We start from the raw sequence: 63,260 nt of genomic DNA, 5'->3' as shown, positions 1-63,260 counted from the left end.
CCGATAGTAGAACCTCGGATTCAGGAGGAACAGTGTGGTTTTCGTCTGGGCCGTGGAACACTGGACCAGCTCTATACCCTCTACGGGGTGTTGGAGGGTTCATGGTAGTTTGCCCAACCAATCCACATGTGTTTTGTGGATTTGGAGAAGGCATTCGACTGTGTCCCTCGCGGCATCTTGTGGAGGGTGCTTCGGGAATATGGGGTCCTGGGTCCTTTGCTAAGGGCTGTCAGGTCCCTGTACAAACGAAGCAGGAGCTTGGTCCGCATTGCCGGCAGTAAGTCAGACTTGTTCCCTGTGCATGTTGGACTCCGGCAGGGCTGCACTTTGTCACCGGTTCTTTTCGTAATTTTTATTTTATGGACAGAATTTCTAGGCGCAGCCAGGGGCCGGAGGGTGTCAGGTTTGGGGACCACACAATTTCATCTCTGCTCTTTGCAGATGATGTTGTCATGTTGGCCCCTTCTAACCAGGACCTTCAGCATGCACTGGGACGGTTTGCAGCCGAGTGTGAAGCGGTGGGGATGAAAATCAGTACCTCCAAATCCGAGGCCATGGTCCTCAGTCGGTTGGTGGAGAGTGCCTGCCTCAAGTGGAGGAGTTTAAGTATCTAGGGGTCTTGTTCACGAGTGAGGGAAGGATGGAACGGGAGATTGACAGACGGATCGGTGCAGCTTCTGCAGTTATGCAGTCGATGTATCGGTCTGTCGTGGTGAAGAACGAGCTGAGCCGCAAGGCGAAGCTCTCGATTTACCAGTCAATCTACGTTCCTACTCTCACCTATGGTCATGAGCTTTGGGTCATGACCGAAAGGACAAGATCCCAGATACAGGCGGCTGAAATGAGCTTTCTCCGCAGGGTGGCCGGGCGATCCCTTAGAGATAGGGTGAGAAGCTCGGTCACCCGGGAGGAGCTCAGAGTAGAGCCGCTGCTCCTACACATCGAGAGGGGTCAGCTGAGGTGGCTTGGGCATCTGTTTCGGATGCCTCAGGAACGCCTTCCTGGGAAGGTGTTCCGGTCCCGTCCCACCGGGAGGAGACCCCGGGGAAGACCTAGGACACGCTGGAGGGACTATGTCTCCCGGCTGGCCTGGGAACGCCTCTGTGTCCCCCCGGAAGAGCTAGAGGAAGTGTCTGGGGAGAGGGAAGTCTGGGCATCCCTGCTTAGACTGCTGCCCCCGCGACCCGGCCCCGGATAAGCGGAAGAAGATGGATGGATGGATGGATGGATGGATGAATTTGGGGTTTCCATTAGTTGTCAGTTATAATCATCGAAATTAAAAGAAATAAACACTTGAAATATATCAGTCTGTGTGGAATGAATGTATACAAGTTTCACTTTTTGAATGGAATTACTGAAATAAATCTACTTTTTGATGATATTCTAATTATATGACCAGCACCTGTATATTACCAATTCTCCAAGGGGACACAAACTTTTGAGCACAACTGTATCTTACGAACTCTATTACAACGTATACGTTACAAATGCTATTAAAACGTATAATATGACACAAACACCAAACATATATTTTACGAACAGTACGAAAACATCATTCATTACAAATTTGCACAAAACATACAAGCTGTTTCAAACCGGCATCATTCTGGCCTGAAGGTGGGTGCCTTATTCACAGCTCCAACCAGGGTTTATGGAGATCAGGGGATGAGATATGACCTTACCAAGGTTGCTACAATATGTAATGAATGCATTCTAACATTACAGTTAGGTTAACATTAGGTATCACAGCACTGGGGTTAAGGTTAGGGTTAGATATCACAGCACTGGGGTTAAGGTTAGGGTTAGATATCACAGCACTGGGGTTAAGGTTTGGAGTAAGGTTAGAAAACGAAAAAGGTTAGGTTAAGGTTTGGTAGGGGTTAGATATCACAGCACTGGGGTTCAGGTTAGGGTTTGGGTTAAAGTTAGGCATTACAGCACTGGGGTTAAAGTTTGGGTTAGAAAGAAAATCACTTATAACATATTGATGTTGTAACACCACTCTTCACTTCATCTAACAGGAAGGTCCTGTTTAGAGCAGTGGTTAGCGCACTGTTCTGTAGAGCAGAAGGACAAGGGTTCAAAACACAACCTACCATGACCTACCTAGGTGCACTCCCAGAAACCCTGGCTAGGTTTTGTAATGAGTAAACCTTCTAAATAAAAGCACCAACATCAATACACTGCATAGGGTTATAATTCATTCTAAATATGGCGAAGTTTAAAAATAGGACATTATTAAAAGTTTTCTAATGAATGCAAAGAGCAAATAATACAATTATTATATAGGTTAAAAATGAAATAATTTAAATCTCAATAATAAAGCCTAAAATGTGCAAGACTATACCTGAATTTGACCTATGCAAATTGACTTACAAAAAAAAAATAAGTTGTGCTGTGGAACATGGCATTTGAGAATTACTCACTAGGGCAGTGGTTCCCAAATCCGGTCCTCGAGTACCCCCAACAGCACATTTTTGTTGTAGCCCTGGACAAGCACACTCAATTCAACTCAATGACAGCCTGATAATTGGTTGACAAGTTGAATCAGCTGTGATTGGCAGGAGCTACAATGAAAATGTATACTGATGGGGGTACTTGAGGACCGTAGTTAACTTGGGAACCACTGCACTAGGGTATAAAGAATTCATTTACAGTGTCATTTACAGTCTCAAATGCCATGTTCCACAGCACAATGTCTAGTTTTTTTATAAAGCTATATATGTTACAATCCGGTCTGTACATTGTCTGTTCCAATATTTTTCTTAATTCTTTTAATGTATACATATATTTGTTTTTTATCATTATGGTTTTGCTTTAAGAAAATCATATAACTTGCTTTCGAATACAAGTCACAATTTGTTTACCGAATTAAACACATTGCAGTGCATTTCAATGATAGCTTCTATTTTGAAAAAAAATATCTGAGTTTGTGCTGCCAGCATAATATCCTGCTGCTAGGAGAACGGTAATATCTTCTATAAACCTCCGCTTTTGAAAACTCCATCTCTCTATCTGTTTCATGACTAACCACCAGCGAACGACATTCTCCCCTCTTTTTAAGTGAGCGCAAATAACGATGTCATCTCGATTGGCACACGTAGCCTCAACCAGCAACAGCTCCCCTATCCCTCTTCTTTGCAACCGTATTGGTTTTCTTTTTATAGCTTCGGAGTTTCTGACAGAGCAGTCTTAATCTGTTACAGTCGCAGCCACTTAGCAATGATGTCCGGCTGCATAGAGATGGCTAGAAACTCCCCCAACGATGTATTTAGTATTTAATTACAATAATTTCAAATAAACGAACATATTCAAATTACGACATAATTACAAATTTGCATGAAAAGTTCAATGGAAAACCGTTTCTTCAGAAAATTTCATTTCAAAAATATGTTGTCAACAACAAGTAGCTCATTAATGCGCATGTGTACAGATGCCATATTCATTATTGCAAATATTCAGTTAAAAGTTTGTTAATGCCATTAGAGTTATACATTTGTATTGTACACTTTCAGAGCTCATCACCTATATGTCTGAGACTGGTTACACATTTTTTCATGTTCATAAATCATTACTCACACACCTGCAAATTGGGTTTAGTACTACATACAATTTGTTCTACACAGACAAATCATAATGCCAGTTATACATAGATATATTGGTTAAAGGCATGGTTAAAATTATATTAAGTTTACGTACACAGTGACTGAGTGGAGGGAAACATCATTATGGATGTTATAGCAAAGTAATGTAATGATTAAATTATATTTTGGTGTGTTTTGTTTATTGAGTAGATTTTAAATTAGATTAGATTACCAAAACATCACTGGAGATTAGAAGGTAAAGGGGAAGTTCAAATAATAATAATAATCTCCATTGTTATTTATAACTGTGTTAATACTCTAAGTGCCACACTTTATGTAGGCAAAGGCAAATAAGAAATCTATCATTTGGCATGTTGCTCTGCTATGTGCTCCATGGCACTACTCTGCGCAATGATGTTTGTGACATTGTGATGTCAACACCATTCACTCTGCACAGAGCAATGGCCCAATAGTTATCCTCTTGAATCCATGCATAGATGCAACTTTTTGCAATTCGAAAAAGGTAACATGCAAAGTAATCGAAACAAATCTATTTCCAGCAAATGTTCACTCAACACTGTGAGCAAACCATTATGAACCTCAAAATGTTTTTGTTCTTTTGGTTAAATTGTAAAACAGCTACACATAGAGTATGGAGGCTCTATACAATAGCATTGCATTTTATGTGTTTTGTTTGCACAGTTCATTCATTGAGGATGTCAAATGAAAATTCCAAACTTGAGAAGATGGATTCTAAGAATATACTTGAAACAACACACTCTCATGGATGTTTTTAGTGGAGATGTGTTTGACCAACTGACCCTACAACTTTCCTGAAGTGCTATATTTTGCTTTATTTATGTACAGAAACTTTTTTTTATTTTACAATGTAATAACAATTTCAATGAATTACATTAACACCATTGAAATGTTGTTCAAAATCAGATTATCAAACAATCAGAGATCAACACACTATGTCCAGGCATTATTCAGGAAACACTGTTGTCCATATATGTTAAGTATTTTTAGAGGTATAAGTACAAAGTAACATAACCTAGCTACGTTCCAGAAGTTACACTTTTACTTTGTAACTCTTAAAACTCCTAAAAATAGTATTTTAATCTGTAAAATAAATCATATGTTTTTGTCTGCTGGGGCCACCTCTAAGAAGAGCTGCAGAAACACAGTGAGTTTCTCCAACAGACCAGGGCAGATTTTGTAGTGGATGAATGGCACATAAACCAGCACACTGCTTAAGATGAATAAGGTCACATAGAGGTACTCTATTGCTGGGTTGTCAATGACAGGTGCCAGCACAAGGAAAATGGCTGCCAAGAGGACCAAGATGGGGATTACAATTGGAACCTGGATGAATAAACAGAAACAGTGGAACAGATATTTTTATCTAGTGCAACTTACAGTTAATGCATACATTTTCATACTGGCCCCCATGGGAATCAAACACAGCATCTTGATTTTGCAAGTGTCAAGCTCTACCAATTAAGCTACATTGGACTGTGTCCTATGAGACTCACCTTATATGGTCTAGGAAGTTCAGGTTTCTTGATCTTGAGGTAAAGGAGCCCAGACAGTGTGATTGCATAGAAGAACCAAGCAGTGAAACTGGCGATATCAATGAATGATAAAATGTAAGATAAATAAAACAACAATTTCATAAACGTTTTGAGCAATGTTTAAGTCATAGCATAAACTACCTAAAGAAGTTGACAATGCTCTGGAAGTCCCCAGGGATGAGAACCAGGAGTGAGATAGCCGTGGTGAAGATAAGGGCTGGAGAGGGGGTCAGTCGATTCACATGGGCCATAGCGAGAATATCAGGCTATGCAAAGATTTACAAATAATCACATAACAACTACAAAACTATAACTCAGAACCTACATCACAAATGTTGGAGTTTCCTTTATAAATACATGTATTGTCTCACCATGTGTCCCTCTCTTGCTGCCACAAAACACACCCGACCACCACTAAAGAATGTCCCATTCAGGGAGCCAAAAGCGGAAAGAGCGGCTGCAATGGACATCACCCATCCCCAGCTCCCGAGCACCTTATTCCTGTAGATGTCAACAATTTGGTCATTTGTCAGCACAGCACACAATGAACAAAATGGCATAGATGCGTGTGAATGGAATCAAGCTTTCTCACCCCCAGGTGACCGCCACTGCACTTGATGACATCAGTTCTCTAGGTGTCATGGCAGCCAGGTAACTTACATTGACCAGTAGATACAGCAGGGTTACCATGGGGATGGCAATCATAACTGCCCTGGGCAGATTTACCTGAAATGGTGCAAGATGGAGGATGACTTTATGTCCTTAAAGATCATGAAGGGAAATACATTAACTATTGCAGCACATTCTTACCTCAGGCCTTTTCAACTCTTCTGTCACATAGTTCAAATTATACCAGCCAGCGAAGGACCAGAGACCTTGATAAAAAGCCATCCCTATTGAACTCACACCCACATTTGTACCATGGAAACCATTTTGTTGTACAGCAACATTCCCCTGTGCAATTATAACAATTCCTCCAATTACTATAACCATCAGGGCGAATAGCTTTGCCACAAAGAAGACCACCTGGATTCTCATAGTTAAACGTATATTCAAGATGTTGGCAATGGCTACGGTCAGGATGGCTGAAACAGCAGTACACTTCACTATTAGCTGAGGAGAAGAACAGTCTTGGTAGAAAGGTGCCACTGCATATTCTGCAAAGCTAAGTGATATTGCTGCAATGCTAGCTGGCTTTACCACTAACAGGAAGGTGAAGGCCACAAAGAAAGCAGGGAGTTGTCCATAGATCCGAAGGATGTAGATAAAGTCCCCTCCTGATTCTTTAATAATGGTTCCTAGCTCAGCGTACGAAAGTGCTCCCAGCATGGCTACTAACCCAGACATAGCCCATATAATCAGGCTTGCCCCTGGACTTCCAATGGAAGACAAAACAAACTGAGGGGACATGAATATACCCGATCCAATCATGGTTCCAGCTACCAGCGACACAGCACTGACTAAACCCAATTCACGCTTTAGTTGAAGCCCTTTTTTTACCATTTTCACCATGGTAGTCTGCTTACTAACTCAAACAACAGGATAAACTGGCATCGATAGCGCCTTTCTTTTATGGGAGAAACAAAGACTGGGTGAATATTTGATTGTGGGTGCAAAGTACTTGGTTAATATTAACTTTTTATGTTACATAAAGTATAGGATTTTATCTATGTTCATCCAGTAGCTATGAAGTCGTTCCTATATATTCTTAAAGTACACCTCACAATGTTATTATATGTGTTGGAACCACATTTTTTGAAGGAGCAAGACACAATCTCAGAGTAAAAGAAAAAGTAAAAAACTTTTAATTCAAATCATAATCATAATAATTAGAACCTAAAAACGCCCAATGTAGAACTATAACAACCACCATGGCACAGGCCATGCCAGGCTGTTACAGTTGGTTATAAAGTAATTTACTGTTGGTTATAAAGACATGTGAAAATATAAATTACCCATGGGGTCTGTAGACCTTCCCACTAAACATCTCAGTCAAACATGTACTTCCTATTTTGTTGTTGTCTTACCTAGCGGTCTTACAATGAATCTTAGGACCAATTATATATTTTAAACACATTTTTTATTTGTATGTTGGGACTTTTCTATTGGAAAGAGATTTCACATGGATGATTATGTGACTGGACTGCACCGTAAAATAAATCCTGATACAAGTTGAGTTTCTCTAGGTTAATCAAAGTGTGAAAGTTCTCTAATGAATGACAGGTCTGTAATGTGAATAAAAAAAAAATCTTACCCCAGGACGTTTTAGCTCCTCTGTCACATAATTCAAGTTGTTCCATCCATCATAGGACCACAGACCTTGGTAGAAAGCAATACCTATTGGATTGATTCCCACATTGGTCCCTTTAAATGAATCCTCAAAACTTGCATTTTCTCCTCTAATAAGCAACACAACTCCACTAATAATGATTACAGACAAAGCCAACACTTTGGCCACCATGAAGAATACTTGAACTGACATGGCAAATCGTACATTCAGACAGTTAATAGTGGCTGTCAGCACAATCCCTGCAGCAGCCACACACTTCACTACCAGCTCTGGGGCAGGACAATCCTGATAGAAAGGTGCCACAGCATATTCAGCAAAGCTCAGTGAGATCCCTGCCACACCTGCAGGTCTCACAAATGTAACTGAGGTAAAAATTAACATAAAGGCCAATACTGGGCCTGATGTCCGTAGGATATAGATGTACTCTCCCCCTGACTCTTGAATTACGGTCCCCAGTTCAGCATAGCAGAGAGAGCCAAGTACAGCCAGCAGGCCACAGGTTGCCCAGATCACCAGACTGCCTCCTGGGCTTCCTATGTTGATCAACACAGACTGAGGGGACATAAAAATCCCAGAACCAATCATGGTGCCAGCAACGAGTGAAACAGCGCCAATCAGTCCCACATCTCGTTTCAGGCTGAACTTTTCCAGTTTACCATCCATAATGGTACCTTTACCAACAAAATGTATGCTGAAGATCCCAAGTTATTCCAGTCGGTCGTACAGCCATTGAGTGTGTTAATTATTACAGATGTGGGAGTGGAACTGACTTTTTCACAAACACATTTCAGTTCCAATCCATTGCTACAGATTAGGTAGAGATTGCTTTGATCTTTGATGGTGAGTATACGGGGGTAATAAACAACTACAAAGATAAAGTAGAGAAATAACATTATTTTGCACCAATATCTGAATACTTTTTACCCAAGCACTTCTGGCAAATTAATAAAGTCTGTTATGCGACTGTGTGTGTGCGTGTGTATATGATCCTGATTTTACAATACATGTCAGGACCTGAAGTCCCCAAGATAGTAAAAACTGACAATGTAGTCCTCACAAGGCTTTTCAGGCGATCCACTTAAGGAGATATGTAAGATATTGTGTTACACCACAAAATGTTATTCTCCCATCTGAATGTGGATGGATTATGAAGTTCCCTTGAATCATGGCATAGCAATAAACCCAGCTTTGCCAAGGATAATTTCCATCGGGAATGTTAAACATACAATGCAATACTTTTTCTTAGGCATACCTGACCTTACTAGGCAAAGTTGACATCTGAAATCCCTTAAAATTGCAGAATCTAATTTAGTAAAGGAGATTTTAATGGGGATTTCAAACAATTTACTTTAGAATAGGGATTGTTATTGGTACAAAGTCTGAATTTTATTTATCCATAATCAAAGTAGAATAATATAGCATCTACATTTTGATGACGAAATTAAATTGAAATAAGAGGTAAATACATGAACTAAATCTCTAATGTAACTAAGATTCCACGTATTGTGAAATGGCTTGATTTCCTGAGACAACTGGTCAGACTGAGGATTAAATAAATGTGAGTAATTTCTGTTCTGATAAGCTCTGTTTCACCCAAAAACCTCACAGTAGCATTCTATTGGAACATAAATTAGCATTTTACATAAGATTTCATATATTGATGGATTTAATTAATTATTGCTCAGATATCTCTAGATCTCTTTTTCAGACTCCATAGGTTGGAGTGTATTGGTATAATTTAAACAGCCAAAAGAAGAAGTGTGGACTGCCATGTTGCCCACAGATGGAATATGTTTTAATGTTTTCCCTACTTCATGAGGTGATGAGATTTATGTTTTCCCTACTTCAGCTATCCAATAAGCTATCACCACTAAACAGTGGAGTAGTCTGTGAATTAAAAATGCACTGATGGTAGAACTACAGAACGATTTACTCTGAATATGCGTGGCTACCCCAGACTCAGTTCTGAAGTGGTTATAGAACATTTAATTGTTTTATTAAAACACTAAATTTGATATCTTTCATGTACATATTGAATCAGCTTTGATTTAGCTTAATACATTTGTCATAGCATCTAATTTTATTTACGAGCAAAGCAAAGACTGCATAGAGTAAACATATGCCAAACATGATCCACGAGCAGAAACTTTCAAGAAATTCCAGTCTTTAGGCTAGTGGACTAAAGACCCCCAAAAATTTTGCCACAACCACAGCCTACTGAATATAGAGGGTAGCTGAAAGTAATATTTAGAAATGTTCTTGAGTGCAGTATGAGCCTAGGGACACTAGATGGAACCAAAATATAAATTACATACGATGTGTTCTAACTGTGGTAACAATAATATATGCATATGGAAGCCAAAGCTGACACACCCACAAATCACATTTCATAATTAATAACTATTCAATTCTATTTGTAGATCATTCAGTCAGAATTTACCCATGGTAAATCAAAGTTTCTCATCATTCTCACTTGTAACAGTCTTTAAGGTAGGTTACATCACTACCAAATAATGTAATAAGTTAAAATACAATGACTAAATTGTGGTCACACTACACATTTTCAAATATAGGATTTTCTCTTTCAGGTAAAAGTGACAATCAACACACTGAAATATTAAAAGAAAACAGTAGAAAGACTGAAGGAAGAACAAAGTCAAACTGCTATCAACACAAATAAGGAGACGATGAGGCACGACATTCTGGTGGGACTCAAAACAGGACACAAACATACCCACTTAAAAATGGGTATAGCAATGTGTGAGATCTCCTTATTAACAGGCAGTGATAAAGCATTCCTAATACACACATAAGTGTTGCAAAGCCTAGCATGTGGTTCTTTTTTTCATTGATTTTGTCATCTCTGTCTGTGGTTGTCAATCTGTGTCTATGTGTCATTAATGGTTTAATCAGCAATGTGTCTAAACCAGGAAGTGCAACTAAACTCTTTGTAGGCTCTCACAAATCCTGATGAATTCTATAGGTTTGGCAGGACAGAATGTGTGGTCCATTTTGTTACTAGATGGGATTTGTGTACAGTGTAGTAAACATCTCAGGCTAAAATAAAGAGGGTGGGGTTTAGAAACTTATATAAGGACTGAAATAAAATGGCAAAATGAACTAACAATTTGGCCATACAGTTGTGCTCAAAAGTTTGCATACCCTTGGAGAATTTGTAATATATGTACCATTTGTAAAGAAAACATGAGTGAGCAGGGTAAACACGTCTTTTATTTATTATTATCATATTATCATATAATTATATTATCATTAATATATTATCATTCTTTTATTATCATATTCAACTGTAGGTTATAACAGAATGGCACAATCACACAAAAAAAAACATGGCAACAAAGAAAATAATTAACTGACCCCTGTTCAAATGTCTGCATAGGCTTTATTCTTAATACTGTGTATTGCCCCCTTTAGCATCAATGACAGCATGCAGTATTTTGTAATACTGCATGCTGTTATTGCAGCTATACCACCAGTGCAGCTATACCACCTGCAAATTCTTGCAGGTGGTGTAGCTGCCCATTCATCTTGGCAAAATGCCTCCTGGTCATGCAAAGTCTCTGGTCGTCTTGCATGAACCGCAGATTTGAGATCTCCCCAGAGTGGCTCAATGATATTAAGGTGATGGCCACTCCAGAACCTTCACCCTTTTCAGTTGTAACCACTGGAGGGTTAACTTGGCCTTGTGCTTAGGGTCATTGTCGTGCTAGAAAGTCCAAGAGCGTCCCATGCGCAGCTTTCATGCAGAAGAATGCAAATTGTCTGCCAGTAACATGCTGCATTCATCTTGCCATCAATTTTCACAAGATTTCCCGTGCCTTTAGAGCTCACACACCCCCAAAACATCAGTGAGCCACCACCATGCTTCACAGTGGGGATGGTATTTTGTTCACTATAGGCCTTGTTGACCCCTCTCCAAACATAGAACTTATGGTTGTGACCATGAAGCTCTATTTTGGTCTTGTCACTCCAAACTACCAGAAGCCTTTACTGTGCCAGAGTTTGTGAGGCGTGTCAATGTGTTTTTTTGTGGCACTGGCACAGTAAAGGTTTCTTTCTGGCAACACAACCATGCAGCAAATTTTTGTTCAAATAGTGTCGTATTGTGCTTCTTGTAACAACCACAGAGCAGCCTGTATTTCTCCCGAGATTACCTGAGGGTTTTTCTTTGCATCTCAAACAGTTCTTCTGGCAGTTTGGGCTGAAATCTCTCTTGGTCTCCCTGAACTTGGCATGGTATCAAGAGATACCAGAATTTTCCACTTCTTAATAAGTGATTGAACAGTACTGACTGGCATTTGCAAGGCTTTGGATATCTTTTCCATCAGTGTAACGTTCCATTACTGGGTTACGCAGGCCTTTTGACATTTCTTTTCTGCTCCCCATGTCTCAGTATCAAGTTAAACAATCAAAAGATTTATTTATCATTTGCAATAACAAGTTACAGCAATGAAATGCTTGGTTTTCCTACTCCCGACAGTACAGTTAAAAGTTAAAAAGAAACATTAATTATAATTTAAAAAAATAAGATAACACAATCAGTAATAACACTATACAAAAACACACATCAATAATAATAACTATACAACTATACAACTATAGTGCAATGTAAAAGTGACAGATGTGCATGAAATAAGTTGCAGATGTGCATGGACTATGGATGGAAGGGAAGAGGGGTTCCTGAGTTGAGCAGCCTTACAGCCTGTGGAAAGAAGCTGTCCCGTAGCCTGTTTGTTTTGGACTGAATACTCTTGTGGCTGGGATCTGTAATGATCTGTTTGCTCCTCCTCCTGCACCTCTCTGAGAGAGATCTTGCATGGACTGCAGGTCAGACTTTGTGATGCTCTCTGCTGTTTTAATCACCCTCTGAAGTGCTTTGCGGTCGAGGGCGGTGCAGCTGCCATACCAGGCAGTGACACAGCCGGCCAGGATACTCTCGATAGTGCATCTGTAGAAGTTGGTGAGTATCCTAAAATCCATGCCAAATCTCCTTAATCGGCATAGGAAGAAGAGCTGTTTCCTGGCCTCCTTCAACACGACGTTAGAGTGATGAGACCAGGTCAAGTCATCACTGATGTTGACCCCGAGGAACCAGATGTTGTGAACTCTCTAATGCAGACCCATTGATGAGTATGGGGGCGTGGTATCCCCACCGCTGTTCCAACCTATGGTCAATGGACCTATCCATATAGCCTATGTCAGTCAGATGGGCAACTCCTAGCAGGAGGTATGGACAGGATGTGTGGGGCCCATCAGTAACAGGCAACATGTCCTATCCATGGTCCTTTGTTCAGACTTAGTCAGCACATCTGTGTTGTGTTAAATTTCTCATGCTAATATCCTCTCACCTGACACCACAAAGTCAGTGACCTTACTTCATCTCTATAGGCTGACTCATTGTTGAGATCAGGCCTATGATGGTGTTGGAGATTGTGGGTCGTGGGGTGTTGGAGATCGTCAGTCGTGGGGTGAAGAAAGAGTACAGGAGCAAGCTCAACACACAGCCCTGGGGGGAACCAGTACTGAGAGTCAGTGAGGAGGAGGTGGCGTCGCCCATCTGCACAACCTGGGGTCTGCCCATCAGGAAGTCAGGATCCATCTGCACATAGAGGGGTCGAGACACAGATCCCTGAGCTTAACCGCCAACTTGTGGGGCACAATGGTGTTAAAGGCTGAGCTATAGTCAATGAACAGCATCACATACAGTATCTCACAAAAGTGAGTACACATTTTTATAAATATTTGATTATATCTTTTCATGTGACAACATCGAAGAAATGACACTTTGCCACAATGTAAAGGAGTGAGTGTACAGCTTGTATAACAGTGTAAATTTGATGTCCCCTCAAAATAACTCAACACACAGCCATTAATGTCTAAACCACTGGTAACAAAAGTGAGTACACCCCTAAGTGAAAATTTCCAAATTGGGCCCAATTTGCCATTTTCCCCCCCGGTGACTTGCTAGTGTTACAAGGTCTCAGGTGTGAATGGGGAGCAGGTGTGTTAAATGTAGTGTCATCGCTCTCACACACCCTCATACTGGTCACTGGTTCAACATGGCACCTCATGGCAAAGAACTCTCTGAGAATCTGAAAAAAAGAATTGTTGCTCTACATAAAGATGGCCCAGGCTATAAGAAGATTGCCAAGACCCTGAAACTGAGCTGCAGCACGGTGGCCAAAACCATACAGCGGTTTAACCGGTTCCACTCAGAACAGGCCTCGCCATGGTCGACCAAAGAAGTTGAGTGCACTTGCTCGGCTGCAGTCCGGGCCTTTAGCATGGCACGGGTACCACTGTTGACCCACGGTTTTTGATTAGGAAATGATTTTGTAGTTGTACGTGGTACAACGTTGCCAATACATTTGCTAATAAAACCGGCCACTGACTCTGTATTAATTGAGATTGCCTCCCAACAGCTGTTAAATGACTGATGTAAACTCCCGGGGTAGATAGTAAGGGAGATATTTAATTGTAAGACGCTCCAGATCAGGAGAGCATCCAGAAGAGATACAATGAAGCAGACACCACCTAGGAAAGGAAGTTTTTGAGTGAGGAACAGAAGGGTTAAAATGAAGAGACCACTGCAAATTGAACGCTTCTGTTCCTCACTCAAAACATTCCTTTTCAACTTTTTTGGTAAGGAAAGAAAAAGGTCCAGAGCTGTAGAAGCCATTCAATGTGCTTTACAATGAAAAGAAAAATATAAAAATGCAATAGAATTAAAACAGTCAGATTGTTACAATTCTCTAACTCAGCTGTCTACAGCCTGCTCAGTGCATCTACATGAGAGCTAACAAACTCATTGACTATTTATACACAGACACTAATTTCAATTTAAAAAGCCACAGGTGTGGGAAATTAACATTTAATTGCCATTTTAGCCTGTGTGTGTCACCTTCTGTGTCTGTAACAAGGCCAAACATTCAAGGGTATGTAAACTTTTGATCAGGGCCATTTGGGTGACTTCTGTTATCATTAAGATTTGAAAAGGAGCCAAAAAACTATGTGATAATAAATGGCTTCAAATTATCACTATTTTCTATCAAAATTTCACAATTTCTGCCAGGGTATGCAAACTTATGAGCAAACTTATTAGGTTATTTACACTTTCCTGCTCCTCCTACCATTATGCATGCAACAGCAGTGAGGGGAGGACAGGAGTGATAGACTGGGACCTGTGCATGTGGGAATGTTAGCAAGCACTGTTAATGTATTGGTGACAGCATGATATTTCTCATGTAACCCTATCGACTCAGAGCACATCTAGTCAATATGCTATTACACAGCTCTAGAGAAAGCAATACTGTAGGAGACACTTATGTCATGTTCCCTCAGGAAAAAATTAAATATGTAATTGCAACAAGCCCATAAATTATGGAATCTGTACACCTAACCCCATTCCAAACCCACTGTCATATTCATCATTGTGCTTTGAAATCCACACTTGCTGGATTTCAAACAAGAAACAAGTCTGGACAAAACTGACAATAATTTGATCTAAAATGTCCAAACTGTAACCATAATCCATAGGGTCTTGATTATTTTATAAGTCCTGTAGGTTTAACCTGTTGTCAATACTTATATATTTGCAAATGTATTTCCAAAAATCACTAATGAAGAAAAAACATCAGAACACTCATGCTAGCAGACAAACTTCATAGACCAAACTGCATGCACATACACAGTCCATTAGCAATTGAGAAAAAAAGTACCATGTTTTCCATTGACATCATTCTGCATCACGTTGCTAGGGAACAGAGGTCAACATTAGTTGCCACGGCAACATCGTTTCACCTTCAAATCTCTTGACCTCTGTCTGTTGGTACCACAAGCTGACTGGCCTGTTTATATACAGTGGATATCAAAAGTCTATACAACCATTACTGACAATGCAGCTTTTGTTCATATAAAGGCTGAAATCAAGAGCAATCATGTCAGACCTTTTTTCACCTTTAATAAGGTCTTAAACCAACAAAAAGTGAAAAACTATGATCATTTCTCAGAAAAAAAACCCCATTTAAAGCCATGGCTACATAATTGTGCACAGCTCTCAACTAATACTTTGTGGAAACAGCTTTTGCTTTTATTACAGCAGCAAGTCTGTATGGAAAGGTCTCCAACCTCCAGTGACTCTCAAAAGTATTCACCCCCCTTGGACTCAAAGTTTTATGTAACAATATGAAATTTAAATTGATTTAATCAGGAGTTTTGCCACTGATCAACACTAAAAACTGAAAAATAAAATGTGAAAATTGTTCTAAATGAATGAAACAGAATGCAAGGATGCAAATCATGTATCCCTAAATTTAATTGAAAGTAGTACAAAGACAAAATATCAAATGTTAAAACTAAGAAATGTTATTGTTTTTTGGGTAAATACACATCCATTTTGAATTTGATGCCAGCAACACTTTTCAAAAAAGTTGGGAGAGGGGCATGTTTCCCATCGTGTTGCATCACCTCTTTTTTTAACAATTCTCTGTAAGCGTTTGGGAACTGTTGCCATAGTTTGAAAGTGAAATGTATTGTGTTTTCCAATTCTTGCTTGATATAGGATTTCAGCTGCTCAACAGTTTGGGGTCTCCTTTATCGTATTTTTTGTTTCATAATGCGCCTAATGTTTTCAATAGGTGACAGGTCTGGACTAGAAGCAGGCCAGTTGAACACACAGACTATTTTTCTACGGAGCCATGCTGTTGTAAAACGCATAGAATGTGGTTTGGCATTGTCTTGCTGAAATAAGCAAGGCCTTCCCTGAAAAAGACATTGTCTGGATGGCAGCATATGTTGCTCCAAAACCTGTATATATTGTTCAGCATTAATGATGCCTTCACAGATGTGCAAGTCACCGATGCCATGTGTACTAATGCACCCCCATACCATCACAGATGCTGGCTTTTGAACTGTGCACTGATAAGAAGCCGGATGGTCCCTCTCCTCTTTAGTCCGGAGGATGCAGCGTCCATGATTACCCTAAATAATTTCAAATTGTTATTTGTCAGACAACAGGACAGTTTTCCACTTCACCTCAGTCCATGCTAGAGTTTTTACATGCATTTGTGATTGGAAGTGTTCCTGAACCCATGCAGTGATTTACACTACAGAATCTTTGCAAAGAAAAATTGCTGTGTCCAGAAAGCTGTTAGAAACTTAGACTGTAATCTGTGCAAGGTGTCTCCAGATAATATTGACTGAAGAGGGTGCATACCTATGCACTGAATTATTAATACAAAACAGAACATTTGTAGATTTTAATTTTCACATTGACATTAAAAAGGTTTTTGTGTTAATCAGTGGCAAAAACTTTTAGCCAGAATTGTGTGCAATTTGGAGCTATTCATTGGCCCCTAAATCCCAACCAGAGCCCCAGCTCCCACTGAAGAGAAGCCAAATACGTTTCAGAAGAGCAATAAGTTTTACTTAAGATACAAAGAGCAGGGCCATCAGCATGAGTTGAAATGTTCAATTTATTGAACAGCGTGATAAGTGATAACAGTGGCCAGTAAAGATTTACCTGAGCACAGTGATCATATAGGGGTCCAGCATCAGCATTGGATTCTGTTACGGACTAAAACAGACCCGAGAGAAACACCAACAAAGAGTTTTGATACAGAAAGGGAAACAAAAAAGACCAGGTAAGAGGCGGAGACATGACAAATATGGAAAGTCTAGCTGGTTCAGTGATTCCACTAACAAAGAGAGAAGTAGTAATTTGGTACATCAGTAAGAATTCTCAAAACAGAGATCACAGTGAACAGATCACTGGAAACAGCCCCTCCACTTGTACAACAGGGCCACATATTTCACGAAACAAAAACAGACAGCCATCACTGACTCGGTACATACAACAATTTTTCCTTACAAAATTATATTTTATCCTGCAGCATTGAGGTGGTTGGTAGATCAAACAGTGCACAGTGCCATTCGTAAAATGATATGGCAATGCTGGAGCTGGCATTGAGAGCAGTGGACAAAGTGGTAGTGGACGTAATGGACAGAGCCCTGTCCAATCTGATTCCCGTTTTCATACATTTCTTTTTTTTCAAAGTTTTGTTTTAGATCAGTAGAGCTTTCTCAAATGTAATTTTACTAATTGAGTTTAGTGGCCTGAGCAGATTGATGCCACTTCCTAAGGTGGACAGAGAGGTTGGCATTAGCTTTTTTTTGGATTACAACAACTTTTTTTTGGATTACAACAGTGCGCCAATCCAAGTTTGGCGCACTGTCCTCCACTCCCCGGATGCTGTGTCGTTGTCCAAATTACATTCTTCAACAGCCCAATTGACATTTCAGTTGCTTAAAAAAACAGACCAGAAAACAAGCCGCTTTTGCAGTTGCTGAGTTTCTGATATGTATAATGAACCATTACATATTCCATTAAGAGCACGTGATTGTGTTGCTGCAGCCCACAAGTGCCACCACAGCAACAATGCCTTAATGTATTTGTGTTCTGATCCAACACCAGTAAACAATTCTACACTATTCATGACAGACTCGGACAGACTGCATCCACTTACACTATTCAGTTTTGATTGCTTGCAAAAACAGTGATTAACAGATGATCTACATTAGCTAAACAAAAATAGTTAAAATATTGTCTAAAACTGTTACATTAAACATCTGTGAACTATGGCTCTGCTCCATCAAATAACAGAAACAAATAAAGGAAAACATACAAAACTATAAAACAATTATAAAACAAATCTACTATTAACACAAACATGTATGGACAGTGTTTTTATGATAAGAAATAAAAACATAGCGTTGAACTAGGATATTATCCTTAAATGACAGCAAGAGAAAGACAAATGGCACAAGACCTGCTTTACAGCATATGGTGGCAAAGAGCCAACACAATGCAGCATGTATTCAGGCCAGCAAGAAGAAAAACATGAATTATTTCCTGTTTTTTTTTTTTTTGCAACCTCAGCCATGAGGGTACTTCACCCTATAGAAGCCATGCACGCTGCCTGCCGATTCATTCTTTCATCCCTGTTAATGAGGGAGACCACCCGATTAGGACACTCCAGCATGTGTCCCAAGCCCAACTGTCCACTCAGGCCTCAGCAGCCCCACTGAAGTAAGCCACCCCTGGCTTCTCTTCACTCCTTCTTCCCTTTTCCATCCACTACCTTTTTCTTCCCATCCCCAGTCACAGACATCCAGTAGCGATGACACGCCAGCTCCAGTAGCTCCAGTCCTCCTATCAGCTTCTGCTGGCCAAAGTAGATGCCCATCATCCCCAGAAAGTACAGGCGGAGAGGAGCCCAGAGCCAGAGGCCTGCAAAGGACAAAGCTATGAAAAAGCTCCAGTAAAACAGAGACGCTGCCTTGATCAGAGCCACGCGGAGCTCTGTCTTACAGGGGGGCACGCGGCACACGCCCTCCCTGTCAAAGCCCCTGGGCTCAGAAGCATAGAAGTCCCTTAGGCGGACCTCCTTTTCTGCCCAGCGCTCTTGGGTCCAGGCCTGAAGTTCAGAAGGAGAGGTGGGCAGGTCAGAGGCTTCGTAGCGGCGCACATGGAAGTGAATCTCCCGGGGGAACTGCCCCAGGATAAGGTGCCGCTCCGTCTGGGGGATATTCTTGGGATAGGCCACAGTGATGTCATGGACAGCATCTAAGTTGTCCCCTGTAAAGTATAGGTGTGATTATATTAACCATATGTAGGGAAACACAAACAGTTCCTTGCTGAAGTGTTCAGACCCCTGAACAAATCAATATTCCACCACATCAAGGTGCTCCACAGCCAAACCATATATATACTTTCAGCTTTATCTACCAACATCTACAGCTCTGAAAAAAAAAAAAAAGAGACCAATACACTTTTTGTTCTGAGTGAGGAACAGAAGTGTTCAATTTGCAGTGGTCTCTTAATTTTAACCCATCTGTTCCTCACTCAAAACCTTTCTTTTCAACTATTTTGGAAAGGAAAGAAAAAGGCGCAGTGGTCTCTTAATTTTTTCCGGAGCTGTATATACAATTATTTGCTTCAACTGACAGAAGCGGAGGGAAAGATAGTAGAGATTTGATAAAAGAATTGTGGGACAGATTTGAGTCCATGTTGCTGCAGTACCAAAGGCAGCAGCACAGACAACTAGACCACAGTGAGCCACAAAATAAATAAATTTCAATTGGCTGATGTGGAAATATGTTGTGGAAATATATCACACTAGGTTTGCTGGCTGTGTTAGCAGAAGTGATTAATATGCTTGTTATCTCATGGGAAAGCTAATGTGTAGCATTTTAGCAAGTTAAAGCAAGAGTTTGCAAGTAAGCACCCACTTGGCTTCATGTTAGGACAACATTGGTCACAAATAACAGCAAAGATCGAAAAGCTAACCCCTGACCTTTGCGAAGCGTGTCCACGATGAAGGTGAACCCGGTGGTGCGTGGGTGTAGGACATACTCAAACTTAGGCAGACCGTTTTTTTCGGCAAACTCGTCGCTTCGTGCTCTTGTGTACTCTGCAGGAGAGGCACAAACAGAGAATGAGGGGAATATGCAGGATGACTGCCACAGGACCTGAGCCTGACGGTATGAGCACCGGTGGTGCTCGGTGTCACTGAAACATGTTACCAGTGAGGTCAGTGCCCTCAGGGAAGAGGAGGAGCTGCAGGGGCTCTTTGATATCACAGAAGTAGTCCAGCATGTTCTCCATGTGGCTGCGGTCCTCCTCCCACCGACGCTTTATGAAGATGAAGCAGGCGACTTGCATGGCCCAGCCTGAAACAGAGACCACACATTCAAATCACTGTGTAACCCACGCTAAGGTGTGCATTGTGAGTGTGTGTGTGTGTGTGTGTGCATGCGTCCTTCACCCACCAAAGCCTGGCACAGCTTTAAGGGCAGCCTTGAGGCAGATCTTTTCCAGGCGCAGGTAGCTGTACCTAAGCAGGCAGCACCACAGGAACATCCAGTCCAGACGTGTCCGGTGGTTCATGATAATCACACTGCGCTCCCCAGGGACAAAGCCATCACCCGTGATCACCACCTTCACCCCAAACACCAACTCCAGCAGGGCCTGGAAGGAGGGTTAGAAGGGAGAGGGAAATAGAGAATAATTTAACTTGGTTCTAATGTACATGTACTGATGTCCTTTACAACTCTGTTGTATCCATACAATGAACCCAAAGACAACAGTAACTAAAATGCTTCCAAAAACAATACAAAACAGGGTCAATGAGAGATCAGAACCATGAAAGGAACCATAAAAGCCAAGTTCAGCCTGCCCGCAACTAAAAGTGATAAATGTTGTTGCCCTCACTGGATTCAAAACCGGGTCTCCCAGCATCTCAACATTAGATCCTTTTGTCACGCATTAGCATTACGCCAAGTTTGTATATCACTAAGCATTGTGTTAAACTGACTAACGTTTCTTATTAAGTTTACCACCACCCCAAATTGCATCTGTGAAATGTATGGCTTTTGCCAATGGCTGTTTTAACAGCTTATAAGCCAGTAATAGGTTTACTAGTATCTAACTTACTACTTGGAATAGTCATAAGAATTGAGCAATTTGTAGCGAGACTGAATATGAACTTTAAACTGCCAAAGCTATTTCATGGCACCACAACATTTGTTTTTCCTTCATTCGTGAATGACATTGATACAATAATGATCAATACAGGTGATGATAACTTTTTCATCAAAAGAAAACATGAGAGAATTGTGGGAACCCCTATTCTTTTACTGCCCAACGGGTTTTGATCTCACCTATATTACCCCAAAAAACATGCACAGATGCGTACCAGAAATAGTTGCAATATAACCGTAAACAGATTTATTTTAGGGTATAACAATGTAGCTACTGAAGGTTGTAGCCAAGTTTTTGTTTACCCGGACCCAAAAAGCATGTATGGATGCATACTTCGAAAATCGTGAACTGTTTTATTTTCGGCTTACTATAAAGCAGCTACTGAAGGTTGTAGCCAACAACATTTTTGTCTATCTGGAACAAACCCTAATGCATAATTTGCTTTGACTGTGACCAGATTTGAACGCGGGACCTATAGGTTGAGGGTCCGCGTTTCTAACCACTACTCTATTTACCAAGGGGTAGTCAGTCAATCACTCACTCAGTGAGACATTCGCTCTTCTTGGCCGGCTCCGCATATGCGGTCCGGCAAAAACTCAGGGCATACCATGACCTGTAAAAAAAACATGTATGTTGTTCTGTAAAAAGGTTAAAAAAGTTTTTAAAAAAATAGTATATTTGGACATTACATTTCCAGTAAGGGCCACTAGCACCCCTAGAAGTACTTGATCTATCCATGAGGGGGTAGTTCAGTGGTAAAATAGCATGTAGATGGCAGCTCGATAACAGACAAAGGCTGAGACGGTGCAGGTGTTAAGAGCACAGACAGACATGAGGGGTAAGATGACGCACCACTGGAAGGGTAAGCCAGGTGGCCACGATACGGTCTGTGATCCAGCGGTACCAGGCTGGTGACAGTAGCATTAGAGGTAGCACAGGGCCCAGCATGAAGATGCTGCCAAAGAAACTTCCCAGAAACAGGGTTACAACGAAGTAAAGCCCCCGTACCGACACCGCCATACCTAGGAGAGGGAAAGAAAGAGGACTTGACATACATATTTGGCCCATTTCAGATTCTCTTTGTGTCCATGGAAAGTTATCAGGTCTTCAACCAACACTTAATATCAAATGAACAGAACTTCAGTGAACAAATGACATCTGACTCATTTAAAAAGGTCCCATTTCACCTAACAGGATAGTTACCTGTTGTACTCTCTTTAAAGACCCAAAAAAGGTGACCCGACTGCCCGGTATTTTGCATTTGCATTGGAGGAATATGCTGGTTGTGATGTTTCCACCCTGGATATTTGTAACCAATGCCTGTGTCCGATGTGAGGGTTTATAGAGCAAAGCCTTATTTCATAACAAAGAGGAACATACCTTCATAACATTAATATTTAATGAAGTGACCTTGCATACATTTAATTTATCCTACAGCTTGAATTTTTACATTGTAAATTTTTGCTTCCTGATAGCTTTCAATGTTACTGCAGATAAACAGAGCCCTCAATTCCTTCACAATGATGTGAAACTGACCAACAATAACAAAATACAGGTCTCAAAATTTGAATATCGTGGAAATGTTTTTTTTTTCTTCCAGTAATTCAAATCAAAAAGTGACACATATATTCTAGATTCATTACACAAAGTGAAATATTTCAAGCCTTTTTTGTTTCAGTCTTGATGATTACAGCTTACAGCTCATGGAAATAAAAACATTCTGTAAAATATTAGAAAATCTAAAGAAATTTGAGAAGAGCTCTAATCATTTAATTAACCCCCTGAGCCTTCAGTACACACAACCACAATCATGGGGAAGACTGTTGACTTGACAGTTGTCCAGAAGACACACATTAACACCCTCCACGAGGAGGGTACACCACAGAAGGTCACTGCTGATAGGGCTGGCTGTTTGCAGAGTGCTGTATCAAAGCATATTCATGGAAAAGTTGACTAGAAAGGAATAGTATGGTAGGAAAAGGTGCACAAGCAACCGAGATGACCGCAGCTTTGAGAGGATTGTCAAGCAAAGACGATTCAAAAACTTGGGGGAACTTGACAAGGAGTGGACTGAGGCTGGAGTCAGTGCATCAAGTGCCACCACGCACAGACGTGTCCAGGAAATGGGCTACAAATGTCCCATTCCTAGTGGCAAGCCACTCCTGAACCAGAGACAAGTCAGAAGCGTCTTACCTGGGCGAAGGAGAAATTGAGCTGGAACGTTGCTCATTGGTCCAAAGTCCTCTCTTCAAATGAAAATAAATTTTGCATTTCATTTGGAAATCAAGGGCCCAGAGTCTGGAGGAAGAGTGGAGAGAATTCAAGTTGCTTGTAACTGGTTTGTTGCCCATGGTATTACTGTGCTTGATTTGCCAGCCAACTCACCTGACCTGAACCCCACAGAGAATCTATGGGGTATTGTCAAAAGGAAAATAAGATATACCAGCCCCAACAGCACAGACGAGCTGAAGGCCACTATCTAAGCAGCCTGGGCTTCCATAACACCTCAACAGTGCCACAGGCTGATTGCCTACATGCCACGCCGCATTGATGCAATAATTTGTGCAAAAGGAGCGCCGACCAAGCATTGAGTGCATAAATTAAGATACTCAGGAATCCTTTGCAGGCGTTTTCGAGTTAATTAGCTGATTAGAGATCTTCAAAAGTTGACATTTCTGCATCATACATTTTTTATTCTAATATTTTGAGATACTGGATTTTTGATTTCCATGAGCTGTGAGCCAAATAATCCTTGAATTGTTTCACTTTGTGTAATGAATGAAACCATTTACGCAATTAAAATAAACATGAAAGCAATTTTATCACAAAATTAGATTTTTTGCAACAAAACAGGTGAAAATTAACTTAGAAGTTAACTTAGAAGGGTCCAGCCTTATATAATAACAAACTTAGTCTCAACCATAAAAGGGTTTCATCAGACCACTGGCAATCTACATAGGACACAGTGTTCCACCAAATTCAGCCAAAGAAAATACAAAAAGATGCTCATAGAAGTCTTTGGAAACCCTAAGATCAAGAGATCTACAGGCCTCTCTAACCACAATCAATGTTGAAGTACATGGGGCAACTGACAAAGAGGACTACATAAACCTGGCTTACATGGGAGGTCAGGAAGAAGGGAGCGTCTTCTCTCTAAAAGGAATATCAAGACATGGCTTACATACGCCTTACAATGCCTGGTTAAAGACTCAAATATCTAGAATAATATGCTCTGGACAGATGAGTCAAAGGTAGAGTTGTTTGGCCGCAATACCAGACGCCATGTTTGGCAAAAACAAAACACTGCCTTTGAACAGAAGAACCTCACACTAACCAAAAGGCATGGAGGCGGTGGCATTATGGTTTGGGGCTGCATATTTGCTGCCTCAGGGCCAACTTGTCATCGTTGAGTCAATCATGAATTCGGTATTGTACCAGACAATTCTTGAAGCTGAACATGTAACTTGCAACAGAATAAAAATAAAAAGCTACATGGATTACATATCATAAAAATATTTTCAATCCAAAGACGGAAGTGGGCTTAAAGGGTATGTGGCCATAATAGGTATGATTGCCCTAGCTAACCTACCCTAACAAAAAAACTCAACTACAATGTCTGACAGTCAAAAAAGAAAGTATAAGCCCCTGATAAATGTCTTCAGTAGTTAAGTTTTTGAGCAGGAAAAGCAAGATATAATTGTAGGAGACCTACAAACAGCACTGCAGCATCAAGTGAGAAAGGTAGGGAAGACAGTGATGATTCTGATCAGACAGCAGCTAGAAGCAAGGCCTTGTATAGTAAATTCAGGTACACATTTCGGTTTATCGTGGTTAATCGAACATACTCAAATATTTGTTAATGGAACTAAAATTCAATTTGCCTATATATTAAAAATGGGAAATCAGGTAGATTGGACCCAGATTTTAAACACTTGGCTCACAAAAAAATTAAAAAGAATAAAAAGCTAAACTCCGCCCCTGATTATTTGGGATTCGCTAGTCCAAATATGGCGCGATTCCACTGTGTGTATCCTTTCACAACAGTTTCAAACGAGGTCTTTTATTTTGAAGGCCAAACCACAAATTCCACAATTGAGGTTAGCTCATCGTAGTTCCATCATCTGAACACCCAGGGAAGCTGTGGGCAAACTTAATTTGATCATGATTAGCTGAGTCATCGCCCCAAATGAACAACACACGTTTCAACTCGAAGAAACGTATTATTGGGTCGAATATTGGGTAAATGATCCCTAGCTACTACAATTAAGCCTATTTAAACCCCAACCGCGTGTAATACCTACAGTGTCGTTCTGCACCCTAGCACAACAAATGAGATGTGTCCGTGTGAAATAGCTAGTATTTTCAAATATAAACAATTTCTGACTGTACCTAGCACGCTAAGTTAGCTAGGGAGTTCAACTTTAGGCATTATTAGCGTGACAGCCAGCAAGTAGCTTTGCCCAACATGACAGTCATCTATATTTACATTTCTATGAATAGTTAGGAAGTCTACATTTTAATATACATGTTGTGAACAAGTTCCCGGACGACGCTAAGCAGGTTGCTAATGTTAGCTAGCATAACTAACTACAGAACCCTGGCTGCTGGTACGGTTTGGCTTGCTGACACATGCTTGCAAACTGTTTTACTACAAGAAAGTTTCACACAATATCAGATTTCGCATGAATCGATTGCTAGTTACCCACCTTAATGTTCTTTGCTTAGATTGGCTAGTTTCAAATTTGTCAGTCGGGTGCGTCCACACAAAATGTCAATTGTCATCAACTTGGTTGCGACATATTACTAACGTTAGCAAACAAAACCTATCTTGCAGACCACTGACCTTAGAAAACCCAAAGTGATTGTTATTGTCCTTAAAATCGCATTTGAGAAAATTAGCAACCTTCGCAGCACCAGTATACCTTTTTAAATCAAATGACCTCTCAACTTATAACTCTCACCCATCACTGTACGCGGCTATGCGTCAACAGGGGACGCTGTTGATCTGGGTTCAGGGTTGGGTGAGGGAAACATTGTCAAAAGGTGATAAGCACTTGTAGAACAGCGCAGGAAGCGTGACTCAAAACAGGCCTGTGTTTTTAAATACTTGAACTGGTATACACTTTATCTTAGTATCTGACTGGACTGTAGGGATTTATTAAATATCTTCTATAAGCTCAGTGCATCACTTCAGAAGCTATGCTTTGAAACGACCAGACCAAGCTTTCCAGAACTGGACGATTATTAGGCGATATTGGTAAGTTAAGGAGATATCAATGTAAGCTGGATTTGTAACACAGTCACCTTCAGTAAAAACATTTTTTATTTATTTATATCTAAATAAGTCCTTCAGGGGCGTGCTGCAATTTATCATTTCATAAAGAAAATATAGAGAAAGATTAGAAACACATTGTATTCAAAACCTTCTTTTTAATTGTAAGTATGAATTACAGCACCCTTTTGCAGGACCTGTGTTTTTACAGTATGTTTGCATACAGGTAAGATTTTTTGAATGTAAGTTTTTCTTTGTGAAAATAATCGAAGGACGAGAGGGCAAGTTCATCTATGCTACAGTCAGGGGTACACAGGGCCATGTAATGTCAAATCTTGGGTGAGAACTTCCTTTCCTCAGCCAGGGCATTGAAAATGGGTCGTGGATGGGTATTCCAGCATTACAATGACCCAAAACACACGGCCAAGGCAACAAAGGAGTGGCTCAAGAAGAAGCACATTAAGGTCTTGGAGTGGCCTAGCCAGTCTCCAGACTTTAATCCCATAGAAAATCTGTGTAGGGAGCTGAAGGTTCGAGTTGCCAAACGTCAGCTTTGAAACCTTAATGACTTGGAGAAGAACTGCAAAGAGGAGTGGGACAAAATCCCTGCTGAGATGTGTGCAAACTTGGTGGCCAACTACAAGAAATGTCTGACCTCTGTGATCGCCAATAAGGTTTTTGCCACCAAGTACTAAGTCATGTTTTGCAGAGGGGTTGAATACTTATTTCAGTCATTAAACTGCAAATCAATTTATAACATTTTTGACATGCGTTTTTCTGGATTTTGTTGTTGTTATTCTGTCTCTCACTGTTCAAATTAACCTACCATTAAAATTATAGACTGATCATTTCTTTGTCAGTGGGCAAACGTACAAGATCAGCAGGGGATCAAATATTTTTCCCCTCACTGTACACCTTGTACATTTAATTTGCCTCATTGCACATTTAGAATTGCCATTGTGCCTGCATTTTTAAAGTTTTTACAGTTACAGTACACACTACCTAGGAACCTCATTGCTGCTATCACTGCATCTTGGTTGCACATGCTACCTTAATACATCACTCCTTCTTTTGCCTCGTTTTCACACCTTGAATGCCATTTTGAAATTGCCATTTGTACCCAAACAACTATTATCCCACTTGTAACATATGCTATATTTGCTTGACAGATTATGACAACTGGTTTAACCATTTTGCATTTAATAACTTATGCAATTAAATAATGTCTAGGTGTTTTTTGGGGAAAGATTATTCAACAGAGAACCAGTATATTATATTTTGACCTACATGACAGGCTGGGCTGGGTATCTTGTAAAAAAAATTCAGGTTGGGTATCTTGTAAAAGCACTTTGTGACAACTGCTGATGTAAATAGAGCTTTATAAATTAATTTGATTGATTGATGACATAAGCAATTGATGATGCAGGAAAAAGCCGACAGTTGTACATAATCAAATCCATGAATGTACCAACTCTGGCAATTTGTTCAAAATAATGAGACATTGCTTTAATGATGTGCACAAGTTACTGGATAATGTGGTGGTTGAACAGGTAGTTTTGAGAATTTCATTTGTGATCTGAGAAATGTATCAAAGCGACTGAGAAATCCTGTAAAGGAAAACACAATATAAAGTCTCTCAGTAAGGTGTTGGGTCACCAACAGCCGCCAGAACACTAATACGCCTTGGCATAGATTGTAGCAGTCTCTGGAACAGACTATTCCAAAAGATATTTCCTAATTTGATATTTTGATGGTAGTGGAGAGCGTTGTTTAACAGGTCAGTCCAAAATCTCCCATAGGTGTTACATTTTGTTGAGATCTGATGACTGTGAAGAAAGTCCCTGTGGAATGCCCTGTGGGTCGAGGCATTGTCATCCTGGAAGAGAGCACTCCCATCAGGAAGGTGATAACTCAGAATACATTTTTTAAATATTTGCTGTGACCCTTCCCTCTAACGGGACAACTGAACTCAATCAAACTATGCCCATTTCCAGTAGTTCTATAAAATAAATCACAATAAATTGTAAATCCTGACAGTACATAACTCTACAAGTTCCCATTTTCTTGGTGGACATCCTGTCACTCTTGTTTGTCTGGCAGGAGATTTTCGTCAACATCACATCTAATGTTTTCCCTTGCGATGCACCAGGCAAAAAACCTTGCAATTCCTATTTCATTATTATGTAACTTGGCAGGTAATTTCCCAATTTAGCAGACATCACAAACATTCAATGTCGTAGATATTTATGGAATATACATGTACGGTGGGGAGAACAAGTATTTGATACACTGCCGATTTAGCAGGTTTTCCTACTTGCAAAGCATGTAGAGGTCTGTCATTTTTATCATAGGTACACTTCAACTGTGAGAGACGGAATCTAAAAAAAAATCCAGAAAATCACATTGTATGATTGTTAAGTAATTCATTTGCATTTTATTGCATGACATAAGTATATGATCACCTAAGAATTCCGGCTCTCACAGACGTGTTAGTTTGTCTTTAAGAAGCCCTCCTGTTTTCCACTCATTACCTGTATTAACTGCACCTGTTTGAACTCGTTACCTGTGTAAAAGACACCTGTCCACGCACTCAATCAAACCAAGCGCCAACCTCTCCACAATGGCCAAGACCAGAGAGCTGTGTAAGGACATCAGGGATAAAATTGTAGACCTGCACAAGGCTGGGATGGGCTACAGGACAATAGGCAAGCTGCTTGGTGAGAAGGCAACAACTGTTGGCACAATTATTAGAAAATGGAAGAAGTTCAAGATGACGGTCAATCTCCCTCGGTCTGGGGCTCCAAGCAAGATCTCACCTCGTGGGGCATCAATGATCATGAGGAAGGTGAGGGATCAGCCCAGAACTACACGGCAGGACCTGGTCAATGACCTGAAGAGAGCCGGGACCACAGTCTCAAAGAAAACCATTAGTACCACACTACGCAGTCATGGATTAAAATCCTGCAGCACACGCAATGTCCCCCTGCTCAAGCAAGCGCATGTTCAGGCCCGTCTGAAGTTTGCCAATGACCATCTGGATGATCCAGAGGAGGAATGGGAGAAGGTCATGTGGTCTGATGAGACAAAAATAGAGCTTTTTGGTCTAAACTCCAGAAGAAGGATGAGTACAACCCCAAGAACACCATCCCAACCGTGAAGCATGGAGGTGGAAAAGTCATCCGTTGGGGATGCTTTTCTGCAAAGAGGACAGGACGACTGCACCGTATTGAGGGGAGGATGGATGGGGCCATGTATCGCGAGATCTCTTACAACCTTCCCTCAGTAAGAGCATTGAAGATGGGTCATGGCTGGGTCTTCCAGCAGGACAACGACCCGAAACACACAGCCAGGGCAACTAAGGAGTAAGAAGCATCTCAAGGTCCTGGAGTGGCCTAGCCAGTCTCCAGACCTGAACCCGATAGAAAATCTTTGGAGGGAGCTGAAAGTCCGTATTGCCCAGCGACAGCCTCGAAACCTAAAGGATCTGGAGAAGGTCTGTATGGAGGAGTGGGCCAAAATCCATGCTACAGTGTGTGTAAACTTGGTCAAGAACTACAGGAAACGTATGATCTCTGTAATAGCAAACAAAGGTTTCTGTACCAAATATTAAGTTCTGCTTTTCTGATGTATCAAATTCTTATGTCATGCAATAAAATGCGAATTAATTACTTAAAAGTCATAGATTCCGCCACTCGCAGTTGAATAGTACCTATGATAAAAATGACAGACTTGTACATGCTTTGTAAGTGGGAAAACCTGCAAAATCAGTAGTGTATCAAATACTTGTTCTCCCCACTGTATGTATGATAGATTTTGATAATTTAATGGATCATTTTGCATGTGATGGCTCACACAATTAAAGAATATTAAGAAGTTCTGAAGAGTAAGACAACTCAGTTTTGATCAGCAAGCCATGTGCATGTAAGGTATTGTGCAAATTGTGGACAGTTGTACTTACTTTGCATACATGTGACAAAACACATTCAAATTGATTAAATTAATAAGAAGCTGAAATCTGGTGTGAACAAGATACTAAATATTCAGAGGTTTGAACTTATTGTTTTGAAAAAGATTATTCTCATTCAAGAATTGAGCCAAAGAGATTGAGAAAAACTGTAAAACACTACCCAGTTGAGCAGTCTTTGTGACTGAAGCACCTGCCATCCATGCCTCAATAACACTCAAATTCACGTAGATCCTTTCCTCTGGCCATCTTGATCCAAAATTGAGGTCAACTGGGCCTGCTCAGCATTTTTACAAATGCCACAGAGCATGATAGGATATTAATTGCTTAATTTTATCATTCAGTACACCTGTATGGAAGCATCTGGTTTCATTATGTTCCTCCACTCATTTATTCAGTTTTTTCCTTTCATTTGTCACCCACCTGTACATTATTAATGTAAAACCTGTAGGTCAAATAGTGTAAATATCTCAGAAGCCACTGTTTTTAGTTCGGCATTGTACATTGTGTTTTGATTTAAAAAGGGTTTATTTCCAAAGAAGTCTATTCATAGCTTTTTTTTTTAAAAAGGCTTTATTGGAGAGAACATATATTGTAGTTTGTTTTTGTTAAACATTCTTGTCCCTTCTGACCCCTTGTTCTTTTGTGAGAAGAAAGGGAAAAGGCATGCATGGGGCTCAGAAAAGGGACAGGAATGATTTAACTCAAGTCTTCCCTTTCGCCCCACACTTCCTCTGAACTACCCTCCTTTTCTTACTGGGTCTTGCATACTTGTCTTTCCATATGCCCTGTCTCTTGTTGTTATTCTCTACATGTCACTTGTTCTGATGAATCATCACTCAATCAATCATATTTAATTTAAAGCTATTTTTATACCACTATTGTCACATAGTGTTTATACAGATACCCAGTCTAAAATGAAGCACAGTGGTTAGTAACTTTGTTGTGTGTAGATATAATAGTATAAGACTGCATAGTATAAGACAGATATAATACACAGGGGTAGCACTTTCAAGGACACATCGTTCACAAAGATATTCAGATACAGGTGGGCTGTGTCAGCAGGTGTCTTAAGGCAGAATCCAGATTAGCAAACCAACCGGGTGGATTTCGTACAGCAACAGCTATACAGTTGATATATATCCACTGTAAGTCATCAGGCCAGGTAGTCATGAGGCATTGTCCAGAGGTTCATGTCCTCCCAAAGTCTAATGATAAGCAGGGCCAACCAGGCAGGAAATAGATCCACCCACTTTGCCAACCATAGAATAGACAAAAATGCAGTTTTTTGTATGCAAAAAGCTTGATATAATGCATCTGAATGACTTTCCATGTAAGCCAGTGATGCAGCCCCCATAATTAGCATTGGAGAGGGGGTATTCCAGTGGATAGAGGGGAGCCAACCAACTGGAGACAGCGAGGGTGTTTCATATGCCTTGGCATTCACTTTTACATCCCTGGGCCAGACTTACTACTAAAGTTGACATCAAATGTGCGTGTCTCACAAATCATTCTAAAAAAAGTTGAGCTCTGTGAGGGAAAGCCCTGTCTCCAGCTATTAGTTTAGACATTCTAGAAAAAGTAGGGAGGCCTGGGTCTTGTAGTGTATGTGTAAATATATACAGCAGGACCAATTCAGAGAGATAAGTAGGAGCATATATTACATGACCATGTTTAAAAAAAACATTTGATGGTATAATCCGCAAGCTCTTCCAAAAGGTTAGTTCACACCACACAGAAGGAAAGTTGAAGAGGCGGTTACTTCGTCAAGGTATTGCCTTACAACGTACACCCCCAACCCACCTGTGGATCTCTTCAGCAGTCGACATTTCCTGTGTCTGTGGGGTGCAGAAATCCACTTGACACTGAATCTCGCAGAGGTTAGCACTTTCATTTTCATTTTAAGGTTTACTTTTAGTCTTTTCCCCCATTAACACATCTGATTAAAATAATCAAAGCTTTATGATTTCATTAGCACTACATATCTAGCACTATGCATCTGATTTAAATAATCAGAGCTGGAGGATTTTGTTATTTGAATCAGCAGTGTAGTGCTGGGGAATAGAAAAAAGACTGCACCCCTGGGTAGGTCCCAGGACCACATGATGGAAACCCTGAAATGTACAGATCCACATTCATCTCATAAAGTTTCCTATTGTGTGCTACTCTCTGTGAAGTTACCTTTACAGAGGGTTATACACTGTGGGTCACCACCACAAATGGAATTTACCAGTTGTGAATATATTTATTCTATTTTTTACAGCTAGGTGACAATACAGCTATCCAGTATAATACATTTATTTTATATATCTGCCTAAACAATGCTGTTATGTCTGTAATTTACTGAATGGGTGATATCAGAGTTTATCAAGTGGATGAAGTGGGAGCTCAAGATGATTACAATAATTTTTCCCAGTCTTATGTAGATTTTTTCCCACTTCCCAATGGAATACCGTTTACCTATACTTAAGAAAAACTTTTAACAAAGCAACAGAACTACAACACACAATAAGCCAAATAGTTCATGTTTTGCTTAATACCACAGTTTGTTAATTAAATACCAAATATACATTGCAAAATGCAAAAAAATAACATTCTCTACATACACTAACTCTATCAAAACAGGTCAAACCCGACTCAATATCTGATCATTCTGTCAAAACACTAGCCCTTTTTCTGTCCAAGAGGAAGATACTATCAATCATAGCACAACGACTTTCAAAACATTAACAGTTGATGGCATGACCAAAAACAGCATTACTTTTTATGTTTCAGTTCTACCTTTTCATGTTTCAGTTCAATAGACAATATGAAATCCATTTTAATATAAACCACTATATATTTTTTGATTGAGTGTCAAATGTGTGCATTTATGGCAACATACTATTTCAATGTGAATGAGTCATCTTTTTAGAATGTACAGTAGATTTTTTTTGTTGACAGAATTGCTGCAGTAAAAGCTTTATTAGCAACATGAAATTGCTGCCTGTGATCAACAAGAAATACAACATACATGACCTTTGGTTCCAAATGTATATAAAAAACACAACTTACAGTAAAACAGCTATTTCTCAATGTTTCAATGATCTGTTCATATCAAAAATGCTTATCAGCTTTTTCCATATTGCTTTTGAGCTGCTGTATTTGCAAAATAAGGGCCTTTATGCTATATTTAAGGTTTTGAACATAAGGCCAAATTCCTGGCATGCAAATAGACAAAAAATCCATAATTTTGGTATTGGGTAAGCTTGTTTGTAAAGACAATTTAAGCATTTAAAAATGTGTTGATTGACTGCATATTCTGTGAAAACAACATGAATTGTGTTTACTGTACAAATAAAATTTCAGATTGACTGTATCATGTAGGAATTTTGAGAAACATGAAATTAAGTCTTATTGACTCTAATGTGTTTAATTACATAATGTTTCTGACATGCTACATAGGTCCAACAGGGTTGTTCCTGACTTTCGTTTGTACTTAGTATCCGGTCCATCTCATTGCAATGTCCAACAATAGTCAGCCAGCATTGATGGATTCCAGTTGCCCTGATACCTATTTTCCATTATGGCAATGTCCTGGTAAAACCTTTCACCATGTTCCTCACTGACTGCACCAAGATTTGAGGGGAAGAAGTGTGAAAGCAGAAAATGAATTTTCAGTGACATGTTGCACTTCATGGTTTTGTATGCTGTAAGACATTTGTCAATCAGTTTAATGTAGATTGGTGCTCTGTAGTTGCCAAGATAATTCTCCATGATATCCTTGAATTTTGAAATTCAATTTAGAAATTTCTCTGGCCCCATAACAGACCTTCAAATATTGTCATTGATAATGTGTCTGATCTGTGGACCAACGAAAATGCCTTCTTTAATCTTGGCAGTTATTCCTGGAAACATCTGTCTCAAATAATGAAAACCTTCACCTTTATTGTCCATTGCTTTCACATAATGTTTTATTATTTCCATTATGGGAAGAGGAAAAAATATAAGTAGTTCATGTGCCATGATTTTCTGTCCTGGAACTAAATTCTTACGGAGTGGCCAGTTCTTTTTAATGTAATGTTTCTCTTTAGCACGGCAGTCCCATTCACAAATGTAACGCCATTCGTATGGGTCGTACTTACAACCCTAAGATGTGAACAACCTGTCAATGTCAATACCTGTGCAAAACATTTTGACAGACATTTTCATACCTGTTGACAGAAAACATCATTCTGACTGTGTTATTAAATGAGGTTCACCAGACATGCATGGTTCAATATCCAGAACAAGAAATCACTAAAATAGAAGATTTCAATGAAATGGTACTGTACATATGAACCTATGAAATGGTATAGGTTCATTTAAATGTGATTTTTGTGATCACATCTATCAACACCATTACACAAGATTTTTGGTGTTTGCACCAGTGAAACTTTACATTCATCCATCCATGCATCCATCTTCTTCCGCTTATCCGGGGCCGGGTCACGGGGGCAGCAGTCTAAGCAGGGATGCCCAGACTTCCCTCACCCCAGACACTTCCTCTAGCTCTTCCGGGGGGACACCGAGGCGTTCCCAGGCCAGCCGGGAGACATAGTCCCTCCAGCGTGTCCTAGGTCTTCCCTGGGTTCTCCTCCCAGTGGGACGGGACCGGAACACCTTCCCAGGAAGGCGTTCCGGAGGCATCCGAAAAAGATGCCCAAGCCACCTCAGCTGACCCCTCTCGATGTGGAGGAGCAGCGGCTCTACTCTGAGCTCCTCCCGGGTGACCGAGCTTCTCACCTCTCACCTCTAAGGGATCGCCCGGCCACCCTGCGGAGAAAGCTCATTTCGGCCGCCTGTATCCGGGATCTTGTCCTTTCGGTCATGACCCAAAGCTCATGACCATAGGTGAGAGTAGGAACGTAGATTGACTGGTAAATCGAGAGCTTCGCCTTGCGGCTCAGCTCTTTCTTCACCACGACAGACCGATACATCGACTGCATTACTGCAGAAGCTGCACCCATCCGTCTGTCAATCTCCCGTTCCTTCCTTCCCTCACTCGTGAACAAGACCCCTAGATACTTAAACTCCTCCACTTGAGGCAGGCACTCTCCACCAACCTGAAGTGGGCAAGCCACCCTTTTCTGACTGAGGACCATTTGGAGGTACTGATTTTCATCCCCACCGCTTTACACTCGGCTGCAAACCGTTTACATTCAGGTTTTTGTAAATCATTTCTAACAGCCACAGGTACTTTGTTATTCATATAAGTCTATGTTACACAAGTATATGTACTCTTTATTCATAACACTGTTTTATAATGGGTAGAGACACAGGGAATGGACACAGAGGGACCTGGTGGGCATTTTATTAACCAAAAGAGAAGGGTAGGGGGGGAGGTGAGGGAGACATCCAACTGAAAGGACAACCCTTTCAAAGGGAGGCTGCATCAACTCTGCCGCAGTCTCCTAGTGTGTGTTTGGGAGGAACGGGTGCTGGCGCTCATACTCTTGGTAGTTTCTGCACCCTCCATCTCCTGGTCATCTTCCACCAACTCCATCTTCCATGTTCCTGGCCTCGGCCCCGAGTTGCTCTCTGGGAGCCCTCAAATACCTCCCCAGATGAGGTCCTAATAGAAAAGAGGCAGGTGTGTAGGGGCGGGGCTGCAATCTTCCAGAAGCTACTATCTGTTTCTGTTGCTGATTTGTAGGGTGTGGGCCCATTCGCGACACTGTTCCTAACGTTCCTATGTTCTATCATATTGTACATTTTATTTTGTTGCATTTTCTTACCATTCCACTATTATTCTGCACCTGTTGTTAAAGAAGCATGTGACAAATAATATTGGGTTTAATACAACAGTCACAAGCTGTCAAATCAGCAATGGGATTAGATCATGTAGATGGCCTGTTCATCCTTGAGGTAATTTGATCCCTCTAGTTGGCCATAGTGACATCGGTCAGCATTGAACTGTTCTGAACTGTTGAGTTCCTGCATCTCTCTCTGAATCTCATCTCTCTTTCTCAGTCTGTAACTACTCACTCTCTCCATATCTCATCACTCTCTCCTACCTCTCCTCCCTCACTATCTTTTGTCTGTCATTCTGTACCTCACCTTTCTACCTCTCTTTAGCTCATCTCCTACTTTCTTTACCTACTGTCTCTCTCTTTACCTAATCTCTCTCTCCTACTCTCCCTCTCTTTTTTTTTTTAGAATGGTGAGGTGAAGCAGTTTTTTCCACTCTGGCCTCCAGGCAATACGGATTAAGGGCGAGCGCATAAGCTGTCTATTTATATCAATGATGGCCTATGGATGAGCGGCATTCTGTGGATTACCACATTAACACGGAGTGACAGACATTGGTCAAATGCTCATAAAGCTCAAGACAAGATGCCAATGTAACCCCAACAGCACACAACTAGAATAAATAGCAGATGAATCCCTTTGATGTAATAATATCAATAATTTTATGCTATTGTATAGCTCTTCACAGAATTTCATTGCGCTTCAAGAGCAAAGTAGTCAGAGGATGGTATAGACGATGGTGATGGAGTCTGCTAATTACTTTGTATAGGGCAAGATTTGCAAGTCTATGCAAGCAACATTGGCCCTATTATGCTTGCAGTATTGTGCATTGCTGTAGGGTATGTAATAATATCTGCTTGGACTGCTTTGGTTGAAGGTACCTTTTCCATGTATTGACTGTGTTTGATTGTCATTGTGTTTGATTGTCATTGATTTATTGAGAAGGCTTTATTTTAAACACCAGCCAATGACTCGGATTCTTTGCTTCTCATGGTATATTGATGGAAAGACATGATCATACAACTCAAGTATCTGACCTCAAAGATACAATACTATCTTAACAAACATCATACAATGGTCCCTTTAATCACACGTAACACATGTAATGTAAGAATGTGCAAACAGACAAATTGACATAGTAAGATCACCGATAAGCATATATGCTGCCCTAAACTAGTTCCTCTTTCAAGTCGTCACCTTTCTCAACCCTGCCATATCTTACCTTTGTTGGCCTACTTTGTAAGTCACTAAATCATTCATACAACTTTTTTTTATGAACCCCTTGGCCCAATGTACTTCCTTGCTATAGTCCCTCTGTTGCCCAATTCACCTCTTGCGATGCTCTCACTTTTGGCCCCGTTCTGATCTCCTCCACCCCACCTTTATGTCGCTACCCATTTATCTCTTCATCTCTTCTGTCTCTTCTCTTGTTATGCCCTGATGTGCGTATCTTTATGTATCTTTCCACTGGTTGGCAGTGCCAGCTGTGTGTACTCTCAGTGTCCTGTCTCCAGACAGGGTATAAATAACCAGCAGACTTTTTTGCTTCCTTCCCTGAGAGCTGTACTTGCTTCTCACAGTTGAAGAACCATGGGAAAGTAATATTTTCCTTACGGCAGACAACACGTGGTAACACGCACACACAAGGCACAACACACACACACCACACACTACATATTCAGCAAGCATACAATGATTAAGCACAAAAAAATGTCCAAGGTTAAAAATGTAATACCATGTAAAATCAAATAAGATGCAACACAAGGGAGTGGATTATGGGAAGCCTACTATAACAAGAGAGGACAAAGAAGAGAGGGTAGAGAAATAGAGCTATGATTTATGTGAGAGGGTTCAGGTCTGGGTGTGAGTGAGCAAATGGGAGAAATTTTGCCTGTGTGTGTGTGTGTGTGTGTGTGTGTGTGTGTGTGTGTGCGTGCTTGTGGTGGTGGGGGGGGGGGGTAGGTGAGAGAACGAGACGGCAAAACAAGGGAGTGTGTTGGTGCAGTTGACTCTTGGAGTCAGAGAGCAGTTTCGGGGGTGGAGGGTCAGAGTGTGCTGACACACTGGGATCAGTGGTGGATTGTTTCCATCGGAAAGAATTCAAAGAATGAGCCCGAAGAGCTATCAGTGACTGTGCTGCAAGCACTCTGACAACAGTTTAATACACAGCACATTCTCCGTGTGGGAGACAAATCCGTCCCCAGTGTCACTGTGCTGCAAGCACTCTGACAACAGTTTAATACACAGCACATTCTCCGTGTGGGAGACAAATCCGTCCCCAGTGTCACTGTGCTGCTCTGATGTTTTCGGCTGCCCAAATGAAGGCCTGTTACCTTAGCAGATCAACATGAGCTTACATGGTTGTTCACACAAGAATACAGGGAAAGCAAGGAGCACATGAGAAGGAATGATGCATCGGATACATGATAAAAAGATGCTGTGTTGGACCTTTAAACTGTCCAAAGAGTGGAATGAATGTTAGCCTACCGGTGCCTGATAACTGATGCTTGCGTTTAAACATTTCCGTCCTCCATATATTAGCCTTATACTTTTGTATTTGCATATGTTGTTTTGCATTCTTTTGACCCGACTGGTCCTTGCAAATGTAATGGTGTTGGCAGGACAAAGTCATAATTGCTAATTTGCTGGGTCTGACCTTCTCCCTGCAGTCCCACGGCCTTTGTAGTACAGCCACTGTGTATTAATAACTCTTTATGCACTGTTTTTTCCAGGAAGAAGGAAGCAGGGGAGAATGTCAGCTTATTGTTCTCTTTCCAGAAAGGGGTGCAAGGCATTTGGGAAAACCCACTGGCCAGTCTGAAGTTTGAGTTATACCTCTCCGTAGATGAAAGTAAATGTCTCTGCAAAGCGCTGCAGAGAAAGGGGTTTTGAGTAACCATAGCTCACAGAGGCTCACAGAGGAACTTTGGTGCACACCTCAAAAATGTTTAACACTGGGTGTCAAACCAATGCTGATAGGACGAGCCATACATATCCGGAAGTTAACAAATTGTGAAATGCTAGCCACCCTTAAACAGATAGACATGGAGCAGTTCGAGGAGCGATTCAACACATTCACTAACTTCTTTCTCTTATCTGTTTGTATGCACACAATGAGCAGCACTACATCGCTTTGTTTACAACATCTAGTCAATTTCTTCTTTATTTTGTGTAGAACCCTATTTCGCCAAAGAATTTGGTGTACCTTAGATGATCTCCCCAAGCTCTTTGAAATGTTACATTGTGATACGTTATTCTTGAATTGTGGCACTATTGCTCGCGCTCTTTTACCTCCCCATCCTCACAGCCTTTCCTCTCTGGAATGATATTTTAACATCCATATTAAATCATATTATTGACCTGTTGCCAAATGACCTAATTCATTTTGTGATATTCCACCAGGTTTACTTTTTTAGCATTACACGTTTCCTGTCTTTTGGTGCCTCTGTCCCAACTTTTTTAAAACATGTTGCTGGCATCAAATAAAAAATTGCCATGTATTTTTCCAAAAAACATTCTCAGTTTCAACATTTGATAGGTCATCTTTGTACTATTTACAATAAATATAGGGAATGAATGATTTACACATCATTGCATTCTGTTTTTATTTGCATTTTAGGCAGCATATCAACTTTTTTGGAAGTGGGGTTGAAGATTCTGGCTAAATAAACACAACACCACCCTCTAGTACATGCGTTAGTTTACGTCCAAGTATGTTGGCAAGCATCAATGAGAACGGCTGCGGACGAGACCCACTCATGCCTTACGCAGAGGTTGTTGCAGTACTATGTGAAGCCCTCTTGCCACTCCGAGTCCCACCCATTTCAGCTTTGATGTGAAATGAACCTGACCATACCCAGTTACAAGAACAAAGCATTGTCACCTGTAAAGTGCGTTTCTGTAAATTAACAGTTTGTGTTTTCATCATTGTCCTACATGAGTAGGCAACCCAGGTTCTGGAGTGCCACTGGTCCTGCTACAAGTTTGCCCACCTGAGCTAATTAATAATACACGTGGTCTTCCAGGAACGTGTTGTACCGGTCAACCGTATTGACACGTGACTCGCATGCCAACACGATCTCATCAGATTCCGAAATTCCGATGGTCTTGGATAGGGATCCACATAGTATGTCACGGTTCACAGCAATCTACAGAAATCTAGCTTCTTCAAAGTGCTTCAGGAGGCTGCAGACATGAAATCAAGTTGTCTAAGAGGGGAGAGGATAGAAAACAGGAAGTGTGGTCTGTGCCACTATATATATACACACACATCTATGTATCTGTATACATGCATGAAGTTGAAACGAAAAGAAAAGCAACGATGTGCAGGAAGTAAAACGAAGGCACTAGATTCTGTAAAGAAATGCAGGTGAGGGGGATTTTTTTTTTTTTTTGCAACAAACAAAATAGACATGAGTTTCTGTGTTTCTTGAAAACCATCTAATGTGTAGTCAATGATACAGTCAATCCAGAAAAAAATATTTTGTTCCCTAGAAATGGATGTTATTCGGGAATTTCTGACTACACAAGGAATAATTTAGTTGGAAACAAATTCAACTGTTTATTTACAACCTCTGCATTCGTCACAGAGTAAAGTGGTCTTAATCAGTGATCCTCAAACCTCTCCTCAGGGACACCGAGCCGTTCAAAGTAATAGATAGATATGAAATCTATCAAACCTGATTGAACTTGTCAACTAATCACTAAACACTTAAATAGATAAGCAGGATTCAAGATACACCTACATTTTGAAACATCAAGAGTTACCTGAGGAAAGGATTGAAAAGCACTGGTTCAAATACAAAAAAGCATTTTGGCAGCTAATCTCCCTGAGCTTTACAAAAAAACAAAAGCACAGGACTTAAGTGACAGTAGCGGAAGAAAATGGTTTTGTACAGAGCCCTAATGTCATTTACAGAAATACAGAGGGAACAATCTACATATAGAAAGCTTCATTATATACAGGATCAGAACAATACATATGCGGAGGGCATCTTCAGAACACTTCAGAACTTTAACAACATACAAGACATGGACAGCCAGTGATGTAGAACTGAGAAAACAGATGGCAAAAACAATTGGTTTCCTAAATTGTATACAAACTAGGTAGCAAATTGAGTCAGGATCCACTAACTGGCTTTAACTGACAGATGCTGGTAACTGTTTTCAATATTACACAACAAAAGGAAGCTATTGGTCAGGACTGGTAAGAGAAAGATTTGTTGTACGGAAAAAAATTGGTACGTTTGTGATTAAACATTCAGGCTAACGTATTGTACCCATTATGGCTGACATAATGAAACAAAGACTAGATCAGTCAAGATTTGGTGAACATAATTTAGAACTACTTTCATTCTCATGAATGTTATAAAAAAAAATTCAAATACATTTATTGGCTCGGAGTTCAAAAATATGTACATGTCCTTCATTTAATCTGTGTCTATTTTAGTCACACTTAATTTCAATTATATCAAAAGAACTGTGATCAACAATGCTCCTCCCTCTTTCCAATACCAATCAAGTTACATCAAAAGGAAAAAGGGAAAAAAGCAAACCATAAGTGCTTCAGTGCACAACCAGCATTATTACATATCTGTACATATCATGAATTGTTATTATAAACTATAGAACAGTTCCCTCTCTTTCCATCTTATCTTATCCTTTGCCCAACGTTTAAAGACACCCCTACACCAGGTCAGTCATAACAATCCACTTAACCAAAACAGACCCTAAACATTTACACTAAATACTTACAAAGACTGGCTATGAGATCAATAAATGGCAGTGGCAATCACAGTCATGTACATTTCAATCCATATACTGAAGTCCACTTGGGTACCACAGCCGTAGTCTACATGTGTATGGGGAGTCTCAGGAGTCAGTGTACGGCAGATTTGATTAATGTTCTTGGGAGTCTTGAAAAGTAGTAGATCTGTGTGTGGAGCACTGAGCTGCCACAGTTTTATTGATCTTCCATTTGGTGGAGAGACACAGGGAATGTTGGTGTTGGTTTAAACTCTGTGCGTTTGTGTATTTTCAAATATATGCGTGTTTGTGTGCGGCTCTGTGTCTGTGTGTGCTCAAGCAACAAAGGTGAAATCCTGAGACTAGATATGGTACAGCTGGTGAGTGATGCTTTAGTGTCAATGGGAGGTAATTGAGCATCAGTTACTTGTGTGCCCCTAGATAGTCGGTTTGAGTGGTTGAGTGTGAGGAGGCTTTTTGGGAGGTGGGGGTGGTTCTGTCAATTGGCCTCTAGTGCTGGTTGTTCTGCGTTGGCTGTCCGGTTTGGCTTTTCCCATGATTTTCCTCCTCTTCTTCACTGACAATAAACTCCTCAGGAGGCCAGCGCAGCTCTCCGCTCTCCACTTCCCCCTCTGTGGGCTCCACTACAATGGAGGGCAGACGATCTTTCAGCTTACAATATCGCTCAAAGTCGGAGGGGTCCGGGAAGATCTGAGGAAAGCACAAAAACACACGGTGTTCCCGGGTCAGTCCAATCTTTCATGCTTTGTGCTACAAAGAACTGCTTCAAGTAGTGCCAAATTGGCTTTTAAGTGCTAACAATGTTATCCAACATGGTGACCAACAAATGGGTAGATAATGAGAGAAAATCATAGTACTGCAAACCTTTTGAGAGAACGAGCAAGGCAGTAGAGATTACTCAAAACTTAGCACTTCATCAAAAAAGGTGGTGGTAGATAGTCACATTTGTGACATGCACTGGAAAAACATGGAGCACAATACAATGAAATGGTAACTTGCAGGTTCACTCATCAGTTTCACTCTAAGTGACAGGAAAATAACAACCAATAACAGTGAAGGATATGCAATGGGTATTAGAACTCTTGTAGTTTGCAGATAAAATCTGAAACACTCACAGCAAAACAAAGACCCAAATCGGTTTCTGGTGTCAGACATGCTGAAGTAGATGTTTTTGCATCTAAAATGAAGGGCACGGAATAATTACTGAATATCCCAACAAAGGAGATTACATGCATTCCCTGCCCAACACCATCAACCACTGGCTTCCATTTGCTCTCAGGACAAGAGAAATAGCCAAGTGGAAAAAACTGCCATTCAGGACAGCAGTTTCTGCTGTTTGGATAAAGTGGAAGAATATTTTTAGATCTGCATATTTCAGTGGGAGACATTGGAATAGGAAAGCAATGTCGCTGTCCGGGCAAAAAGCCCAGTGGAAAGAAAGAATTAGACGAGATCGAGAAGGAGAGGAAGAGGGAGGCAGTGAGAAAGGGCCCAGCTGTGTATGAGTCTCTCTCAATACCATGAAAGCGGGATGAATAGTGGTAGGAGGGACAAAGTTATCTGAAAAAGGCCATGTTCAAGTATATTCATTTGTATGGGTACATGCTAGTGGGACAGGTTTAACACGTGTATCAGCTTATGTAGGTGTGTGTGTCTGTGTGTTATGGGTTAGTGAGTGTGTCTGAGACTGTGTCCGTGAGTGTTAGTGCACGTGTGCACAGGAATGTTTAGTATCTGCATCTCCTTGCCTGCATTGGTAATGTCTGTTTGTCAGCACTGAGGGAGTTGGGCAGAGTGACCTTGCAATAAGTCCCCCAGCAAACACGTCACAGCTCATTTCACATCCAGCAGCGGAAAAATGCAACGCATCCCCAGCGAGGCAATATGACTGCTATTTTGGGCTTTAGGAGTGAGGGTGATAGGGGCTTTGGGCTATCCAGTGCCGACTCTCACCACCGTAACATCAGCAAACTCTAGCCGTGCTGCTCCATAGAACCACCTTTGCACATGACACTTTAGGTGATACTAAGGGTCAATGCTGTTACAGAAACACAGCTGGTAATGAGGCGAAGGTCTCACAAAGTGGACCAAAGCCAACAGTGAATATGGAGGAGGTGAACCGTTCCTCGCCCAGCTGTCCGTTTGTCCATCCCCCTGCGCAGAGAAGAGACCTTGGTCTGAATAGTGTGGTACTTTGACTAGTATACTTCACCTTCCTCATCCTTCCCCTCACAGGACCGACAACAGCAGGTTCAGAAATGGTGTGAGGAAGGCAGTACACTATACAGGGTCAGTCTGTAACCTCTGGGTCAACTCTGATATGCACAGGCGCTCATAATTGTGTTGGCCTTAAAATGGCTCCAAATGATCATTTCCAAAAATGAGTCATTGACCCAACTGTAACAAAACAAGCAAGCAGTGGAAACAATGAACCTGGTTATTTGCTACTCAGAAAGTTGTCCATCTGTGGGTTGTGTAGTTGAGGCATTAAAATCAGGCCCAGAGAGTAAAGTCTGGAAAGTCTCCTATTCATTTTCTTCCCATGTTTTTAAGTCTCTGCAATCATGTTTCACTCCCTTCAAAGCTGCGTTCCTCTCCACCACCTCAAGGAAAATAAAGAAAATCCACCACATGACTATACTTCCTTTAAATAACCCCCCTTTGAATCCAACAAAAAGGTCTGTTTGCTTAACTTTTTGCAAGAGCAACGCTGATAATGAGACTTCCTAAATGGAACACAAACATCAGATGAAGTTTATGGTTATTACAATTCTATTTTTTTTAATACCCCATTTTCTCCACTCCCAATTACCAGGATGTCCAATTTGTGATTTTGGCTTGATGCAGTTCCGGGAGAGCCGAAAGATTGAGCGAAGCCAAGTATTCGCCAGCACGCACGTGGGGCAAGGCCGCTATGACGCAATTTTACACATGCAAGTGAGTGACAACTGCCCCACTAAGGGGCCATGTTTGTGGAAATGTAAAACGTGACGTGCGCCATACACCAAATAAAACGAGTGCAACGTCTGTCCCCTAGTTTAGCCTTCCTTTTTATGGGATCTGTACCATGATCTTGTTACAAAGCAATTTCCCTCTGGGGCAATAAAGTTGAAACTTGAACTTGTGTGTTGTAGTTACCTGAAAGGAGAGCCGGTCCTTGCTGGGGCTCAGCCTCATATCCTCCATGGGGGTGCTGCTGATCATCACCTCAGTCATGTCTCCGCTCGGCACAAACACAGGGCTGGAGAAAGACAAGGGAAAGGACGATTTTCACGATCTGTCCCAAATGTTCACATGGAGGAGCATATACAAGAGACAGAAAGCAGATAGGTAATATCATTTACATGTAACCATTACTTTTATCTTACAAAACCGTTAAGGGCAATTAGACACAAAGGTCAATGTTGAGCATTCAAAAAAATAAATATATGTATATACACATTTTGTGTTTCAGTTTAAACTTAGGCATTTCATGGCTTGTTTAAAGGGCTCACAGAGCCTGTTTTTCCACTCAACTGTACCCAAATGTTAATTATAAATAATATGAGATATTAAGAAAGCAGTTTATACAAAATGTAAGAGTTGTATAGACAGTCTTAAGATACAAGGGTGACTGGGACAGGCAATGTAACATCGTAAAATATTTGAAGTTTCAGGGTGGCGTCCACCAGTCTAGATTGTAGCCATGACCATGCAGTTTGCTGGCATCTGCCCAAGAGTCCCATTTGGCGGTGAATATTGGCCAGTATTTACTGGGTCGGGGAGAGGCATCTCTGGAATTAACTTCCTTGTCTCTACGCAATTTAGTGAGTCAGGTGCCTGCAAGCTAGCCGTGGTGTTTAGTCGAGGAAGCAGACTCTAAAACTTTCCGATTATTCTTACTTCCTGTTAGGACATGCATTGTGAGCATAAAAGCATAAACGTTTGGCACAACATGTCAGGGGTGAAAGCATGTCATGCTACTTATGGAAATATTTTTTCGGCCCAATTTCTGATTATGTCTTTGCCTCATCGCAACAACTATACCCTAGGTGCGGGAGAGTTGAGGATCCAAAAGGGGCCTCCAATACTGAAGCAATTGTTGATTTCTTGAAGATCATGCATTCTTGTCTAGATCCTCTTACATTGAATATGCTGAAAAGCATCTAATAAATTGTAGTATTTATTCTAGATATAAAGATTAGATGCTTTTTCTTTTTACATTTTCCATAAAAGTAGATGGCAGAATAGATACATGTACAGTATTTTGTTTAATTTGCATACTTTCCATTACATATAGAAATATCACAATCTTATTGCTATCTACTTTAAAGTTACAAAGTATATTTTGAAACACGGTCTATATAAATATAGTTAAAAGAACATTCAGACTACCTGTTATTATTATAATACTATTATTCTGATTACCAATTCTAAAAGGTACTGTGCCATCTGCAGCCATTTTTAACTTACAAATAAAAATATTATCACCAGGAAATCTGCATGTAATATCTATTTTTAGACCTTGTAACATACATAACAGGTGGTAAAACATCTATAATGATGAAATATCCTCCCTAAAGTAATTCTAGAAAACAAATGTTTTATAAATTAGCATCTTCAGAAAAGGCAATTCTTTGTACTGGCAATCTTTGTTTTTATCTAATAACAAACTCGTATATGGTCTATAACACTCCTAGCTTTTTTTCTCTACCAAGACAATATATAGAAGTCCACTTTTTGAATGTATGCAAAGTTTTATTTATATTTTGTTTGTCAAATCTGTGGGACATCAAAGTTGAGGTGGTTCATGCAAATGCAACATTCAGAACGCTGGGATCATACTTATGCAAATTAAGTGAGATTACAGAGTATGGCCATTGATACAGTTTTTTGCAATGGCAAACTATGCATAAGCTTTCAGTATGTTGTTCTCTATTCATGCATTTGTTTTTATGTAGTCTCACTGCACTGACAGTCTATGCAGCCTAAATTTAGTGCACTGCAAAGCTACACCACCACAGCAATGTGGTTTGCATTGGGTAGCCATGTCTTCATAGAGGATGAGGTATGCTTAAACTAGCAGTGAGGAGACACAGTCATAGCGAGAATATGATGTGGGTGTGCAGTGCAATTTGACTGGAATCCATGACCCCTTATAACAAAATGAGAGAATCAATACCCTCAGCTATATGAAATGTTTACCTAATTTTCCATCTGAGCTGAAGCAACAAGACAGTGTTATTCACTGTATATGCAGTAGCACTATAAGAAACGACTGAGCACTAGGTATTGAACACAGGTACTTTGGTTCTCAAACATCCCAAGAATAAACTGTATTTTCCTGCTACAAAAAGTCGTAAAAATTTTTCTCAGATTTTGATTTAAAGTTTGTAGGCACTGTGGTCAGCACCCACAGGACTGTGGTCAGGTTGGCCAACCCAATGTAGGAAAACTAAAACAGGAAATTGAACTTTTTTTTCAAAACTATACCTGGGGCCCCCAGCTGTCTCATAAGTGATGAGTTGGTGCAAGTACAAATTTGTTATTGTTTGTTTTTGCAAGAAGTGGAACAGTAGGTGCCATTAAATACTTTAATTGGGAATCGAAACATTTATCTTTTAGTGAATAAAGCAAGATAATGTTAAATGGAGTTATCACTTATCTATCCATGACAAGAAAAACATTTAAAGTTAAACTAATTAAATGCGTTTTTAAAAAGGAGTGTACATTATTTTCACATTTCTCGGGAGAGTTCCTTTTGCAAGTCAAAAGATAGTTAACAAATGTTTGATTTTAACAGTAATCCTACATAAAATGTCAGTTATGTATGCAGGTAAAGCAGTGACAAGGTTTATAGTTGTAAAAAAAATGTTGTAACTTTAATTGATATTTGGAATCATGCAACTAATTAATTACACTTGCCAATGTAAAATATCCCAACATGTTCAGTGGCCCCTTCTGGCTACCCCATGAAAAATGTCTGGGGGTGCCACTGCTCTGCAGCACTACGAGTTGAAACACTAACACTACGTGTTCCAGAATCCACTCAGATTGGTTAAAAGGTGAAAACAGGAAGCATTCAGTTCATTGGTCAGAAAAAGCTATGCCGTGCCAATCAGTCCTCATGAATATCTCCACTTGCAAATTATGTAAAACATACCACTGTAGATTGTGAAGTACAAATCTTTTTGTCATATGTCAACATTTTTGTAAATTTGAGTGTGTGCATTTTACATTGGCAAGTGTAATGATTTGCATGATTCCAAATGCTAAGTTAGTTACAAGTAGACAAATATATTTTACAAAAACAAAAATGACCTTTGCAAAAAATTTCCACAAGTTTGCTACTTTTTTGTTGACGTTTTACACCCTAAGCTGTGAACACCGGACTTCGAGTCTCTTTATGGAAAAATAAACAATAGCACCTTAGCGTCACTTTCAATTTGTGAACTTTCTGAGATTGGGGCATGAAAGATGTTCACCATAAGAGGTTATGTGGAAAAATAGATGTTTCCTATGACTCATAGCTTGCCACTCATGTTCCTTCATTGCTTTGTTGACTTTTTCTTTCCAAGATGTCCATGTTTATTATTCAAGAACCTATGAATCCCCATACAGTCGAGATAGCACAACCTCCAACAAGACTTAATCCAAAGAACGGTCAGCAAAAGCCCAGCTAGCACATCAGATTACTTGAAAGTTATGGGAACCTATGTTTTTCGTTTCACATTGGTTATGGCAATTAAACCACACATTTAATTTTTTAAAATGTTCTGAGAACAGAAGTTAAAGGGAGGTTGTTTCTTGAAACCTTTTCACAGGCTGCAGGGAGGTTGTTTCTTGAAAGTTTGCCTGGGAAGACAATAACAGGCCATGGAGGTTTTTCCTTAAAAGGGTGATTTGTAAGATTTTTATTGTACTACTAGACTAATAACAAGCAAAAATTACCAGTAGACATCTGCTGTTAATGTTTTAAGTTAATATTTTAAATAATTTTCTACAAAATGTATCTGACTGACATATTCCAAATTTAAACTTTCTCTCTGGTCCATCTGTCACTTTGCATTAACTAGTAATTTCCTTATACTCGCTACTGACACACACTGTACTTTCTTTACAACCCTACACCACCCAGGACTAGCTAGTGTTATACCGGTCTCATTCGATAAGGGAAGACGAGGAGGAGACATGTCACGCTATTTTTTAGAAGTTTGTGACCGTATTGATAAGAAATCTGGTGTCTATGCATGGAATTAGTCTACTGTTCAAACATATGCCAAGTTATTATATATTTATTTATTAAATACACAAATGTGTTCATTTAGGCCATTCAAACAGACTGGATTTCAAAGAAAACAAGCATCATTAATTCCAGGTGGTCTATAAGAGGGTGCAGCCAACACACCAAACACACTTAACATTATAGAGAATAGTTGTGAAGATATTCAAAATGAAAAATGTTTTAATTCACGTGAGCATGGAATAAAATAAAATATATCCAACATAATGTTGAGCTGATGTATAATAATCAAATAAAATAAAAACTTGTTGAATTAACACCATATAAATCTGTTAACTTGGAGTCTTCTTCACCCCCTTTCAACTTGCTAGAACTTATTTTTTCTCTGCAAAATCACTACAAATAATGCACCCTCTAGGGGAACTTGCATATTATAGCATCACTATGTTGCGGAATACTACACCTTATGTATGGGTCCAAGCTACATGGGTTACACATCTATCCCCGAGTGATGCAAAATAACCATGGAAAAACCACTTTCTCTAAGAAACATTGTTCTCAGAACAACATGGGCTAGCTGGGAGCTGCTCAAACAAAAAAAATAAAACATATGCTTTGCCTGGACATAAACAACTTGAGCTTAAAAGCCTTCCATTCTTTGAGAACTTTGTTTCAGATTTAGTCTTGAATTCTTTCCATCCAATTATTGCAAATAAAGACTTTAGGGGCTAGGGCATCACATTTTTTCAACACATCACTTTCCTATAGAAAGTTCTGGCCTTTCAGTACCATAATGTGTAAAACATAATTAGGATTAGGGAAAAATCCCATATGCATTACATTGTTAATCTGCCCAAAATCTTTCCAAGTTAGAAGCATCCAACTGAATAAGAGAAATCAATTTACTTAGCAACACATTGCCATACCCTGAAGCAATGGTTACTGCTGTTTATCAATCAAAATTTCCATTCCCAAGTTTGCATACTATGCCACATAGAAAGTAGGAGATTGAAACAATTGTGTGCAGGTGTGGGCTGGAGGGAAAAAGCAAAGACCAAAGGGAAGAATGTCTCTGAAAGTACTGTAAGTTGATTCGGTGACAACAATAGCCGGAAATCTAAAAATACAAACTAGTCCAATAGGATATTTAAGGTTAAGTGTGGAAAAAAAATGTCAGCAAAGACATGCTCTTGAATACATGTCATTTTTTTAGGGTATTGACAGAGGTTAAGAGACATGGAGACTTTAGAGGGAGAGGGATAGACTTGGTGACAGTATGGACCTGTGCAGAACAGAGAGGAGAAGATAAACACTCTGCCTTTGCCAGTCATATTTCTGCTTGAGGATCGAATAAACATCCTGCTCAGCAAGGAATAACAGAACATCGGCCTAATAAAACATAAAGGGGCACAATGAGAAGGAAGTGGAGGAGCACACGTAACAATTCAAACCGGGAAGAGAACATACCACTCAAATCCATTACTGATAAGTGTCTGCCTGAGGTTAGAGAATGTTTCATTCCCCCAACCTTATTTTGTGCAAATTCCTGCCTTAAGGATCCATGTCAAGTGCTCTATATAATCAAGAGTCCAAATGTGTATGACAATAATGGATTAACACAGGCTTGCTTCAGGGATCGAGATAGGAAACAATTCACAAAATCAACAAAGTTTGAAGGCACTGTACTGACTTATTTAAAGGCCTCAAGATTAAATGTCTTGCATTCCTCATTCAACCATGGCAGAACCCATCCAACTACACATTTAAGGGCAACCAAAACATGAATTTCTCTCTTGTGCAGTGGGTCTAATAAACAACTTTATTTTCTCTCCATTTACTCGTTTAAACAACAAGGTCAGGGCAGTGGTCTGCTGTCAATTAAAATATGAATGTATTTTATGTTTTAACTGAATGTAATAATTCTGTTTATCATGATGGACTAATGGTTTGAATGTAAAAAAAAATAACACTATTGTATGTGTGATTTTCAACATGTAGTGATGCCAAAGAAAAATGTCCATACTGAATAGATACAGTTATATTGTAATCTAAAATCTGACTAATGCCCACAACCAAAGATTAGTCACGACACTGCATGTCATTCAAAAACACTTTAAATTGTGCAGTCCATCAGATCTAGGATTTGAATTCTTGACCAGGAAGGTCAATTTTCAGATGGCCCAGGTCCATTGAGGGCATTTCACAAGACTTAATTCTGGGGCATTTATGGGAGAGTAAAACATCTGTCTGTACTTGTTACCCCATAATTATGGAGCATTTTTGAATGTTTGTCTGACCAACGCTACAGTGCTAAATATATTTTCAATGAATCAGTGGTGAGGACAATTCCTGGACTGATGCCATTGAAACTGCAGACAATTTATCTGGATTTGCTCTTCAGGCTGTTTCTCTAGAAATCTGCAAAACTCCACCATCAACTTCAAATGAAAAATGACCCAGCAACTAAGACAGTACCATGTATATCTGCAATGGCATCATCCAAGGGTATGTGGTATAGACAGGGCACAAGATTAGGAGCACATTGTTCTACAAAGTAATCTGAAGTTGTCTGCAGGTCTTCTTGCCCTATTCACTCTAGTCCCACGCTTGCCGAAAGTGCAGACGCGGACCCTACTTACATACATCATAACAGCAATGCTACCCTGATAGGAGATTACGTCTTGAATTACTATTCCATTATTTCCAATCGACTCCCCCAGAATGTAGCAACACACATTATTAACCTGGGGTGAAGTGACAACAACACAATGTTGCTGACATTCCATAGCAACAATGAGCTACCTAGCAGCTAAGTCACAACCTATATCTGTGGGAAGGGTTAATGGGCCGGTGCTTCTCTGAAACATTTGGAATGAATGGGCAATGTCCAGAACATTGCTTTAGTTGATAGGCTGCTTTACAGCTCAGACTTCTGAGAATACAGGAAACACTGTTATTGACTAGAAGGAGCCAGCTCATATTGATGTCATGTATAAAACAAACTGTAGCACAACTTGAGGACATAATGCAATGCCACATGCTTTATTTATTTATGTGCCACAGTGCATTTGATCCATGACAACCTAATCAATTCATCGGATTCTGATATTCTGGTTTTAAAAGGGTAAGCATATCAAAAGCAAAGATAAAAATGAAAGCACAGAAGTCTTCCTGTTTACCAGCGTTGTGATAGTGAGTCTTCACTCACCTATAAGTATACCAACCACAAAATATAACTGCAAATTGCAAAAAGTTGAAGTCCTATGACATGCCTTCTGTGGGACTGCAGTTATGACCGTTGAAATGATCAACCAAACAAAAACCTTTTTTACCTGCAGTGAGTTTTGATAAAAGAACTGCAACTTGCTTTGGTAGCAATGCATAGGGAAACAACAGTCAAAAGATCTTAGCAAAAGGTTCCCCTGCGCAACAAAGTGGTATCTGAAGAACAGAGAAACATACAGAAGGCAGAGACGAGAAGCTTTGTGGTTACAGTAAATAACAGGGTCGGGTCTTCACTTCCTGGTGCAGGCATACTAAGATTTGGAGAGGTAAAAAAAAAAGTGTTGCAAAGTTTGTATGATGTCCTACAATCATGAATGAAATGTTGCTATCTTATTTTGAGGTGGGACTACAGAGTGAAATGGAAAGACTCAAAGGCCTCTTCTGGTTGATAGACCTGACTGTCTTTTTAATGGTTAGAGCCAAACTCCATCACCTGCACCCCACCAGAGCAGCCTACCAATAAAAGCCAATAAACCCAATAAAAGGTGAAACAGTGACACATACAGTTCTACATGTATCATTGGACTGCTTGTCCAAAAACCAAGGCTTATGGTTTGATCTTCTACAATTGTAGGTATTCCCAATACAACATTACCATGTGAAAGAAAAACTGTGATCCTCATCATTAGCTAGATGTAAATAACATCTGACCACTTCAATTACAGAGCTCCAGCAACATGAAGTGTCTAGTTAGAAATCTGATCTATCAGTTGCTTTTATACATTTTGTATATGTATTGTATATATGTATTGTAAGGAAATTGACTGGCTGCAACCTCACATATTCAACGACACGTTCGAACATCTACATGTTCTTGATTACACCAATAACAAGTGATATACCAAATCTTAATACATATAACACGTTCAAAATCATCACATATACAAACATCATTCAATTTCTGCGAACATATTGGCGATAGATCTCAAAAGTCGCACGTTTACAAAAACATGACAAAAATACATACCAGTATATCTGGGGAGAATATACAGACATGAATTCACACCTGCAGTTGATTCTGTTGGTCACGGAATTACTCTGAGATGAATGCCTTTTTTTTATCTACAACGTAACGCCTGTCACAGAGAAATATAATGAAATATAGAAAAGTAGAGCTCGAAGCGGAACCGTGACCTTGGTGAAATATACAGCCCTCTGGTATTTTGAGTGTCGGACTAGCTGAAACGAAATGACTTTTATGCAAGAGGCGGGTACTGTCTCTGCAGACACACCCCTTCTTCGGAATTCTTCAATGGTAGCAGCATCTAAGAACCAATCAAAGGACAGTGACGATAGAGGGATACACAATTTATTGGGAAATTGAATATATACTGCATTGAGCTATTATACACGGAGTGGGTTTGCGTATATGGTTAACGCTGCAGATGAGTTTCACCCGGAGAGATGTGATTGCATTCGAAACCCGGCTACCATAAGGCGCCAGAAGCCTAGCTTTTGCCGATGGCAAAGTTGACGTCGCTGAAAACCACTTTGATTAAAGGTCTACCAGTTTAGGAACTTTGTCGCGGTTCTAGACCAGTTCTATTATGTGCAGCAACCTGTATGAATGACGCAAATTCATGTCTGCAATATTACTCACTGGAAGCAAGCCCGTTCACATTATTCCACTCACAGTGTAGTCGAGTTGCCAAGAAGCGTGTGAAATTTGTGAAGATCAGATTATTAACCTATAAGCACGAAAAATAGATTTTCTCTGGCTCTTACCTGCGTTGTATGCATTTAGGCACAGCCATGCCTAGCATTCGGTTGCTATGCGAAAGCGATACCGTTTGCAAGTCACAGAAGGGAAATGGAGTCCGGACTGCAGACATTCGCCCTATATTTGTTAGTTAGCACACAAGGACTAACCAAGATTAACCCAACCACTTAACATTTGAGTTTTTAAAGGGGCTGTTTTACTTCAGTGATTTGATCTCGCACCCATTAAGAGGTTAAGTTACTGATAATGCTCCACCTGTTACCTACCAAGATTAAACGTACAGTATTAAGACAGGCGAAATCTTACAGTAAGTCATTTATAGTTAGATTTTTTTCTAGTATTTAAAGCATTAAAACAATTCAAAGGCCTATTTCTGTACTTTTGTTTAAAAAATGTAACAAATCCTGATTTCTTATTTTCATAATATTTAGACACAGTTTCAATCTTTGACAAACTCACTGGAGCTTGTTTTTAATCATAAAATTATTTCTTATTATTATTTATTTATTTAGCCCCCTACTCCTTGTTTAAAGGTGCTCTCCTGTCAAATGATCACCTCATTGAAAGTAACAAGCTCCTTAAAAAACACACTGCTCTATAAAGATGATCTCACTTTTTTTCAGGAAGATCACCACCAATCTAAATTCCAGTATAAGAGAGGTTGAGGGGCCGTATTCACAAAACAATTTATCTTACCACTAAGAGGCCTCCCAAACAGCAGTAAACTTTTAGTTAAGAGTTTCTCCTTAAAACCTATTCACAAAGCTGCAGAGACCAACTTTTACTAAGGAATGGGGAGAAATCTTAAGTTAAGAGTGGGGTTGACCCTGTTGCTATGGACGATGCCATGTTTCATGAACAAGCTTACTTTCTATGACCACAGTGATTGGCTGATAAGTGATGGGTGTCTTTCAGTGAATTCATCATCACAATACTGTAGATATGTCATGTTGCCATATTTAAATATAAAAATGTAGGTGAAATGTCACCAAGAATGATATACTGAATAATCAAGTATATATTCAGCTAATTGTCAGCCTCTTATATGTCTGGCAGCTCGTACAAAAATTGCAGATTGACATGCATATAAGCGGTCTTTTGATTATCAGACTAGAACAACCATGACTGATAGTAAGTTATGTGACGCAATAAAAAAACAAACATGCAAACGAAAACCAAACTGGCCACTGGAACAGCTTTTACTTCTTGGCCAACTTGTGCATGAAAGGAAGTTCCTTCAATTAGGAAGGACTTTATTAAAGGAACAATGGGAGTTAATTGGATAACTTCTAAAACCCCAAAATAAGTGTAGGAAAATGATGTGCCTGCAAATAAATGTGGCTTTCCTCTTGACTACCCCTAACTTTTCACAGATTTAGGAGCTGGTTTTAGTGTTAAAAGGCTTTGTAAAATACTCTTAGACCAAACATTTAGGGGTCCTAAAATTAGGCCTGACACGCCCATTGTTTTTAAGCTTTTCTCCTAAATCAGCAAGTTGGGATCTACTTTTAGCCTTAAGATGTTTTGTGAATACATTTTAAGGCTAAAACTTGCTGTCCAGGTGCACTTTTCTCTCTGTTTTAGGCTAAAAGTACTCTTATTTTCTCTTCTAAATCAATGGTTGGTTTGCAAGGTTGTACTTTTTAGCAGAAAAGTGATATCAGATGGATGACCTGATAGAGACACCATTCAGATTTGAAAACGTTCAGACTGCTCAGATTCAGGTGGCTGGCATACAACATCTTTAATACTTTAAATGTTAAAGTATTAAAACTTCCATTGACTTGGGATTCCTTCATTAACTTTAATGGGATATTAACATTGCCACTTTCACAACTGAGAATTCACTAATCATTTAAATAAGCGGATGAAGATGAGATGCCATGTGTATGAAATGTGTTATACAAATAAACTTGCCATGCCTATTTAGACTATGCCAACTTAAAATACTTCAATGTATTTCAAATATGGCAACATACATTTGCATAATTAGTATTACTTAACACTAAAATAATTTCTCTTGAACAGCTCAAGCTAAAGACCAAAACAATTTTGTTTCACATGCTAGGTCATCCCAACTTAAAATTCGACAGTATTTATTAACACTATTTATTAATAGTTAAAGCCAACTCCAGCAATCCAGGGAGTAAAAATATTGAAGGAGATTAAGACAACAGTTTTTTTAAGCTTCTTGAACTTGTCTCATTGTAGATTCACAATAAATGTGTGGTTATTTACATATCTTTATACTGCGAAAATACACCTCTCAATTTAATTACTGCTATTTTTCATAACTTTGTTATGAATAAAATCTCTTCCATAGTTTCCCAGTAATAGATTATACGTAGGCCTAAACTCTGAAACGTAGTCTGGCAGGTGAGTCACAGTGGTGTGGATTGCACGATAATGGACTTTGGCTGCAATACATACTTTGACACAAAAAGAATCACATTATTAGTCCTTACAAAATATACAGGGTGTCTTTCCTTTCCTTTAAAAAAAAAAAGTTACCACAAGCTCTAAAGAAATGAACAAATATTGATGACAAAAACAAAATCAAAACAAATAGTGTAAGATATATTCTTGAGGCAGGGTTCGCTCCATTTACAGAGAACATTGGGCTACACGTTTGAGATGTGGGAATATAGAAATGCTGTATTTCAACAGTATCTAAAGGGGTTCAGGCAACAGCAAGGCAGTCTAGCTGTTGGTCCTCCTGGGACAAGTTAATATGAATCTCTGTAGCTACCCAAAAAATATTTTACCCCCCCTAAAATGAATATGAATGATTAAACAACAACTGGGACAAGTTAATATGAATCTCTGCAGCTACCCAAAAATATTTTACACTCCCCCAAATTAATATGAATTATAAAAAAATAATGCTCAACCACACACAACTTTTAGGTAGATGTACCCTGTAATTCACCATCACTAAACAAGTCTTGCCCCTACATTTTAGCATTTCATTGCACATGGATAAGTAGGATTCTGCACTTTTATCTATGGTTTTTACATGCAAAATGCCACTAGATAGGAACTTTTCCCCTGCTTTCCTAATGGAAACTACTTTTAGAAAATGTGACCTTATAGATAATGTGCACATTATTTTGTTGAAAAGAGAGTATGTTTTTGAATAATGCATCATGTTGACTACTTGATAAAATGAGCAGAATACAGTTTGTTTTAAGGGCATGTCTCCTTCAGTGTTTTTGCCCATCACATGACAGGCCATAGCACGGTGCATCAAAGACCAGGTTAATCCAACTCACTCATTGTTACTTAAAGGGCATTACAATTTCCAAAAATAAACATAAATTAAGTCACAACCTCTGATTATTCATTCATTCTTTACATCATGATTTTGTGTCAATTCACTAATACATTATGTCCTAAGAAAGTATTTGATTTTCAAATACTGCAATTAAATAATAATAATTGGATGGGATGCGAATATCAGCTATACATATTTTTTTCAAAACATTGAGATATATATAGAAATCCACAAATGCAGACATAAAATTGAACTGAAAACATGATTAGCTCTATAACATATTTCCATGGCCATATCAAGGTTAAAACTAGGGTTTCTGTGGGTCAAATACAAAATACTGTCTTTAGTGCTGGGGCATTGCATTAGAAACCATTTGGCAGTCGAATAAGTCTATCATTTCTTTTATTAGTACTTCACTGTCCTCTGCATAGTAGAAAATAAATGGCCTGCTTTAAACTATTATAGCACCACCTTTTGGCCAATCGTATCTAAAACATGGTGTACCCATACGAGATACTAGTGAACAATATATTGCTACTATCCCATATATATGTAAGCAATAAGGCACAAGGGGTTGTGGTATATAGCCAATATATGACCGCTAAGAGTTGTTTCACGTAATACACACTCTTTATAAAAGGGATTGTAACTGAGCTCAGATTAAACCAATCACATCCCAAATCATGTACAAAGGAAATGTGCAATCACCTGAAATCAACAAGTTGTTCTCATTAGCCCTAAATTCAGCTTTTCCTGTAGGATAGCACACTTGTACAAGCAACGTATTGCCAGTTTATAATTTTTCAGGAGGATTATCTATACATTTTTCACTTAAATATTGTTGGTTACAACAGAAAATGAAAAGTCTGACATGATTTGTTTTAATTTTGGCTGGATCCAATGTACTTCAACATCAAAGACAGGAGGAACATTTGAGTCCTTGCCAGCCAAACCATTTACATTAATCTTAATGAATTCGTGCTGAGAATGAACAGACAGTCGATGAGTGGTCATCGGCTGCAGGGATGAGTCCTGTTGTCTGATAGACGGACGACGTGTATCCATCATTTATGGTGACGCATGTCACATTCATCTGTGGTCACATCAGCATACTAACCTGTGGTCACTAGTTTTATTTAGTCAGAAATGTCCATTTTGGTTTTCCACCATTTAGTCAAGTTGTTATGATAACTTTAAGATGGTAAAAATGTATCCAGCACTGGACAGATGTAGACATGCTTTACAAAAACTATTTTGCATTAGACTACCGACTGACTAAACAATCATGAGAAAGAACATGCAACATGGTTTTGATTATTTGATATAGACTTTATATTTTCACTATTAATCAATAATATCTAGACAGGCATAAAGAGAATAATCTGATAAGACATGTTTGGTAGTTTAAGTATTCTGCATTTTTATGAAAAAATATTGCTTCATCTAAAACCATGTCTATGGTTTTATATACCTTTGGAATACTGTAAAACCCCATACATATACTCTACTCACACCCAAATTATGTTATTACCATATATATTGTGTTAGGTAGGTTGGTGGTACTATCATATAGGCTTGTAGTCCAGCTTGGATTCCAGTTTCTTTGATTCTGCAACCTTGCGAACTGCCTTCATGAAATCTTCCTGGGTCACATACTCATGGTCGGCACGAATCGCAAACATACCTAAGAAACACACAACAGTGAGTGAATGGCTTTTGGTTTTGTTATACAGATCTAGTGTATTGCACAATTGTACTAACCTGCTTCAGTGCACACATTCCTTAAATCCGCTCCATTAAATCCATCAGACAACTTTACAATGGCCTCATAATCTGCAAAGAAATTCAATTTAAAGACAGAATGAAAATACAATTAATATTATAAACTAGGTGGTTCATATCTGATAGCCTTATGCATGTCTTTTATGATAAATGAATTTCTAGAAAAACTAATAAATATGCAAATAAATTATAAACCGTTTGCCAACACTTTCTAGACAAATAAAACCTAACTGTCTGTTCGCTTTATCCATGTTTTTATGCTACATCTGTTTCTAGACAAATAGACTTGCCTTGCTTTGACTGTATACAACAGGTATAACATCACATCACTTTTTATTGCTCTGATTGTGTTGGCCACTGGTTTATAATAGCAATCTCCCAAGATGCCTTGTTGCTATTAATGAGGAGACATGCTTAGAAACAACTCTAAGTCATGGTATACTGGCCATATACCACACATATACAGGACAGCTGGATGTCTTCATGTCTGTCTTTGAGGACCCTAATCATGACGTACAAGGCCACAAAACCACAACATCTAGAAACCAATCAACACCAACATATTGTAGTAGAGACTGTATTACTATTTTACAATTTTTACTATTAATTTTATATATTAACAAAAATAATATTATATGTATGTTTTTGTTACTAATATACATTATTTATTAGTGAATTAATGCTTGGTCATGTTTTGGTTCTTATAGATGCAACCCAGTCGGTTAGTTCTATATAACTTCTACATTCAATGGACTCTACCCAGTCGGACTGAAACATTCTTGTCTTGCTATTTCTATCCCTAAATTTCACGTGGGACAATTTGATCAACTTATAGGCTTAAAAGGCACAAACAACAATAACATGAGCCAACATTAACTTCTTGCGTCTGTAGCAATTAAAACATGACAAAGCATAATAACTAATAAAACATGTAAATGTAAGCATAAACACGTTTTACTAGTGAATGTTTGCGTATGTTGTGGTTTGTTGGCAACTGAAGTAGAAGCGGGCTAAGCACCTCTGTTCTGTACAGAACATTGGTGTTTATCCCATGTAAGATCTTCTGCCATTCCTAGTCATACAAAGCTATCTAGTCCCTAAACTTACCCATTTCCCCATGCTTAGTGATTGGTCCAGAGTGGATCTTCAGAATGTCCATCCGAGCCTGCTCATTGGGCAGCTCAATATCTGTGGAGACAAAGCCTGCAGTTGAACAGCCCACTTGTTTGTTCTTTGTGAATTACCATGGTCTACCTATTTCATAGCCTCTAACCATTTGCCCTACTCTTTTTGGGAAGTTCCTAGCTGACAAGAACATAAGGTTTTCACAAGATGAGTGTCAATGTTTCTTAAAACAGGCCCTGGTTTCCGAATCAGTTAAGTATTTTAACAAGTCATCTGTCCTGTCAAGGTAAAAAATTTACCATAATGTTTCTCAAAACCCCATGCAAAGAGAATGTTTGTGAAATATATTATTAGACACTGAAAAAGGTGACTAAGAACGTATATTCCAATCTTACCTAATGATGTAAATTATTTCACCACACTGATGATGAATCCTTAACAAATTAAGTGAAACAAAGCCTTTGGAAACGGGAATAATTCTAAGTTTGTATAGAAAGTCCAACCGAGATTTTGCTTCTGCAGTTGATCCAACCTTTGTGTGTGAGTAACTGCCAAGAAGAGCTTGCGTATAGAAATTAAGGTTTTACTGTCTTGCTCTGGGACAGAACTACAGATTCTTCGCCTAGCCAATTGGGGTTTTAACCTCACAATTTATTGTTAACTGGTAAGATGCTCTAACCAGCATACTTGGAGATTTAACAAAACTCATTCAACAAAGTTAGCCTGCTTTCCCGAAAAGACGCTTCTGGTAAACCAGGCCAAGGAGTTTGAGTTCTCAAGAGGAAACATACGGATCTTGCGGTCCAGTCTCCCTGGCCTTAAAAGGGCAGGGTCCAGCGTGTCAGGACGGTTGGTGGCCATGATCATCTTCACTCTGTGCAGGGTTTCAAAGCCATCCATCTGGTTCAGCAGCTAGACAGGATAGGAAATATTCAGTCTAAATTGGCAGACAAAAACCAAGTGGTTCCAGGTTCAGCTTTTAAATATTTAAATGGTGCTGCGGCAATGTTAGAATGCCAGTGTTGGGAGATGTGCCCAATGCTGAATCTGACCAAACATTTTAGACTAGAGGCTCAGCAGTTATCTTTGGCTGCAAAGACAACATTTTGTAATAGGGCAAATAAGATTATTTTACATTTTGAAAGCTGCTATGTGATGTCATTTTGGGCTTATTACATGTATAACCATATGTACAATGTTTCCCTAGAAAATAAAATGTAAAACTATTACTTAAAACACTTTTCCAAAGTGATCTTTCATGCTAAATTAAAGACTTCCAAAAGACAAAACAAATGTCAAATACACATTACATTACAGTCACAATATATCATTCCTATCTTTATCTTTAAAAATAATATTTATTGCAAATCACTGCTTAACATCATTCCTTACTGTAATAATCCATCAATTCATTACCACGTAGCCTGGTGAATGGAGGATGGCTCAAAATAATGGTTAGAAGAAAGTAAAAGAAAGGGTGCCATACACATGGAAACAATGTGCTTGATAATGCGTCACCAATCAATCAATAATCTTCATTTTATGAAACCATTTTCACATCAGCAGTTGTCACAAATTGCTTATACAGATAATGAGCCAAAAACCCTAAAGAGCAAGCAACAACAAGATATTGAAGCCCCCACCATTCCAAGGCCTTCCTCCCGTATTAAGTTGGCAAGCCACCCCCGTGGCTCCAATGCAAAATATACAGAACTGACCAGCAGCAACATCGACAAAATGCACGAGGGGGCAGCAAAGTAGTATTCAAAAAAATCACCATCAGGGGTGCATGAACCTAGAATGGAAACCAATACATTCTAATTGGTTGTAATGGAGCTTTTATTCTTGTGTTCTTGTTTTAGACTGTTCAGTCAAACTTCAACCAATAAAACCTTTTATAAAGGTGTTCATTTCTTTTAGTGATTTGTTATTATTTGGACACTAAACCTCTACTATTCTTAGTTTTTTCTATGCCCTGATGTCATAAAATATTTTACAAAATATTGACTCTCCTCTTTGACCAAGTATTTTGAAGAGATTCAAAGACAGCTCGTACTTCAGTAAAAAGAGCTGTGTTACAAATTATCAAGTGTTTTTGACACTTGATAACTTACAGGCAAGGTTCATAGCAAAAGAATTACATTTGTGCACATTCTATGCCAGAGCTGCCTTTCAGAAGCGGTCAATGAAAAAACAATATTTTGTCACTGCTGCTAAAATAATATAGGGGAAACATCAGTGAATCAGTTTAGTTTGTTTTTCTCTGTTGTAAGACTCACCTCCATCAATGTCCTTTGGATTTCCCTGTCTGCAGATGTCCCCTCAGAGAAACGACGGCCACCTTTTAAACAGACATAACGACTCAGATCATGTGTCTTTTTTCTGGCCCCAAACCCCCGCTACCCCGTACTCCACTGGACACCCCTCTGTGAAATACTTTATATAATATCTGGCTACACACTTGAAAAATAAAACTATTATAGTGTTAAATCTGTTGTCCATGTCCACTTAGGGCAGCAAATGCAAACCACAATGTCCTCTGTAATAGCAACTAAAATACAAGCAATATACCTATTCTTTACATATTAACATGTTCTCCTCTGCCTGTCCAGGACATTGTATGTGATTTAAATGCATCCAGCCTATAGTTTCTACTTGGCTGTTTTCCTAAACCCACAAACACATTGTTTCTACAAGGCTTCTAGCATACAGAGCACCATTCCGTCTTCATTATGTCTGGGCCTCCCGAAAACATTTTACCATTGAGCATCAAAACTATGTTCATAACTATGATCCAGGAATCACATAAAAAATATTTGATCATTTATCAACCTCCACAATCACAGTTAATATTACTGTTGTCTATTTTCCTGTTATACTATGTTCTTGTTAATTTTACTTTGTTCATCAGAGCTCTATATATTACAGCCTTGTTGCATAGTTTTTTCTCCATTCTTGCCTTGACACCACATCATCCAACCACCCCTCTCTCGATTCCCTTCAGCTGTACTTGGCTACGCTGCTTGCACTGATCCAGAATCTTTACGTTCATATATTTATATTGTTAGTGACTTA

At 39.5% G+C, this 63,260-nt stretch overlaps 4 protein-coding genes across 11 annotated transcripts in view; all 4 read right to left on the bottom strand.

Moving 5' to 3' along the window:
* Positions 1-2,602: 2,602 nt before the first annotated feature.
* On the bottom strand, positions 2,603-8,155 carry LOC105015526 (b(0,+)-type amino acid transporter 1-like). The gene is made up of 6 exons (XM_010878746.3): positions 7,413-8,155; positions 5,751-5,884; positions 5,530-5,659; positions 5,300-5,424; positions 5,120-5,207; positions 2,603-4,949 (listed from the first exon to the last, which is right to left on the bottom strand). The coding sequence occupies exons 1-6, from the start codon at positions 8,109-8,111 to the stop codon at positions 4,719-4,721; spliced, it is 1,407 nt and encodes a 468-aa protein (XP_010877048.2). The 5' UTR covers positions 8,112-8,155; the 3' UTR covers positions 2,603-4,718.
* Positions 8,156-16,921: 8,766 nt separating this feature from the next.
* On the bottom strand, positions 16,922-25,971 carry lclat1 (lysocardiolipin acyltransferase 1). Of its 7 annotated transcripts, none has more exons than XM_010878729.4 (7): positions 25,713-25,965; positions 22,210-22,359; positions 21,859-22,028; positions 20,295-20,493; positions 20,049-20,195; positions 19,820-19,936; positions 16,922-19,101 (listed from the first exon to the last, which is right to left on the bottom strand). In XM_010878729.4, the coding sequence occupies exons 2-7, from the start codon at positions 22,271-22,273 to the stop codon at positions 18,575-18,577; spliced, it is 1,224 nt and encodes a 407-aa protein (XP_010877031.1). In that variant the 5' UTR covers positions 22,274-22,359; positions 25,713-25,965; the 3' UTR covers positions 16,922-18,574. The 7 variants fall into 7 exon arrangements, with proteins under 7 accessions (XP_010877031.1, XP_010877032.1, XP_010877030.1 ...); XM_010878730.4 differs by having other exon boundaries at positions 22,210-22,326; XM_010878728.5 differs by lacking the exon at positions 25,713-25,965 and adding an exon at positions 23,200-23,516 and having other exon boundaries at positions 22,210-22,326.
* A 14,576-nt stretch (positions 25,972-40,547) lies between these two features.
* lbh (LBH regulator of WNT signaling pathway) lies at positions 40,548-54,153 on the bottom strand. Of its 2 annotated transcripts, none has more exons than XM_010878735.4 (3): positions 54,010-54,153; positions 44,916-45,018; positions 40,548-42,467 (listed from the first exon to the last, which is right to left on the bottom strand). In XM_010878735.4, exons 1-3 carry the CDS (start codon positions 54,114-54,116, stop codon positions 42,267-42,269), a joined length of 411 nt encoding a protein of 136 aa, XP_010877037.1. In that variant the 5' UTR covers positions 54,117-54,153; the 3' UTR covers positions 40,548-42,266.
* A 4,442-nt stretch (positions 54,154-58,595) lies between these two features.
* Positions 58,596-63,260, bottom strand: part of LOC105015522 (proteasome (prosome, macropain) 26S subunit, ATPase, 6) — a 10,148-nt gene continuing 5,483 nt past the window's right edge. Inside the window, 5 exon segments of the mRNA NM_001304182.1 lie at positions 58,596-58,962; positions 59,040-59,111; positions 60,168-60,248; positions 60,977-61,097; positions 62,465-62,526. Coding sequence (NP_001291111.1) covers positions 58,844-58,962; positions 59,040-59,111; positions 60,168-60,248; positions 60,977-61,097; positions 62,465-62,526 — 455 coding nt within the window. The 3' untranslated portion in view covers positions 58,596-58,843.

This window comes from Esox lucius, chromosome 15, assembly GCF_011004845.1.
Source record: "Esox lucius isolate fEsoLuc1 chromosome 15, fEsoLuc1.pri, whole genome shotgun sequence".
In the NCBI taxonomy this organism is placed as follows: domain Eukaryota; kingdom Metazoa; phylum Chordata; class Actinopteri; order Esociformes; family Esocidae; genus Esox; species Esox lucius.
This window is presented reverse-complemented; position numbering and strand designations above follow the sequence as displayed.

Excerpts from the sequence above, each read along its gene's own strand:
- LOC105015526 (XM_010878746.3), bottom strand. The coding sequence starts at position 8,111 with ATGGATGGTAAACTGGAAAAGTTCAGCCTGAAACGAGATGTGGGACTG. Across the intron at positions 5,660-5,750 it reads GCAGTGGCGGTCACCTGGGG|GAATAAGGTGCTCGGGAGCT; the intron begins GTGAGAAAGCTT and ends TGACATCTACAG. Across the intron at positions 4,950-5,119 it reads AACTTCCTAGACCATATAAG|GTTCCAATTGTAATCCCCAT; the intron begins GTGAGTCTCATA and ends TTATTCATCCAG.
- lclat1 (XM_010878728.5), bottom strand. The coding sequence starts at position 23,236 with ATGAGCAACGTTCCAGCTCAATTTCTCCTTCGCCCAG. Across the intron at positions 22,029-22,209 it reads CTTTAAAGAGAGTACAACAG|GTATGGCGGTGTCGGTACGG; the intron begins GTAACTATCCTG and ends TCCCTCTCCTAG. Across the intron at positions 19,102-19,819 it reads CGTGGACACGCTTCGCAAAG|GGGACAACTTAGATGCTGTC; the intron begins GTCAGGGGTTAG and ends TATACTTTACAG.
- lbh (XM_010878735.4), bottom strand. The coding sequence starts at position 54,116 with ATGTCTGCAGTCCGGACTCCATTTCCCTTCTGTGACTTGCAAACGGTA. Across the intron at positions 45,019-54,009 it reads CCTAAATGCATACAACGCAG|CCCTGTGTTTGTGCCGAGCG; the intron begins GTAAGAGCCAGA and ends GTCTTTCTCCAG. Across the intron at positions 42,468-44,915 it reads AGGACCGGCTCTCCTTTCAG|ATCTTCCCGGACCCCTCCGA; the intron begins GTAACTACAACA and ends TGCTTTCCTCAG.